This window comes from Trichosurus vulpecula, chromosome X (genome assembly GCF_011100635.1).
Source record: "Trichosurus vulpecula isolate mTriVul1 chromosome X, mTriVul1.pri, whole genome shotgun sequence".
Taxonomy (NCBI): domain Eukaryota; kingdom Metazoa; phylum Chordata; class Mammalia; order Diprotodontia; family Phalangeridae; genus Trichosurus; species Trichosurus vulpecula.
Window position 1 is genome coordinate 7,892,576 of NC_050582.1, and position 67,835 is coordinate 7,960,410.

A 67,835-nucleotide genomic window follows, 5' to 3' on the forward strand; every position below is an offset into this window, starting at 1 on the left:
GGGGAGACAGACGTGGAAAGGAAACAGACCCTGCCCTCAAGGGGATGACATTCTACTGTGCTTGTGCACAGCCAGGTCAATACAAAAATCTCTACGAGGCAATCTGCCCGGCAGAGGGAGAGCTTTAATAACAGGAGGAATCAGAAAAAGGCTCTAGTAGGTGAGATACAGCGCTTGAGCTGAGGCTTGAAAGGAACCAGGAATAAAAGGAGAACTCTAAATATGGGCACAGCCTGGGCAAAGGCATGGAGGCAGGAGATAATGGAATTCTAGGTACCAGGAATAGCAAGTAAGAGTTGAGCTGGGCAGGGGCGCAGTACGTGGAGGGAAGAGACAGTTCACATGAAATTAGTCAGGATAGGGTGGAGCTAGACTGAAGAGGTGGAAATGCCAAACAGGTGGTCATATTTTGTCCTGGAGGGAATAGAGAGCCACTGAAACATCCTGAGCAAAGAAGTGACACGGTCAGATGTGTCAGATACGTGCTTTAGAAATAGAAGTTTGGCAGCTGTGTGGAAGACAGACTAGAAAAAAAGAGAGGCTAGAGGCAGGGAGACCATTTGGAAGGCTGCTGCAACATCTGGCTGAGAGACAGCCAGGAAGCTAAGGAGCCAGAGCCTGGTGGAGCTCGACATGGAGAGAAGGGGATGGATACCAAAGGGAGAAGTGACCAGGCTTGGCCCCGATGGGCTCTGTTTCCCAAGGGTTAGGGGAGTTCCTGGAGTCCTTGGTGTCCAGAGTGGGGTAACATTAATCTCTGCAGGCTTCCTGGAGGAGGTAGTTTTTAACATAAGCCCTCCTCTCGCTTGGGAGCCTTTGGAAAGCCATCTCCTCCATCCATTGCCAGGGATGGACACAGGTAGGTACATGCCGAGAGGCTGGAGTCTGTTTCTCATGCAGCCTACCTCTGTGGAGGGAAAGGGGGAGGTAGCAGCTGACCAGAGTGCAAAGCGGACATTCTCTGGCTCCTTTCCCTAGCACTCACTGTTACTGTTGCTCTGATCTCATGACCACTTTGGGAAGTTCATGATGTTTTTCTTGCCTTTTTGTTGGGTGCAGAATGAACTTTCTGAGGGCTGGAGTTAGGGATCGGCTGGCATGGGCCCAGACATGCCATGTCCTTGAGACTGGCCTTAGAGCCAGAAGGACTTGGGAGATCACCTAATCTAAACCTCTCATTCTACAGAGGGAGAAATTAAGGCCCAATGGGGAGAAATCACTTACTTAAGCTTGCATGCTTTGGAACAAACCCCACACCCTCCAGTTTCAAGCTCAGTGTTCTGGTCCTGTTCCCGTGCATAGGCCAAAGCTGGAAGGCCCTGCAGCTCACACAGTCACCCCCAAAGGACACTGGGCCTGCTGAGCCGTGGCCCAGCCCTCTAGCCACCAACCAGACTCTACTGCTTGGGGAGGGAACCCTAGGGAGGCCTGTTTGGTTTCTGCTCCCAAAGAGCTTCCATTCTCTCCTGGTTAGGGGGGATGATGTAACCTGCTCTGTAGTGTAAAGAGCTCAGTTCAAATCCAGCCCTACCTCCCTGTGACATCCTGGGCAAGTATTGAATAAACCTGTGCTGAGTTGCCCTGGACAGTTTGGATGGGGTGGGGGGCAGAACAGAAAGGGAGAGGTTCTTTAAAGCCGTGTCCAGACACAAAGGATTCCCTGTTAGTCATTCATATTCTGGAAGCTTGTGAATAGTGCACAGATCAGCAAATAGGGCTGGGACTAGGCCTGCTTGGAAGAAGACAAGATGAATGCCAATGAAATTCCATACCCCAATTTACCAGGCACATTTTCCCATTTCACACCGTCTGTCCTGCCCTGCCTCCCTCTCCGTGTCTCTCTGGTCTCTAAAGGCCCAGTGGATGCCAGAGGATGGCTTCCTGTCTGCGCTCTGGATTCGGGGCCCAACAGGCCTACAGAAGGAGCCTCTCTCTTGGGCCCCGGGAGACAGCACAGTCAGAGACATACCAAGCAGATGGAACATGGCCACGTGAGCTGGCAGTGAGGGGCTCTCCCCAGCTCTGCCCCACCACCTGAGATCCCTTTGGCAAGGCTCTCCAGAGCCCAGCTGGGCTCCCCAGCACTCCCCAGGTATCCCTCCAGAGGGCAGTGCCAGCCTTCTCCGCAGCTGCCTGCTGCCTGGAGCAGTGGGTGCCTCTGGAACAATGGACACTTGTGTCAGAAGTGGTAAACAGTTTGCTTCATGCAATGCTGAGGCCAACTGATAGGATCTGGGCACCTAGAATGGCAGCTTGTGTTGGGGTGCATGACTCCCTTCCAATGAGCTCTCTTTCCACTGCTACCCCGTGGGCAGCCCCAGCCTCTACTCGGGGCTCTGTGTGCCCGATCTCCCAGTGAGGTCACAGGAGGTGGACTCTCCTGGCCCATCACGCATGTCCAAGTGGCCCAGGAGAGGCGCTCAACTATTGTAGAGGCTAACGGGGGATCATAGGCTCGAAGATCCAGACCTGGAAGGGACCCTAGAGACCAATCGTAACCCAAACCTCTTCATTTTACTGATAAGGAAACTGAGACCCATAAAGGTTTAGTGACTTGCCCAAAGTCACACAAATTGTAAGGAGCAGAGGCCAGATTAGAACCTGGCTCCTCAGGCTCTGGAGTCAGGAGGGAGGCCTAATCTCAGCTGAGAGGAAATTGAAATTCATCATCTACATAGGATTCTTTACTGTTGGGAAATATTCCTTGGATTGATAATCAGAGGAAGAGATGGGATACTTTCTATACTTGTTCTAAGCCTAGAGGCAGAGACTTGGTCATCTGGCAACATACTGTGTCTGAACATCATGTCTGGAGCTTCTCCACCCTATGCCTCCCCATATCAGTTGGCTGGGCCTGGTCCCAGGGCCAAGTCTGGCAGGTTGTGGAGGAGCGTGTGGGGTGTGGGGGAGGGAGTGGAGATGCCTGAGGCTGGAAATCTCTAGCTATGGCTCTGGCTTTAGGAGTGGGGTGGGAGGAGGAAAGGCAAGGGTTCAGGTGCTGGGCACGCAGCTGAAGATCGCCTGACAGCCCAAAGTCAGATGAGTCTTTTAGGAGAAGGGAAGTAGAAACCAACCAGAATAACCCAGCAAGCCTAGATCCCTCAAAGCCCCTGCAAGACTTGTGGAAATGCCGCCTCCATTCCCCTAGCCAGCAGCAGAGAATGGACACACAATACAGCGGGGATTTCAGAATCCCGAAGCCCAACAACAGCAGAGGCGACTGAAAGGATGGGTTGCCAGAGAGCCTGACCATTTGCCCACAGTCACGTGCCAAGGCAAAGACAGAACCGGTTCTCCCAAGGTCCATGACGTCTGCTCTTAGCCACCTCTGTGGTCTGCAGAGAGAAAGCTGGAGTCGGAGAATCCTGAACAACAGGTCACCCAGTCTTGTCTTAAAGGCCATCAGCTACCAATGAGTGTAAATAGCTACTGTTTTCTCTTCTGGACAGAAATTTGGGGGCCTTCCCTTTCCACACTGATATTTTTGTGTTGGTAATTTAGGCCGTCTTTTGTCTCAATTCTTACCTAGCCCTCGGTCATTGAATGGGTGTGGACTCAGATAAACTGAGGCCTGGGCAAGACCTTAATTAAAAAGGCCGAGGACATCCACTGCATCCCAGGCCATTGCCAGTCTTGACTTTTGGATTGCCACTGGACTTTGATGACTCTGCACGGCTCTGCTTCACTTAACCCCAATTTACAGGAAAGTAACAATATCAGCTCATGATGCCATTGGTCCTCTTCCAGAACGAAGGATAAACAACACTAGAAGCTACTTGGAGATGGCCCTGATGGGGATGAGGAAGGGCCTTTTCCTAGCATCACGCCTTAGGCCACAGGAGGTCTGAACTACATGGAGCCTCCGACCACAAACGTTCACTAACCCTCTACTATAAACACGGATCTGTGGTAGTGGGGGGTGAGCAGGGGCGCGCATGTGCCAAGAGGCCAAGACATTTGAGCAAGAGCCAAGGTTAAGGTTCACATCTGGGCTGGGGAACAACCAGTGTGGGGAGGCTCCCAGACAAGGCATCTCAGCTACCAGCAGACACTTATCGAAATGTGAACCAAATCCTGACCTCCTCTGAAATCCCAGGCTGTTCCCAGGCAGAGGAGGAGAGGTCCGGGAAATTCTCTACAAAGATAATAGAAAGAAAACTCTCTGATACTTGGGCAAGCCAGTTTCAAGTAAAGAATCCTTAAGGTTTCTGCTCTTTAAACTATGATTCATTGTGGTCAATTGGGAGTCAAGCTACAGGCGAAGTGAGGCAAAGTCCAAGGGTCTCAGCCTCCCTGCCTTCCTTCAGCCTTGACCTCTCAGCCCTGGGTCTGAGTAGCAACCTTATGTGGAGGAGAGGCCCCACCAGATACCAGTCCCACTCATGGGAATGGGAGAGAAAAGGAACAATTGGGTCTGGGTGGAGGCAGCGAGCCGCTTGACTGCTCATCCAGACCTCTCCCTTAGGTTTGACCTCTGCCCACCAAGGATGTCCATTCTGTGGGTAGAGATCCCTGCCAGTGCATACAGCCACCTGCCCTTGGCCCTCACTGAGCCAGCCTGCCAAGCACATCCTTCCGCTGTAGGAAGAGCCCTTAGAGGCTGGAGAGCCCCTGGCTCAGATTTGCCCCACCCCCCAGCCAAACTTCCTATCCAATGCTCTGGCAAGGTGGTCCTGGCCCTTTGGTTTCCTCACTGGGGCTGGGAAACCACAGAGATGGCCAAGACCCCCAAATCCCTCCTTCCCAAATGATATCCTCCTGAGGGGGGTACAATTTAATGTTTGGCATTCCCATTTCAGTGGGCTGCTGAGTGGGCATCAGGGAGCTTCATGTGGACCCCTCAGCCCACCCCAGGCCACCAGAAGGCCATGCACTGAGGCCTAACCTCAGTTGCAGCCAGGGGGCACAGTCCTAGGCTCTTGGTAGGGACAGGAGTATCTGGCCAATTTCTTGCTCTAAGAGGTTGTTCCTCCATCTCCACCTTGCCCCCAGTCCAGGACCCAAACCAGAGGAGGTTTTGCAGGCCCCTTGGGTTATCCATGAAAATCACTCAGTCCCTCTTAAGTGCTGTCATCATTTCTGTGGGCTGAAGTCAGCATCTGGGGGAGGACTTCAAAGGAAAGGGCGGCAGCAGGTGTCCTTTGTATGCCTGTTCCCCATACCCTCTTCTTACTCATATGGCATTGCTCCCTGTGCCACTCGTACTGCTGTTAAGCAGGCTAGCCTTCCTCCCACCCCATACACATTCAGGAAAGTGGCCTCTCATCTGCGAGGCTGCCATGTTCTCCCTGAGGCTAGAAAGAGCAAGGCCCTCGGGCTCAAGCCACTGTTCCCCTGGCTAACCTTAACCCTAACCCTAAATGTGCCTACCTGCCTTCCTGGAAGAGCTCAGGGCCCAAGCCACTGCTCCTCCAGCCACCTGCCTGCCTCACTGGAAGAATTCAGGGCCCAAGCCACTGCTCCCCCAGCTGCCTCCCTGCCTGCCTAGAAGAGTGCAGGGCCCAAGCCACTGCTCCCCAAGCTGCCTGATTCCATTCTGCCCACACAGCACAAGGACAGTTCCCTGAGAGCAGCTTGCCTGTTTGTATTGAGAACTGGAGAGCAAAGAATAGCCAGAAATCCCAGCAGGAAGGATTTAGGCTAGACTTTGGTGGAATCCCTGGCCTGCTGGGGTTGTGAAACCCTGGCGCACTTCACTAAGCATGAACAGAGATTTCAGAGTTGTCAGGGTCTTCAGATGACTTCCGGCTTGCCCAACTCCCTCATCTTATAGCCCAGAGAGGAGAGGGCCACCACCTAAGGTCACACAGCAGCTTGGAAGTGGCAAAGTTGAGGCAGGACTCAAATCTGGGGTCTCTGACTCTAGAACTAGCTCTGGGTCCACTATGTCTGAGATTTCCTTCACATTGCTTTGTGTCATGGATTCCGTGGACAAACAGTCTGGGGTGGTCCCTGGACCCTGTGGAGATCCCACAGACAGGCAGTCTGGGGTGGGGGGCCTGGACCCTGTGGAGATCCCACAGACAGGTGATGGGTGGGGCTGGACCTTGTGGGGATCCTTCAGGTAGTCTGGGAGGCTCCTGAACCCCAAGGAGGCCCTCTGGAAAGGTGGTCTGGGGGGGGGGTGGACCCTTTGGGGATCCCACAGACAGGTGATGTGGGGGCTGGACCCTCTGGGGATCCTGTAGACAGTCAGTCTGGGGGGACCCTGGGCCCTGCTCAGCATCATGCTTTTTAATAACTGACAAAAATAAGAAATTTCAATTAAAGTCTAGTAAAAAAAAATGTGGTCATTTTCCTGTCTAGGTCCATCCCCTCCCGCCCCCCACCCCAATCTAGCCACGAGTCCTCAGGAGCTCTCCAGACCAAGGGTCTAAACTCGGGCGTCATCCTCTCCACTCCACTCCCTCTCATCCTCTGGAGCTGGTCTTGCCAAGCAGCACCCATTCTATTCCAATGACACGGCTTTTGACAATTTCCTCTACGTTCACACTGTCCTGCCCTAATTCAGGCCTTCATTATCTCTCCCCTGGATTATTGCAATGGCCTCCTAACTAGGCTACCTGACCCAAGTGGCCCTTCTCTCCAACCCAGCTTCCACACATCTACCCAAATGCTTTTCCTATAGGACAGACCTGATTGTGTCACTCTCTCCGCACAGTGTTTAGTGGCTCCCTAGTGCTTCGAGGATCAAGTAGGAGCTCTCCAGGCAAGAACTGAAGGCCTTCCCCAGTCTGACTCCCTCAGTCTTATTTTTCATACATCAATTTCCCTTCACATCAATAAATGTTTGTTGGACTGAATCCACACATTTCCCCATTCTAATTTGACTGACAGGTTACCCGTTCCCTGTAAATGACATTCTATGTCCCACCTCCATGACTTACACAAGTAGCCTTCCGTACACTCCCTCTTCACCTCCCCTTCTTAGGCCTTCAAGGCTATGGCTCAGAAGCCACTCCCTGTGCAGTTATTGGTGATCTCTGCCCAAAGTCCTCAGCCTCACTTTCTCTTCCAGTCATCAAAGTCCAGTGGCAAGACAAAGGTCAGGAGGACTGGCCATGGCCCAGGATGCAGTGGGTGATCTCAGCATCTTCAGGGTCTGACCAAGCTCTAAACGCTTCACAGTTCCTGCTTCACGAACCTTTGTGGCCATTGGAATCTTCACTTCCACCTGGTTTAACCTGTCTGCTCAGACCGTTCTACTGGGATGTGGCCACTGCACATGGTACAGCTTCTTAGAGCGCCAGGTGAGAGACTCCAAAGGTGGATAAGCAGCCCTGAAGGAGGTGCTAGCCCTCCCTGAACCCCCTTGAGGGGAGGGATTTCTTTGGTTTTGTCTTGGTCCCTCGGCCTTCACTGGGCATCCACTGCTCCAATCCTACTGTGTTGGGGGGGGGCTGCCCCAAGTCCCTAAGCAGGGGCCCTTAGCCAGGTGGGCAAGAGGGGAGATCGGCCAGCTCCCGTTACTTCCAGAAGAGCTGAGTCTCCCCTCCTGTTTGATGCCCCAATTACACAGGTCTTACAGATCATCTGGGATGCCCTGGCTTTCTCGGTCACCACTACCACCATCCACATGTGAGTATTTTGCCCTATGCAGCAGGAATCAGGCCCTGACAGTGTGTCATGTATGAAAGTATGTCCTGGGCTCTCCTTGACATCCCTCTTCTGGCCACCTTCTTTCCACTCCCTTTCACACACCCCTTAATGTCCCTGAGGGCAGGGATTGTCTTGCTTGCTTTTATATGCATCCTCAGTGCCCCACACAGTACCTGGTACCCTGTAAGCACTTTAATAATCATAATAATAAATAATGATAATACTAAAGCACTTAAGAGCATGTAACCAACCTCCTGCAAGGCCCTCTGGGAGGCTGCCCTACTTGGAGTCAAAGGATCCTGGTTCGAAGCTGGTTCTGCTGCTGGAGCCCATAACCTCCCAGCTGGAAGGGCACTCAGGGCACATCCAGGTGCCCTGCCACCCACGGTGTTCCCAGCCAGGGCTCTTCCAGCCTTTGCATGAAGGTGTCCAGTGACAGGAGACCTACTGAGGCTCCAGGCAGCCCATTCCACTTGGGGGTAGCTCAAGAGGCTCCCCTCCAGGGGAGCAGGGAGCAGAGTCCCAGGTGTAACCCTTGTGGATAAATCCTCCCACCTAAATCTAGAGCTCTGGCCCGTACGGGTGGTAAGTGTCCTCTGTAGCACATGGTGTGGCGGGAAGAGCACTGGCTCTGGAGTCAGAGATGCCTTCATGCCAAGAAAGGCTTCTGGTCCCTTGTCTGTAAAATGAGGTAGTTAGTCCAGAGGGCCCCTGGCTCCTTTCAGCTCTAGGCCTAGCATCCTAGGAACCTCAGGAGCATCTCTTGGGCCACAGACAGCATCAAAGAAGGTTTGTGCCCAGTGTTCTCAGGACACAGAGGCTCATTCCTGGGGTGTCTCGATGTCACAGCAATAAGTTTGCTTTAAAGGAGGAAAACTAAACCTTAGCCCCAAGCAGCACAGTGGCACCCCACAGCCATGCCCCCCAGGAACTTACGTTTTCTGAGGGAAGGGCTCCCTGAGCAGTGTCTGTGGGCCAAGAGTCTTGGCCGAGGACAGGCCTCCTTGCTGCTGGAGGAGGGACAGGTGGCCCTTCTCCTTCTCTCCAGCTTTTGGCTGTTCCTCATGGTTGGGTACAGGTTAGTCTGAGCCTTAGATGTGGTCACTGGAGGTCTAGTCAGGCCTCCACTCCCGATACTCTTTCAGAGGCTAAAATACCTCCCTGCTCTTTTACTGCTCTCCTGGCCAAGGTCCCTCTACTTCTCTCCTCCCCCTTGTTCCTTTTCTCCCCTCCTTACCAGCCCCACCTCAGGTGAGGGTGGAAGGGGTGGGTGGAGAAAAATGTTCATGCCTTCCCTCAGGGCACACTGCTCCTGGAGGGTGGGACAGAGAGCCAGGTTGTGAGAAGTCTGCTGGGGGACAAGGTGGCATGAGTCTCTTTCCCTGGTTTGGTGTCAGAGTCTTAAAGCATGGACATACGGGCCAAGAACTACTGAAGAGTCATCGCTGGGGACCTCAGGGATCCCACAGGACTCAGCATCCAGGATCAGTGGCTGTAAGATGGTGGGAGGAGGGGGACCCTCTCTTCCTGTCCCCAAGTGGGATCGTCTTCCTAGAAGCCAGCCTAGATTCTAACAGTGCCCCTACCAGAGGGTCTCTCCAAAGACAGGCAGCCCGTAGGGTCAAGGTTGGTCAAGATCACTGTCTCAAACACGTCCCTGGAGCTAAGGAGAGGTGATTCAGAGGCAGGCCAGGAGCTTAGATAAGCTGTGTGACTTTGGGCTTTGGACTTTGGACTTTGAGCCTCGTCTGCTGAACATAAAAGGTAACACAGTCTTGGGCTCCATTGAGAGCCATGACTTCCAGGAAGAAGGTAAGAGTCCTGCTGTTGTCCTGGTCAGATAACACTTGGAGTGTGTGTGCTTCTGGGTGGCAGTCTGAGAAGGGCATCCAGCACTTGGACCATCTAGAAGACAGCAGCCAAGAGGATTAAGGGCCCTGCCACCACATCATGTGAGAACAGGCTCAAAGGACCATGGAAGAGAAGGCTCAGGGCAGACAAAAATAGCAGCCTTCCAGGATTTGAAGGGCTGGCATGTGAAAGGATTAACATTGCTCTGCCTGGCCCCAGATGGCACATGCAGGAGCAATGATGGGGGGAAGAAGGTGCAAAGAGGCAACTTTAAACTTGGTACCAGGAAAAACTTCCCAATGAGCTCTACCCCAAAGTGGGGCAGGCTTCTTTGAGAGAGGGCTGGCTCTCCCTCCCTGGAGGCTCTCTAAGCAGAGGCTGCGGCCCAGGCTGGGGGATAGTATCGTGAGGACCTTTGTTCAGGTCTGGGTACCACTGAGGCCCCTCCTAACTCTAAAATTCAGTGATTCAGTGACCCTGACTCAGGGAGAGGAGGCCATGGGCCAAACACACATCTGGCCAGGACCCACAGTGTGAGCTGGATGACTGTCCTCTGCAGAGAGCAGGGAAGATGGGGGGCCAGAGGGACCCCCCCAAGATAGCCACATGTTTCCTGTCACCAGCTGCTCTGGGCTTCTGTGATCTACTCCGACACATCCCTGGCAGTTGGGAGCAGGCCTATTCTAAATCCAAACTGCCACCCTGGGGGCCTGGACAGTACTCCCAGCCCCTTGGCCAGAGGGACACTCCGAGGACCTTCCACTGGATTTACCTAATGTGACCAGATGACAGTGCTAGTGACTTTGTTCATATTCCAGTGAAGGGAGACAAGGACAGTGGGAGACTACAGCAGGGGATGGGGTAAGTGCCTCCCTCCCATCACCTCCAAGGAGACTCCCAGAGCTCCAGAGCTTTATACCAGCTGTTCCTCTACCCCTCCCACTCCCAAAGAGGATTCATTATCTACAAACAGGTCCTCTCTACCATACAACAACTTCCTAAATGCTAGTGGTGGCTGGCCTTCATTTCTCAGGCAGCCTGGTCCAAGGGCCAAAGTTTGAGTCTCACTCTTCCTAACCCAGAAAGAGTTATGAGAGCACAGAATGGGGAGCACAGAGTCCCAGAGTCCCAGGGACCAAATGAGGGGGAGTCCAGTCCACCCTGAAGAAGTGAGTACTTGATCCATGGACTGTATGACTGTTCTGGGAAGTGATCCAGAAAACTGAAGTCACAAACACCCACCTCTCTCCAGAGCAGTCAGAACAAATGATTCTTTCGTCCTGGCCATCTCTACCACCTTCCTCAATCCCCCACACGGCCCTCTCCCCCTGCAAAAAAAAGGAAGAAGAGAACAAAAAAATTACACCTATTTTTAGTCCTGAGCTTCCTGAAAGCCAGCCCCATTCTCTCAAGCTGGTTTTTTCTTCCTGTGTTTTCATTGATTTGAAACCCTGTCATTCCTGGATCCCTCGGATCACTAAGTTATCTGACACAGCTTCCTTTCTGTGGTCAAGCTGGGCTCCCTATGGAAGAGACCACGAGTGACATTTGGTGAGTGCGAGCTCAGTGGAAATCAGTCTGTCAGTATGCCATGGATATGACAGTCAAGGAAGGACTGGGGAAAAGATACTGTCCCCACCACTGTCCTGTGCCTTGGATAGGCCACAGCTGGAGCACTGTGTGTAGATTTGTGGAGAGGATCCAGAGGAGAGCAACCAGGATGGGGAAGGGCCTGGAGAGTCAATGCCATGTGAGAGTCAGCTGAAGCAACTGGACACACTTAGCCTAGAGGAAGTGTGTGTGTGTGTGTGTGTGTGTGTGTGTGTGTGTGTGTGTGTGTGTGGCTGCTGCTGCTGGTGGTGATAAAAGCTATCTTCAAGTATCTGAAGGACCTCCACATGGAAGTGGCATCAGCTTTGTATTGCTGGGCCCCAGAGGGCAATACTAGGAGTGAGAGGCTTTGGAGAGGTGACCTGCTCTTCCCCAAAGTCTTAAGCAAAGGCTGATGGCCATTTGTTGGGTGTAATAATGACTGGCATTCCTATGTGCCATTAGGGATACAAAGCACTTTCATGTACATGATCCCGTTTGACAGATCAGGTCACCAAGGTTCAGTGTGACTTAGAGCATGACAGAACTCAGAATTTCTGACTTGCTATGGGCAAGTCCACACTTACACCAATGTCAGCCTTGCTACCATAGGAGTGGTGAAAGGGCAGTAGTAACACAGTGGAGAAGGGGACTCTTGAAGCTTGGACCATGCCTGTGGATCATCTCCATTAGAGTCACCGGCAGTGGCACTCCCTATGTGGCCTGTATTCCTGAGTAAAAAACCTACACTCTTTAAATCTTTATGTATCAAGAGTACATTTGGGGGAGGACGTGCATAGGCAACAATATATGGCCTACCCTTGTGGGAGAAGATGGGGAGCTAGAATATGGCTGTGGAGAGAGGAACCAAGCAGATATAAGAAGCCCCAGTGTATGGGGGGAGGGGAAGTACAGCACCACATCATCCCCTGGTAAGGCCCTTTTCCTGGGATTGTGGTAGATTCTTCCATGTTACTGGCAATGGTTCCTTAACAAGATAGGAACCTCCAAAAAAGGTACTTGCTTGTTGCCTCATTGACCCTCAGGCCTCCATCCCAGCCCACTGAAGTTGATTGATAAGTTCCCATCCCTAAGCCAAACCCTCAACTCTGGGCCTTTGGAAGAAGGCTAGAGCAAGGCCTGTGGGACTCACATAGACTTAGCTCCCTAAAGGGAAGTCTGATCAGGCATGTGGTCCCTCCAGGGAACCCTGTGCATTCAGGTACCATGTAGCCCCAGAGATGGGGGGCAACTGAGACTATGACAAATGGGCAAGTACATCCTGGAACAAGCTGACAACAGTGGGTGGTGTGTGGCAGAGGCACCAAGGTGGTCCTGGACAAAGGCGGGTTGAGCAGCAGTGAGAGACATTGCTGAAATGGTAACAAGAAGCCAATCAGACACTTGGCCTTTCACTGGTACTGTGAGGTGGGCTGTGCAGCTATGTGGGGGTGGGGGGTGGGGAAAGGGCAGAGATTTGACACTATAGGGTCTTTCTCTGTGTGAGCAGTAAGGAGGCAAAATCAGAAGGACTAGGCAGGTCCCTGGAAAGTGGAGCTCACCAGAGGGTTGAGTTGCTTGTCTCTGGCATCAACTCTAGACTGTTGAGGGAGGGAGAGGGACAGCTACATGTTCCATCCAGGAAGTCCCATAAGACTGGAGGTTCTACAGGTCTCTGGGAGATGGGGTCTGCCAAAGAACAAAGGGCAGTTGTCTCCACTATTTTTGGTCTCAGGTGTGAGCCTATTGTATTTGTCAGGTTCAAGAAAGCCTGTCCTACATCCGATGTCTTGTCAGCTTGACTGCTCTCATGGGCGTTGAAAGACGAATAGCTTTTGTTGTGGAGACCTAGGTCTAAGTTAAATTCTGATGTTCCCAAAGTAAAAACCCTAGGAGTCAAAACAAGCCAGATCCTGATGTTCTCAGGCAAAAACCCAGGTAAAATATGTGGTGGCCCAAGGCCTTCACACATCAGGGAGGCAACAGTGCCTGGGCCGGCACAGCCACGCCATCAAACAGAGGCCGCTCCTCCTGGGCTCCAGCCCAGAGACCCGGCTGCCCCTTCCTCTCACACACTTGACTCAAAACCAAAGTTTAATCATCAACCAGGTGGCAAGATGGCGCAGGATGAGCTCCCTGGTTCTTGGGGCACCTGTTCCCCTTGGGACCTCTCCTCAGAGTGCTCAGTTTCCAGATGTGGTCCTTGCTGGGTAGCCCACATCCCTTGGCCTTTCTCAGCATTGTCCTCTGTTTCATGAGCGTTGGCCTCATCTCCCTCCCAAGCAAGAACACAAGGCAGCCCCCCACCCCCACCCCCCAAGGAGACTTCCTGGTGTTTGCTTGTAGTGTCAGTGTTTGTACTACTCAGATCCGTGAAGAACAGGATTCAAATCCCCCCACTAGGACCAAGAGTAAGTCACTGCTAGTCTCTGAGCCTCAGCCTCCTTCTTTGTATGATGGAGATAATAGTACCTGTAATATCTGTTTCCCCAGGCTACTGGAAAAGCCATGTGACATATAACATATGGGAGATTCCTGGGGAGCCTTAAAGTGCTGTGGAAATGTCAGCTCTTACTCATTGTCTTCCTGCTTCTCCAGACACTCAGGTAGTGATTTCTTGGCCTTTAGTCCAAGGCCATGGATCCTCCATTGCTCCCCTACCTCTTTTAATAATGGGCTGCTTGCCCAGCAGCACCCAGTTAGCCTGCATAAGGTACAAAGAGGCTTTACTCCCAAAAGAAGATTTCTCAGGTTATTCCCAGAAGCCAATAGAACTCAGTTTAGTGCAGTGATCAAGTGTTCGTAGTCTGTCCCTCTGCTTTGAGCCCAGGCTGCTGGCACCCTTCTATCTCTGTCTCTCTCTGTCTCTCTCTGTGTCTCTGTCTCTGTCTCTCTCTCTGTATTTCTCTTGATCTCTCTCTATATCTGTCTCTCTCTGTCTCTCTACTGCACCTGCCCTATATTCTTTCCATTGCTTCCTTTCTCTCCTCATCTCTCCCTCCCTCCCCTTCCCCAGCCCACAAATGAGAGTAGGAATCAACCCAGCAAATAGAAGTTGGTCCCGGACTTAACAAGCCTCCTCATCACACCAGACACCACAGGGCACCCTCTCTGGAGGTAGGCATTCTCTCATTGGGCACAGACAGGACAAGAATGGCTTCCTTCATTTAATGGATAAGGAAATTGGGGGTCAAAGGGGTCAAAGGCTTGTCCAAAGTCATACAATTGGCCCAAGTACCCAGGGCTGTGACATCTGCCATAGGACACAGCCAAAGCCAGATTCAAATTGGACAAGCTCAGGTTCAGTCTCCAAATGCTAGAAAAGCAGACAAAGGGCAGGCAAGTGGTACCCTGGTTGGGCCTGTGGGGCATATGAGTCTAAACCCTGAGGTGAGATGTGAACCCAGGCAGAAGCCGGACCCTGGTCCCAGAACATGTCCATGAGCAGGCAGCAGCCTGAGCTGACCCTTCCAACAGAAATGTTCAAGGGGCCCTGAATGTTGGAAGGGAAAAGAAATGGCTTTGGTGGCACATCCGTTATTCAGAGATCCACCCCTAGATGGGTGGGACACAGTATCCCACAGTCAAATACTAATATCCTGAGGGTAGAGACAGACTCGGAGGGGCGGGTGGCAGGCTGGGAGATAGACAGTGAAGCTGGGCCATTATATGCCCTGAAACCTTGCCTGCACTGGCCCAGACTCGTGGGCGATCGCCTCTCCCCCATTCTGGAAGCTCCATGTGCCCAACGACACTATGACCTCCCCACTGGACAAGCCTCTGGTCTGGCTGCCTCATGGATGTGCAGAGGCTGAAGGGAGGGAGAACCACCCAATGGGCAGGGAGGGGGATGCTGGAAGCTCTGGAGAGAGGCCAGTTGGGGGGGGGGTCTGTTCCCATTCATTCCTCCAAACCATCTCTCAGGGGCTGCTAAGCTATGCCACTGAGATATCACATCTTGCTTCCCACCCTCATCCCTCCAAGGAATCTTCTCCAAAGAAGATGGACCAAGTACTCCCAAAGAGAAGGCCTGAGCCTCCTGTAGGCAGAGATGGGAGCAGCTTTGACTCCCGGTAATCTCTAACTGTTTTGGTGATCAGAGACTATAGAGGGCTAAGTGGGGGGAGGAGAGAAAAGCCAACAGAACTCACCCAAACCAACAAACAAAAAGGCTGCGAGGAGCAGCTCCCTAATCCTCCCTGGGCACCCTCCCCATGCTCACCATGGTAACCAGCAAGCCTTCCAGCTGCCTCGGCTGCCATGCGCTTGTTATCTGAGCATTACTGAGGCCAGCTGCTATGGCTAGGATGCTTTCAATACTGGGCAAATTAAACTGGCCCTGGGGAAATGAGAAGTCTCAAGGAGCAGGGAGGGGGCCCAGCAAGGACAGAAAGGGGGGGGGGGGTGATGGTAGGATGGTTCTGGAGCTGTCTTGGGACAAAGGATAGGGAAGGCCTTCCATGCCAGCTGTTAGTAACCTTCTTATTCCCCTCCCCATTCACTGTTCCCCATTCCCCTCAGGCAAGATTTTACAGAAATTCTTCTGGCTGTGTGGGCATAACAGGCAGCTCATAGCTGCCCAAAGTGGTTTTCTCCTTGTTTATTCATCAAGCAGGAAGATACATAAAAAACAACCTTCAGTACATACTGTGACCAGGGACCCCCTCGCCACTGCTCCTGGGAGCAAAGCCCTTAGTTGGGGTGCAGAGATGTGTTCGCCAAGAAAGGCTCCCCCAGTCCTTTCCTATTCCCTTTGCCCAAAGCCACTGCCACAATCCCTCATGGAGTCGTGTCTGCCTATGCACGAAAGGACGGTGCCCTCCCTGGGCATGCGGCCATCTGCCAAGCTGGGCACCCCTCCAGATTAAATCAGAGGAGGAGGAGGGACCCATCTGGCTCTTCTTGGTCCAGCAGATCATGAGCTGGCACTGGGAAAAGACAGAGTGGGCTGGGGGCTGTGGAGGTGCCCAGGACACCAGCACACTGACTACCCAGGCCCTTTGTTGCCTCAGATAGAGGATAAATCCTGGGGAACAAATGGATAAAGGTACTTTCTGAGCTGGCATCAAGACTGACCTTATGGGTAGGTAGAGTAGGCAGTGTGCCTGGGAAGGCTTCCTATTCTCCTAGCCTCCATTCTCAGTGCTCTGATGCCTGAAATCCCCCCATTAAAACCTTCATTGCTTTGGTCCCTGAGGAAAGGACTGGAATCAGTTCAAGTCCCACATCTGACACATACTAGCTGTGACCCCGTGAGCAAGTTCTTTAACCTCTCTGACTCAGTTTCCAAACTGTAAGATAATAATACTTGTAGAGCCTTTTACAGGGAAGTTGAGGCACAAATGAGATTACACAGAAGGTGCTTTGCAAACTTTTGCATGGCTCTAAAGAGTTATATATATATATATATATATTAATTGTTATTATTTGATTAGGATGAAAATGAAAAGACTGTTGGGAGTCGTCATACAACAAGATTTATCAGTCCTTTACACCTTGGCATGAATTAGTTTATTGCAACCTTTTCCAAGAGCCAGAAAGGAGTGGGGAAAGAATACTAGCGTGCTGGGTACCTATGTTAAGAGAAGGCACAAAACGAGGGGCCAGGGCCACAAAGACAAACCCATTTGTCTTCCCTGAAGGGCTGTGGCTATCTGGTGCAAGGTGCATCTGCCCAACTTGCATTCACTTAATCTTCAAGGACCCCTCGAGGAAGACAGCTGTAATGAAAATAGTCTTGGAAAGGACAACATGTATCAGCATGGACGAAAGCGAAGGAAAGATAAGAAGAAAGACTGAGAAGCCTCCAGTTAGATATTCCAGGTCCAACCAGGTCACCGCCTTGCTCAAGAAGCATCTGTGACTCCCCATTGTCTCTTGGATAAAATACAAACTACTTCATTTTTCATGGAAGCCCTTTATAATATGGTGTTCATATATATATGTATGTATGTATATATGTGTGTATGTGTATAATATATATATATATGTAATCCACACACACACACACACACACACACACACACACACACACATACACACGTTTCCCGTCCCTGCCCACAACCCCAGTGGAACATAAGCTCCTTGAGGAAAGTGACCAACACTTGACCTATAGTAATGCTTAATAAATGCTTCTCTTCTCTCCTCATCCCTCCCTCTCCTTCCTTGAAACTCAAATGGAGCGGGGGAAATGCAGAGACAGAGCCAAAGCACAAACCCAAACCAAGCCAGTAGCCAGTGAGGCCACTGAAAGCCCACACCTTAAATCTGAGCCTACAAATCTCCAGAAGAGCCCACCCTCGCAGAGCAAATTCTGTACTGTAGCATTAAGGAGGCCTGGAGCTTCATCATTATGCTGTAGCTTGACCTCAGAACAAGCCCATTTCTTGGGAACAGGTTTGGGAGAGTGCCCCAGGGAAAGCCAATCAAGTTCCCAGGATGGTGAGAAACTCAGAAAATTGATAGGCTCACTTATGGGGAAAGTAACAGAATCCCTTTCTCCTTCAACCCCAAAGAGCTCATTCCCCCATGGCTGTGGGAACAAGATGGCTAGACTTTCCAGAACCATCTCCGGACCAAATTGACTCAATGAGCTACAAGATGAATTGGTTGGGCTTAGTGACCTGATAGCCCTTCCAGCTGTAAATCTAGAATTCTAGGAGCTCCTGACTTCACACTTCTTCTGGGCCACCTAGACTGTACCCAAAGCTGCTGGTAAATGGGCTGTGCTCCTGAGGCCATTTCTAGGGGCAGCCCATCTGATTCCTGCCTGCTTTCTAGGCATCACCTCCATTTCGCCTTCACTCACTTTCTTTTTCCTTGCTCCAATTTGCCCTATCTTCCAGCAATTCTGCGTAACGGTGTGGCAGGAACTCCTATTTATAAGCCCTCACCTCATTCAGGATTACGTCCCTATTTCCCCCAAGTTTGGCCCCATCTGTAGGCTCCAGCCTGACCCCAGGCACTTGGGACAGAATCAAGAATATTCTAGAACTTCAGAGCGTGGGAGTGGTAAAGGAGCTCAGAGGCTGCCTAGGCTACCTCATGGCTGCCCCAGAATCCCTGCCACAACTCCCCCTGAGGGCTCCTCTGGTCTTGACATGAAGCCCTCTGCTGAAGGGGGCCCTACTCTCTCCTCAGGCAGCCCCTTCCACTTCCACAGAAAGCCTTCTAATGGTAAAGAAGTTGAAAGCTGCTTCTCTGCTGGACACTGGCCAGCTTCTCAAATGTCCTTAAACTATAGCAGCCAGAACTGAATCCAGTGTTCTAGGTGTGATCAAACCAGGGCAGAAGCCAGAGGGACTTTCCCCTCCCCAAGTCTGGGAAGTCTGTCCCCCTAAAGGTGTGCCTTATCATGCTCTGGACCACAGGTATCACAAAAATATGGAACATAATCAAACTACAATAGGACATAGATAATATTAGGATGTGGAAGGCCTTGAATGCCAGGCTAAGAAGTTTGTATTTGCTCCTCAAGATAATAGGGAGCCACTAACAGTTTTTAGGCCAGGGAAGTGACAGGGTCAGTGAACGAGAAGGTTAGCTTTACACCTGCCTATAGAATGGGTTCGACACAGACGGAGACTACACACAGGGAGGCCAATGAAAAGATCACTATAAGTTCAGGGGACAGCCTATAGCCACATGAGTGGAGAGATGCAGCAAGGCCGACATTGTGACTAGAGAAGGAAGAGCTGAGGATGATTCTGAGATTGTGAACCTGGGTGACTGGGAAGATCGGGTGTGGCGCGGAGTACAAGCTTGAAGGAGATGGGTGTCTTTGGGTAGGGTTTGGAAACCAGCTGTAGCAGGGCTCTGCACAAACATGTGCTAAATAGTGAGGAGCGGATAAGAGTGGGAATGGCTCAAGTTCATCCCCATTATCCAGTCCCAACTCAGGCCCCTCTCTACTGCTGGCAGGCTGCTTGCATCATTTTTGCATGGTTATCCCAGTCTGTTCTGTTTTATGTGGAGACCTCACTTTCCATGATGTCCTCAACTGACCAGTTTCCCCATCTGCAAAATGGGAAGAATAAGCCTGGACATACTCGGCAGTCAGCGCTGGAAGCAGGACTCGAGCCACCCAAGGAAGGCTTTTGCCTGTCCCGTGGCCTCCCATGAAAGGCACCATGTAAGAATGAGCCTCCTCTCCACGGCCGGGGAGTGCATTCGGCTCAGATGCTGCACAAGCGAGAAAGTTGCTTCTGTGAGTTGCTTTTCCCCTGTGGCGCCTGAATGAGGCCCAACAACACATGTTGCCTCCGCCTCCCTCCATCTGTCCTCTTTCCCCTTTGAGCTCTCTTCGTCTTGTGAAAGGCCAGAGGATACAGGGAGCAGCCAGCTGATGATGCCAAAAGGCTGCCAACGTGGAGAGAAAGCGATCACTCCTCCATGAAGCAAAAGCCTTGAGATCACTGGGCACCAAGTGCTCACCAGCCTAAGGAGGTGGCAAGAGGGTCTTCATTCCTGCTTGGTGGACAGCCCTTCTTTGGGCACCGTTAGGAACCACTCTGCATTCATTCTTCCCCCTCCACTCAAAAGATGCAGCCGTTCTTGGCTTATTCTCAGTGTCAAGGGACTCTTCACAGAAAGAACATTTCCTGGGTTTCCATCCTTGAATTATTCATCTTTGCTGCCTGGAGTCCCTGGGTGGGACTAGGCTGCCCTTCCAAGGCAGAGACAGCGGAATGACAAAAGCGGGTCAATTCAATTCTGCAAAACATTCCGGAAGCATCTACCCTGGCAAAGGCCCCGCACTCACTGCTAGACGGAGGTACATGTGAAGTCAGCTTTCTAAGTCAGGCACGTACTCAGTGAAATGACCTTGAACAAGTCCTTGCATGCTCAGAGCCTCAGTTTCCCTCCTGTGTAAAAAGGAAAACATGGTATCACAGACTTCACATGATTGATGTGAGGACTAAATGAGTCATAGGATGCCAACCTTAAAGGACCCCATCCTCCTGGCTCCTCTTAAATCAAGTTTCAACTTGTTCTGAACTCCCTCCACTCCACACCCTACACCCCACTGAGCCTACTCCCTTGAGAAGTCAAAATCTCCCAGAGATGTTGTGGAAAGGGCTTCTGACATGGCTAGGGGTCCCTTCGTTGGGAACCTTGGAGGGACTTTCCCAATAAAGAACCAACCTCACCTTAAGATCATGGGATCCTAAATAGGGTTAGAGCTGGAAGAGACCTTCAAGCTCAGTTAATCAATCCTATTTTACAGAGTGGGAAACTGAAGCCCAGACGAGGGAATGGATTTGCTCAAGGTCACGAAGTTCTTTTGCACAGAAGAAGAGGGGTGGTGTTGCTTGGGGTCTAGGGGATGATCCCAGCCTAAGGTGAAATGGCCTTTGTTGGGCTTTGTCGGGAACTGCCCAGGATCCATTCACCCTCCTCTCTAGAATGGACACAGGAAGCACCAGAGTCATTTGGTATTGCTTGTGGCTGCCTGGGCGTAACAAACCAATGTACACCAAAACCCTAAAAGCATGCCCTGGGCTCCACTTCTGCAAACTCCAATCAGGAGCTAGGTTCTGGCCAAAGACTACTGTAGCAAAACCCAGATAATTTGAGGGTAACAGTTAAAAAATAAATAATTAATTGATTAAAAAGAGCTTATGGCATTGTCATGGCAACCAGCCTCCCAGGGCCCCTAGCACCTGCTCCATTCTACAAAGATTTCCCCAAACAGGGAGATTTCCTACTTCCTTGCTTTTAGTTTCGATAAAGATGTTAATTTTATTTCCCTTCATTTGTTTTTAATGTGGTAGCAGCAATTTCGCCTCCCCTTTCCTCCTCTTTTCTTTTCTCTCTTCTTCCTTTCCTTTCTCCTCTCTCCCCCTCCCCTGCTCCTCTTTCTCCTTCCTCCACCCACCTCTCCTCTGATCCCCTTTGGAGGTAGCACCAGGCTCTCAGACAGCATCTCTGGATGCTCTCTCAGCACCGACTTTGAAGAACAAGCAAACCTTGAGACTCTGTTCTGTGTGGGCTTTTCTGGCTCTCTGCAGCTGGGAGAGAAATGGCGCAATATAACTACCTGAATTCCTGTTATCTGAGAAAGCTCAGGTTATTAAACACATGGGTTCACCCAATTTTCCTCCCCTTTCTTTCTCATTTTTATCACCACTGTGAGGAAAACGTGTGCTTAGGGCACAAGGGAGATCCTAGGAATGCACAGCTTCACAAGTTTACAGCTGGGAGGAGTTTTGTGCTCATTTAATTGGCCTCTCTGACTTTCCAGAGGAGGGCACTGAGGTCAAGAGCAATGAAGTCACTTGTCCAAGGTCACCTACACAATAATTATCAGAAAGGGATTCCAACCCAAGTTACTGACTCCAAATCTCTCCACTGCTCCCACCATGTCCTTCCCTTCTATTAATCCCAAAGCAGAAAGTGACTTCACTGGTACAGCATTAGGCAATATGTAATTCTTTTTCAAGGAATATAGTCTAGCAAAGTCTGGGTTTTTGCTGGGAATTGTCTTACATCCAAATAGAATATATTAATGCATTTTTACAAATGTGAACTCAACTGGGGAAAAGGTATTGATCATAAAAAACTTCAGGTGAATGTCCGATATGCAGAATCTCTAAGGAACTGATGCATCTCTAACAAGACTAATACATGCTGTCCCAAAAGAGCCATGGTCCCACTCAGGAAAGAGAGGCGTCTTTGGCCACAACTGAGCTGAGCGGCCTAGCGGACCATGAAGGCCAGAAATACTGCCCAGATCCAATCACCCTGGATCCCTTATCTGCTCTGGTCTCTTGCTTTCTCTTTTGAGTTGGGTTGTCCCTAGGTTTGGCTCTTTTTCTGTCTACCTGTCTCTTCTGAGGTGAAGGATAAGGGGAAGAGATTCATGAGTAAACAGTGGAGGAAGCACCTTTTGCTGTGTAGACTGTAGCAGCTGGGTTAGTCCAGTTGGGTCTGACTCTCTGTGACCCCATTGGGAGTTTTTTTGGCAGAGATACTAGAGTGGTTTGCCATTCCCTTTTCCAGCTCATTTTACAGATGAGGAAACTGACACAAACAGAGTTAATTAAGTGACTTGCCCAGGATCGCAGAGCTAATAAGAGTCTGAGGCCAAATTTGAACTCAGGTCCTCCTGACTCCAGGGCCAGCACTCTATCTACTGTGCTATCTGGCTTCCCTAGACTGTAGTTGACTTGTAGCTAAATATAAACAGACTCCTCAATTCCCCCTGCTGAGCCTTTACCTATGCCAGGAACTATCGGCTCTCTACTCCACTGAGAAAGACCAACTTCATGGAGGGGAAGAGAGGTGCCATGAAAGAGGCATCGGTTTTGTCCCATGGTTGGAAGTGGATTCTGAGGTGATCTGGAAGAATGAAGCATCCCCATGTGGTGTTCCAGTCAAACTCCCTCATTTAATGCATTGGGGAAACGTGGCTCAGGGATATTTACAGAGACTTTGCCCAAAGTTTCCCACACGGGAAGTAGTAGAGATGGGATTTGAACTTCTGGCTCCAAATACAGACTTGTCTACTAAGCTCTTCATCCTGTATCAAAAGATTAGGTTTCAGGCAATAAATGGAGGATGAAAGAGAATTCAAGACTAATGCCCTTCTCACTCCCATGAAAAGGATGAATCGACACTGATGAAAACAAGCACTCCAATAGTTTATTGTTGTTGTTGTCTCTCTTTTATGAACATTGATACTTTAACTGAAACTACCTTAGTGCCACAACATTGCAAATGTAGCTATTAGTCACCTCCATGGATGTTTGGGTGGCACAGGAATTTCATAGAATGCTATTGGACTGGAAGAAACGATAAGTGAGGAAGAGTTCAAGAAACCTCGTAGATTTGTATGAACTGATGCACAGTTAAGGAAATAGGGCCAGGAAAACAATACACACAATGGCCTCAAGGATGGGAATGAAAACCACATTAAAAGGTACTGAACTCTCTAGACTACATAAGATGTTGCACTTGAAGTATTGGTTAGTTTTGCCAAACTATGTTTTCCTCTTATTAAAAAAAATATTATTGGAAGAGAAGTACCAGAGATATGGGAGGGATATGTCTGGAATGTAGTGTTAAATCAATAAAAAATCAATAAAAGAGTTAAACAAAGGGAAAGACAGTAGATTTTAAAGGGGAGAGCAAAGCAGGGAACTCTCGTGATTTGAAAGGACCAATATCCATATTGATGAACATCTCTCAATAGAAAGATGGGGATGGGGGAAAGCAGGAGGTATATGGAATGAGGAATGATGTTTTTGTTAAATGTCTTTTTCTTTGTTATGATGAAGGGTTCAATGGGAATAACTGTGCTATAAAACCAAAAGAGAACAATTGAATTAAAACTAAACCTTGTAAATCCTCAAGCCAGGGGAGGCCAAACTTGGGAGGGGGGAATCATGGGGCCTTAAAGGCTCTCCAGTTTCACAAAAGCAGCCAGCTAAGGGATGGGCCTGCTGAGTTATTTTAGCCTTGACTCTGCTCCTTTCTCCCTGTACAGCCTCTAGGGAAAAGAGCCATCCTGTGACCTGGTCTTGTGAGTAGCTAAGAACTGTTGGAGAGTTCACCAAATCATATTTGTAAATATATAAAATAAAATACAAAAGATCACACAAAAATCAATTCTATTCAAATACAGTATCAACATTGTTTTTTTCTATTCGAATTCTTTTTTCAATTTTTTTATCTTTAGTTCCAAAATCTCTCCCCCTCTCCACTTCCCTCTCCATCCACTGACATAACAAGAAATATGATACACAGCTGATCATGTAGCAGGGCATTAAAAACTCACAACCAAATGCAGAAAAGCAGAAATATTAAATGCATTCTTTTCAGATCATAATGTAACAAAAATTACATTCAATAAAGGGCCATGGAAACATAGATTAAAAATTAATTGGCAATTAAATAATCTAATCCTAAAGAATGAGTGGGTCAAAGAACAAATCATAGAAACAATCAATAATTTCATTAAAGAGAATGACAACAATGAGACAATATACCAAAATTTATGGGATGCAGCCAAGCAATACTTAGGGGAAAACATATCCTAAATGATTACATCAATAAAATAGAGAATGAGTAAGTGAATTAGGCATGCAACTAAAAACTAGAAAAAGAACAAATTAAAAATCCCCAACTAAACACCAAACTGGAAATCCTGATAATCAAAGGAGAGATTAATAAAGTTGAAAGTAAGAAAACCATTGAACTAATAAAACTGGGAGCTGGCTTTGTGGAAAAAAATAAAATAGATAAACCATTGATTGATTTGATTTTAAACTATATTTTATTTTTTTTTGGCAGGGCAATTGGGGTTAAAGTGACTTGCCCAAGGTCACACAGCTAGTACATGTGTCAAGTGTCTGAGGCCAGATTTGAACTCAGGTCCTCCTGACTCCAGGGCCAGTGCTCTACTCACTGCACCACCTAGCTGCCCTTGCTGATTTGATTTTAAAAGAAGGAAGAAGATCAAATTACAATTACCGAAAATGAAAAGGTCGAATTCATCACCAATGAAGATGAAATTAAAGCAATTATTAGGAGCTAATTTGCCCAATTATATAACAATAAATCTAACAACCTAAGTGAAATGGATGAATATTTACAAAAATATAAATGGCCCAGATTAACAGAAGAGGAAATAAAATACTTAAATAACCCCATCTTAGAAAAAGAAATTGAACAAGCCATCAATGAACTCCCTAAGAAAAATCTCCAGGGTCTGATGGGTTCACAAGTGAACTCTGCCAAACATTTAAAGAACAACTAATTCCAATACTATATAAACTGCTTCGGAAAATAGGCAAAGAAGGACTCCTACCAAATTCCTTTTACAACACAAATACGGTGCTGATACCTAAACCAGGAAGAGCAAAAACAGAGAAAGAAAACTATAGACCAATTTCCCTAATGAATACTCATGAGAAAATTTTAAACGAAATATCATCAAGGAGATTATGGCGACATATCACAAAGATCATATACTATGACCAGATGGGATTTATACCAGGAATTCAGGGCTGGTTCAATATTAGGAAAACTATTGACCATATCAATAACAAACCCAACAGAAATCATATGATTATCTCAATAGATGCAGAAAAAGCTTCTGTCAAAATACAACACTTGCTCCTATTAAAAACACTAGAAAGCATAGGAATAAATGGAGCTTTCCTTAAAATAAATAGTATCTATCTAAAACCATTAGCAAGCATTATCTGTCACAGGGATAAGCAATGATGCCCATTATCACCACTCTTGTTCAATATTGTACTAGAAGTGATAGCTTACAGAAATAAAAGAAAAAAGAAATTGAAGGAATTAGAATAGGCAATGAAGAAACAAAACTCACTCTTTTCAGATGATATGATGGTATACTTAGAGAATCACAGAGAATCAATGAAAAAACTAGCTGAAATAATTAACAGCTTTAGCAAAGTTGTAGGATATGAAATACGTCCACATAAATAATTGGCATTTCTATATATACAAAGCCTAGCAGCAAGAGATAGAAAGAGAAATTCCATTTAAAAAAATTGTAGACAATATAAAATACTTGGGAGTATACATGCCAAGACAGACTCAGGAACTATATGGCCACATTTATAAAACACTTTTCACACGAATAAAGTCAGATCTGAACAATTGGAAAAATATTAATTGCTCAATGTTAGGCCAAGCCAATATAATAAAAATGCCAATTCTACCTAAATTAATCTACTTATTCAGTGCCACACCAAACTACCAAAAATTATTTTATAGAGCTAGAAAAAATAATAACAAAATTCATCTGGAAGAACAAAAGGTCGAGAATATCAGGAGAATCAAAGAAAAAATGTGAAGGAGGGTGGCCTGGCTGTACCAGCTCTCAAACTATATTACAAAGCAGTAATCATCAAAACAATCTGGTATTGGCTTAGAAATAGAGTGGTGGATCAGTGGGGAAGATTATGTCCACAATACCATAATAATCTAGTGCTTGATAAAGGCAAAGATGCAAGCATTTGGGACAAGAACTCACAATTTGACAAAAACTGCTGGGCAAACTGGAAAGTAGTTTGGCAGAAACTAAGTATAGACCAATGTTTCACACCATATACCAAGATAAGGTCAAAATGGATACATGATTTAGACAAAAAGGGTGATACCCTAGACAAACTAGGGAAGCATGGGAAAATGTATCCGTCAGATCTATGAATAAGGGAAGAGTTTATGAACAAACAAGAGATAAAGTATATTACAGGATGTAAAATGGATAATTTTGATTACACTAAATTAAACTGGATTCGCACAAACAAAACCAATGCAGCCAAGATTAGAAGGAAAGCAGAAAACTGCAGGGAGGGGGAATTTGCTGCAAGTTTCTCTGATAAACATCTTATTTCTCAAATATATAGAGAACTGAGTCAAATTCATAAGAATACAAGTAATTCCCTAGTTGATAAATGGTCAAAGGATAGGAACAAGCAGTTTTCAGATAAAGAAATCAAAGCTATAGTCACATGAAAAAATGCTCTAAATCACTATTGATTAGAGAAATGCAAATTAAAACAAATCTGAGGCATGATCTTACACCTAGCAGATTGGCTAATATGACAGAAAAGGAAAATTATAAATGTTGGAGGGGAAGTGGGAAAATTGGGACACTAATGCACTGTTGGTGGAGTTGTGAACTGATCCAATCAATCTGGAGAGTAATTTGGAACTATGCCCAAAGGAGTACAAAACTGTGTATACCCTTTGACCCAGCAATACCACTACTAGGTCTGTGTCTCAAAGAGACTTTTTTTTAAAAAAAGGAAAAGGACCTATATGTACAAAAATATTTATAGCAGTTCTTTCAGTAGTGGCAAAGAATTGGAAATCGAGGGGATGTCCATCAACTGGGGAATGGCTGGACAAGTTGTGGTATATGATTGTGATGGAATACTATTGTGCTGTAAGAAATGATGAGCAGTATAGTTTCAGAAAAGCCTGGAAAGACTTACATGAACTGATTCAAAGTAAAATGAGTGGAACCAGGAGAACATTGTATACAGTAACAGCAATGTTGTATAACGATCTACTATGAATAACTTAGTTATTCTCAGCAAGACAACGATCTAAGTAAGACAATTCCAAAAGACTTATGATGAAAAATACTATCCACCTCCAGAGAAAGAACTAGTGGAGTCTGAATATAGATTGAAGCATACTTTTTTACTTTATTTTTCTTGGGGTTTTTTCTTTGGTCTGTGTTTTCTTAGACACTATAACTAATATGAAAATGTGTTTTATGTGACTGTACACATATAACCTATATCAAATTGCCTGCCTTCTCAGTGAAGGGGGAGGAGAAGGAGGGAAGGAGAGAATTTGGAACTCAAAATTTAAAAAAATGAGTATTAAAAATGTTTACATGTAATTAGAAAAAATAAAAAATTTAAAACTAGGGAAGAGAATAAAATTCACATTATAGACATGAAGTCATGCCAAACATATTTCCACATTAACCGTCAACATATTTTTTTAAAAAAACAAGTACATGGACCTGAATCTGAGAACCTTTGCACAAGAGTCACCATGTAATCTTGAGATCAAGGAAGGGGGCTTCCTTTTCCAAAGGCATAGTTGAGAGGTGTCCTGAGTATTTGATCCAAGTGAATCATTTGACAAAATAATCTAGGCTGCTGTCTCTGGTGAAAGGGTGCCAAGTTTAACAACATCAAACCAGCAGAATAAAGGCATGGGACCAGATGCTCACCAGACTTCATCTCCTGGTATTTAACTACTAGGAGAAGGTGAGCAGCCTAGCAGAGAGTTGAGAGCCCTGTATCTTCTTTATCTCATTCTCTCCCATTGGCTGGGCCAATGGGCCCTAAAGCATCCCCCAAACCAATCCCAAGGAGCTACCCCAAAGATGTAAGGGTATAGCTTCAGCAGAGATGACACAGATGTCTCCTTTTCTTGTGCTTGTATTTCCTCACCCCTCTCATTCAAGCCCTCCTCTGGAGTGGGGGGGAGAACCCTGGGGTCTTGAAGGGTCTCCCAATGCAACTCTAACATTGGCAGGATCTACTGAGCTGTTAAGGTCTTAAGGGCAAGTCTGATAATGGACCGCAAGTCTGTGATCCACAGACCAGTCTAGCTAAGTGTGGAGAAGCACAACAGCAGAAGGTCATCTGCCAAGGGATAAGCTTTTTTCAGCCATAGCAACTCATGCAAACTGTCTGCTACTTAGGTGTGCAAGTTTGGGAACCTAACTCAAGTCCCCACCAATGAAAACAGGAATTTTTGGATGAATTACAGTATAAATTAGACCTCGTAAGTGTTGGTCATCCTGGATTACAGATGGGAGGAAAGTCATTTCGAGCACTGCAGAAATCCTTCAGACCTCCAAAGTCTGCTCAGGTGCCACCATCATTTCCCCTCAGAAGTGAGCTGACATGGCTGCCCTCCAAATATGATGACAAGCTTTTCACCACAGTGATGAGGGCCTCCTGCCAGTCTCCATGGGGACAAGGAAATGCTCTGAGAGGGGAACACTCATTTAGTTGACTAAGAGAAGAGTATTGTGAAAATCAGGCTAGAAAAGGTTCTTTTGGGTCAATACAAAGCCAGTGGCAAGATTCAGTTTCATACTGTGATCCAGTTGATTTAATTAACCTAAGCTGCTTCTCTCCTGGAACACCTTAGTTGTGATTAACACCCTCTCAGGGATATCATCATGGTTGGAGACTTGTCTGTTTTCAGTCTCTTTGGGCCTCTTCAGGTTTCTGCCCATTGCTGTTTGGTATTAAATGAAGCCTCAGAAAACTCTTTGCCAAAATCTCAGCCACTGTGAGTTTTGCATTCTATTCTCTTAGGACAATCAAGCTGCCATTTTGAATTCTCCCTAGAGTGCTCTTCAGAAATACAGGTTACCTTTGCTCCAAGAAGAAGTCTTCTTTCAACAACAGCACAGGCAAGAGAGAGTCCCTTTGAACTCTGCCTGCTCATCCCACATCTGGAGTCCTATATTCAGGTCTGGGAACATCTTAGGGCACACTGACAGACCATGGTGAGTCCAGAAGAGGGCAACCAGGAGGGGGGAGGACTGGAGACCATGCTAAAGGACAATCAGTCTGGAGAAGAGAAGATTGGGATCAGGGTGAAGCTAGGAAAATGATCTTTGAGTATCTGAAGAAATGTGGAAAAGTAATTAATTGGGTTCCGGCTGGCACCAGAGGGTACTGGATGGTGGCCTCTGTCATCCCTCTGAGGAGGATTCTGTTGAAGCTGGGCGCCAAACGAAGGAGAGTAGAAGTGAGATGCCATGGAACTCCAGGTTTCATGAAGGGGCTAGAAATGTAGCAGGAAGGCTTCCAGGGAATTCCAGACTATAATTAGGGCAGCCCCAAAATGAAACAGGCTGCTCTAGGAGCTACTTGGTGCCCCTGCACTAGGAGTCTTCCACAGAGGCCCCCCAACCACTTGGCAGTGGGGAGAGGGAGGGAGATTCCTTCGAAGGTTTATTATTACAATGTTTCACAGTGGGCTGGGACCTCAGTAACCAACTAGTCTTCTTCCTTCTTTCCCACTCATATTCTCAGAAGTGAACTTACCACTCTCGTGCCCATTAATTTGGCAAAGATAACTTCCTTTTTCCCAAGAGATACGATAAAATTCAGTGCCGGTGGGGCTGGGAGATAGGGGCACACTGTTACATTGCTAATAGAACTGTGAATGGCTGAGGTTATTTTGGAAATAATTCAGTAATACAGTTCATAAAAAGAGTTAACCCAGTGGTTATGCACTCTAAGGATGTTATTGAAAGAGGGGAAAGACCTATCTGGCCAAAAATATTTATAGCAACTTCATTTACAAAAGTAAAAAAAACCCAATGTGTCCAACGATTGTGGACTGGCTGGGTTGTGGTACATGAACCTAATGGAATGTTATTGCACCTTAAGTATTGGCAAATATGAAGAACACAAAGAAATGTGGGAAGACATATCAACTGATACAGAGTGAAGAAAGGCAAAATCAGCAAAACACACACTGTGAATACATGCCAGGTTTGATTATTTGGGGAAGGGGAGTGCAGACTTGTGGATCTTACCAGGTGGCAACTCATTCCTACAGGCAAAAGTCAACAACTCCCCCATAATCTATAGATTCAAAGATGTGCCTGGGACATTTAGATTACATCATCCTGGTCACACAGCTGGCATATGTTGTTGTGAGGACAACATGAACCCAGGAGATCTTTCTAACTCTGAGGCTGACCCTCTGCCCACCATATCAGGCTGCCTTTCCTTATGACAATACTGACCTATGAAAGAATAAGATGAAAAAAGGACATTAAAGGAAATAAGAGGTTCTTGCTATCTCTTCGTGAAAGTACATATGTGCATTTTTCAAATTATAAGAAATATGGAATTTATAGATTTATGAATGTCTGAATATTTATTTTTGTTGCTAGAATTGTCACTGTTCTCTTTCTCCCCATATTACCTGGTATTTACTTAGCTTTGCACATAGTGTATCCCCACATTAGGATGCAAACTCTTAAGAGGCAGAGACTGTTTCATTTTTGCTCTTCTATCCCCACCACCTACATAGTGCCTTACATAGTAGGTAGGTACAGAGGTGTTTGATGAATTGAATAGATTACTATTTAGAAAAACACACACACAAGTTTTAAATGAAAAAGACCTTAGGAGTCTGGCTTCTTCTGCTTAAAGTTATGCAACCCAGATCTCTAGGCTTCAGAGGTCTAGTCCAATCCCTTAATTTCACAGTTGAGGAAACTGAGGCTCAGCGAGATTAGAAGACGTACCCAAGGTCACACAGGTAATATGTAACAGTCAGGACTTTCCCCCATCATCTCGTACTCCACTGCTCCTCCACCAGATTCGATTTAACCTTGATTCTTTACTAGAAGCCATCCAGCTCAAGTGGAAAGATGAAGACCACTGGCGGTTTTAATTCAGTATGCTATTTGCTTCATTTTAAACCCTCCCTGGATTGCAGCTGATTCTACTGGGCTTGCAGGTGTTAAACACCACCTGCCTTTGACTCAGCAGTGGACGTGCTCCTGTGGTAGGTGGGGGTAGAAAGCACAGCAGGAAGGAAATGTGAAGGTTACAAAAAGAAACTGATGGCTAGGTAAGAAAAAGTCGAAGTTCTCCAAGGCACACTATTTTAGTCTCTGTAGATGACATTGCTGACAGTGCACGAGTCTATGACAGAAGAGGCTGGTGTGTGACCTGCCCAGAATGGAGGTAGTCTGTTATCAGACAAACACTTCTGGTGATTTGGGCTTTTTCTGCAGGGCCTGACACTGAGGATGAATCATTCTCTCTGGGTCATGGCCAGTATGATTTTTCAAAAGCAGCCCACCCAGAGTCAGAGAAGTGGTTACATTTGGCATCTTCCCTAAAAATTAATTTGCTGGAAGGGCAATGTGGGTGACTGAGTGTGGCCAAATACAGCGAGTCGAGGCAATGACTGCAAATCAAATAACAATTTCCATGGGCACTAAGTGTGGAAAAGACTGCTCATCCTGTATCAGTCTCCTCAGCCCCATCCACACACCCAGCTAGAAAATGATCACTGGCAGCCACGTCTTCAAATGCAAAGGGAAGCTTTGGTGCATGTGTGGGGTGTGTGTGTGTGTGTGTGTGTGTGTGTGTGTGTGTGTGTGTGCATGCCCCGGTGTGCAGACTCAAACAGTAAACGCTGTAACTATGCAAGATGAAGTCAAAAAATCTTCTATCATTTTATGCAATATACCTGCATACGTAAGAAACATCAGAGGCAGTGTGCACGGTGGATGGCTGCATGGCCAGTCTTGGAGTCAAGATGAGCTGGATTCAAGTCCTGCCTCTAACAATCTTAGGCTATGTGTCCTTGAGGAAGTTACTTAACCTCTCAGTGCCCCAGGCAATTCTCTAAAAGAGAAGGAAACAAACATTAAGCACCTACTCTGTGCCAGGCACTGTGCTAAGTGCTCTCCAAATATTATCTCATACGATCACCACAACAATCCTGTGAGGCAGGTACCATTATTATTCTCATGTTACAAGGTAGACAGAGGTTAAGTGACCTGCCTGAAGTCAAACAACTAGGAAGCATCTGAGGCTGGATTTGAACTCAGGTCTTCCTAACTCAGAGTCTAGTACTCCAATTACTGTGCCACCCAGCTGCTTCTGAGTTACAAAAGAGCTGTTTGTCTGTATTAGTAGAAGGAGTTTACATACTGGAAGTTTCCTACACTGATGAAGTCACAATTCTCGATATCCTCCCCCCAAATTGTATATAACCTTGGTCTCATTGTCTAATCACAGGATAGAATTGACTCTGGGCTCTCCCAAGTTACACCAGTCTAGCCAGGTAATTAGCAGTTCACCAGAGAGCTGCCCAGCAGATGGTGAATTTTTCAGCTATAGCAATTCATGGAATATGGAAGGGCCGCAATCTGTGCATGGAAGGAGTGCCCACAGCAATAAAATCATAGCTCTTTCGAGGTGTCTCAATGAATTCTGCACAATTTGCTAACTGCGCCTTGCACTACATACATAATGCAAGACAAACTATCTCCAGTATGTTTGTAGTTCGCTAAACTTCACACATGCAGCATTGTGGTACCAAGGTACCCGGAATCACAGAATCTCCAAGTTGGAGACTTCAGAGATAATCTAGCCCAATCTGTACCTGAACAAGATTGTCTGCTACCACATACCTAACAAGTGGCCATCCAGCTTCTCTGGAAAAACTCCAGGGAAGGGGAACCTGCCACCTCTCCAAGCAATCTAGTCCACTCTTGGACTGCTGTAATTGTGGGGAACTTTTTTCCTTACATTGATCTGAAATCTGACTCTAGCTTCCACCCAGTGTTCCCTCTAATAGCTGTAGCCCTCCAAGGTTTCCAAAGCATTTTACAGAAATTATCCCATTTGAGCTTCACATGAGGCTAAGTTATTTGCCCTGGTCCACACAGCTAGTTAGTCTTGGAGAAAGTCCCCAAGTCCTACACTGCTGCACACAAAAGGCTTCGCTCCTGCTGCTGGCAGGGTGTGGAGTGTTGGGGGGGTGGGGGGGAGGCAAGGGGAGGAAAAGAAATGTGACCAACATGAGACTTGATTATTTTACACCTTCGTTTCACCACCCCCCCCCACCGCTGTCCAGTGCTGAACCAGAGGCAGAGCCTCCAGTCCTTCTCAAACCCTGGTACTGTCCAAGTGCTGAATGCTGCTCTGCTAGAGAACTTCCTCAAAATAACCTTTCCTAATGGGTTTTCCTGAGAGACAGTCCCCGTGAATTTTGGACACACACACACACACACCATAGTGTCTACACAAAGGGGAGTCTACACTTTGAAAAGCCTAAGTGAAACCAATCTGTCCCCATGAGCTGAGCAGGCTCATCTCACTGTAAATTCTTCCTCTTAACTCCTCCCAGCTCCAATTGCAGCTGCGACTGGGGCTGTGAAGCTGGGCACCCTATATTTCAGCACTCCTTTAAATACAGCTTTGTTTATGAACTTAAGCATTTCCCGCCCCCACCAGAGAGACTCCCCTGGCCAGCCACAGAAGAGCCCTATCTTAGAGAGAAGTCAATGTCTTTTAAGGTTTCAAATGACCCCAAAAAGGAAAACCCATGCACAGCAAAAAGCAGCAGGCTTGCCCCTTAGAGATGGGCCTTCAACAGCCTGCTCCTAGTCAGCAGATTCAAGAGAAAGCATTTACCTCTCCATTCTACCTCCAGGCTTCTGAAGAAGTAGCTAATCACCTCATGGTTTCCCCAGGTTGGGGAAACAGGCAGCAGAGATGGGCCACTTGGACTCCTCAAGATTCCCCTTAACCTATAGTTGCATTTCAGAAATCCATCAGTGTATCTCTGGCACTCCACTAACTGATGGCCTTTTGGAGGTGTTTTTCCACCCTACAGGAAGACAGAAGGGCAGGAGAAATCAGTGTCCAGCTCAGCTGAAAACAACAGGCAATCCAATCCAATAGCTGCTGAGTTACCTGTGCAATCCAACATTAATTTGATGCTGGTGGACTGAGACTCCTGAAGTCACTTTTACAGGGGTGTGAACTTCAGCCCGCTTCAACATGAGAGATCCTAATGAAATCTGGGAACTATCAAAGGGTGAGTAATCTTTATTTATTGACTCAGTGGTACTTCCATGTGAAAATAATCATTTTCATCCTAAAAATACTTATTAAATTGTAACACAAATATGAACAGCCTCCTCACTGAGATTCAGCCAGCTCTGGGGTAAGTAGAACAGCCACAGTATGACAGAAAAGACTTGAAGATAAACTTCTGCTTTAACAGTAACACTGGATTATTAAAGATCGTCAGAGAATTGTCAGAATTTTGACATGGACCAAGAGCTTTTTAATTAAGCTCTGAGAGTTTGTCTTATGGTATTATGGAGGTGGACTATTCAAACTATCTTTTTAACCTCTTGTTGGCTAATGATGATGATTTCTGCAGTGTTCTCCTTCTCTTCTCCCCCTAAGTTACATGTTGATTCACCCTCAGGAAAACTTTAATAATCAATCTCATATCTAAATACTTTTCATACATTAACTCATTAGAGCCTGACAACAACTGTATGTTAACCCATTTTATAGATGAGGAACCTGAGGTTCAGAGAAGTGAGTTATTTGTCCAAGGGTCATACAGTCAGTAAATGTTAGAGTCAAGACTCAAACCCAGGTCTTCCAACTCCAAGTCCAGGGATCTTCCCATTACACCATACTATACTGTCCTTCCAACCAGACATGTGTCCACCACTGTAGCCTCAAGGCGGCCTCCTAAGGAACTGATGGGAAAGTTTCTGTCCTCCCAAAGGACTGACTCTCATATGTTTAGGGACTTTGGGATCCCAGGGTAGCAAAGAGGAAAGGGTTATGTATGGTTGTGTGCTGATGCTCTGAAGGCCTGGGACCTGGCAATGGCTTGCTGTCTCTGCTTATTGGGCAAGTCCCTGAACCTTCTGGGCCTCAGTTTCTGCCTTTGCAAAGTGAGGGAGTTGGACTAGGTGACCTCCAAATTCCTTTCTGAGATCTCATGCACTGGGCTCCCTATGGCATCAGCAGCAGAGTCAGAAGCATGAATCAGCTTGGTTTATTCACTCTCCTCTGGCCTAGTGCTCAGTACTGCAGGCTTCCATAGCAATTCTCAAGTCTCTTCTTTCTCTAAGTTGTTTCAGGCTAATAATGGATTGATTAGTCTTGCTGGAGGTTGTTGGGGCCTTCTAATGCTACCTCTCACATGTACTGGCTTTGTGACTCTTGGCAAATCACTTAACCTCTCAGTGCTCTGGGCAACTATCCAAGACTATAAGTCACTGAGAAGGTGGGACTTGTATTGGTGAAGGGGATTTCCTCACCTGAATATTCTCTATACCCCTGAAATCATGGGTCCAGTTCAGATCCTATCCATTTCTCATTGTCCTAATTTAAGGGAGGAAGGAAGAGGTACAAGTGAGAATTTTAGAATTGTAGTATGTTTGACTTGAACACATCCTTAGAGATCTAAGCCAATCCCCCCACCCACCCACTTTCCATATTTAAAAAGCGAGATGCAAAGGACTTGTCTAAGGCCATGCTAGTTAATAGTGAATATTAGGTAGCCTAAATTTGGGAGTAAAGAAGTTGCTAAGCCACCAGGAAGGAAGTTCAAGGCAAATGGGCCTGAGAAGAAAAAAATGGAAAGGAGGAACCAGGACCTCATGGATCTCTTTCAAGCAGAAAAGATAAAGTCAAACCTCAGATTCCTGTAGAAGGTCATATCATTGCTGTTTGGTAGTTACCCTTGGGTAGGCATAGTGCAGTAGCCTGACCATGCTGGGCAATTTTGTCTTGGGCGCAGAGATCAACAGAGAAGGAGAGGTGATGGCAGTGGGGAGGCTTTAGTAAGAACTAAAAAGCGAGATTTCAGATCATTCAAGATGCCAGGAGGAATTGGAGAGTCCATATAAGCTTAGGAGAAAGAGAGACAGAGGGAGACAGAGAGAGACAGAGACAGAGAGAGATGGAGATGGAGATGGAGACAGAGATGGAGACGGAGAAGGAGACAGAGACAGAGAGATGTAATAAGAAAGGGCAAGATTCTGAGCTCCAGAGTCCTTGTAAAATCAGCTCCTTCTCCAAGGGGCTGATTAACTCTGGCCCTGGCCTGCCACCTCCTCTCAGCCATGAAGCTGTCAAGAGGAAAATGCCCAGTGATTCGGCTCCTTCACACTCTTCTGTCGCCTTTCCCTCCCCCCACCTTCCTTCACTTTTAAATCATTAGGACTTGACTCTTCTGCCTCAGCTTGGCTCCAGGCTAAATGAAAGCTGTTGAGAAAAGGGGAGGATAAATAGCTTGTTTGGATCTCTCAGGGCTGGAGACTTAGAGACTGCATTGAAACACCTAGCACACCTCCCCGAGCTAAGCCTTAGCAGTCCAAGCTCCTCCCCAACACAATGACATGCTCTGAACCCCACTCCAGCTGCTGGCTACTGTGCCTTTAAATTGCTGCTTTCAGAGGGTGTATATGGGGGGAGGTAGGAGGGAGGGAAAAATCTTCCTTCCAATCTCCCTCCTCCCTCCCCTCCAAGATTCTCCAGGGTTCGGAGAGTGATCGCTGCCCAAAGAGGATCCCTCCCAGCTTCCCAGGCAGCCAGGGCCCTCCCTCCACAGCCTGAGAGTCCAAGGCATCGAAGCAGAGTCATCTATGACATGATTATCTAAATGAGGACAATTGTAGCCCCCAACCAGTGAGGACAGGGAAGGAGAGAAGAAAAACGAGGAGAAGGAAAGAAGAGAGAAGAGGAGAAGAGGACGGACCAAGTCTCTGGGCTGGGCAAACAGGCTATGTCTAGGCAGCCCAAGTTGGAGGAGGGCTTTTGACTTTTGACATTCCCAGTGGGGTTTTCCTCTCTTGCCTCCGAAGCAAGGGAAGAAGGTAAGGGCATCAGTTGCTCTAAGGAATGAAAACTCTTACTCCTGGAACCCTCTACTTCCTCTTCTTCTGGACCCTACAAGAGCAGGTCCTACTCAGGTGAGCAGAGCACGGGTTAGAGCATGTGGCTGCATGAATAACAAAACCCCAAACCCGATCGCACTGGAGGTTGCATTTCCTAGGGATGTGGACCGGGGTCTCCTGGGGATTCTGGCCCCAGTGCTTTCATCTAAGTTTATGGGAAGCTGAGAGCCTAGTGGCTCCCTGAGGAATTTGAGCCCAAGAGACCCCAACAAGGATGAATGAGCTCCCGAGTGGGATAGCACTGTCTAGGAAGCCACTGCATTTGGCTGGGAAACTTGGCTGTAACATTGGCTAGTCATGGCACTGAGTATGCTCCTGGATATCTCCCCTCAGCCTCTCCTCTCACACCCAGACAGCCAGCAACACTCACTAAAGACAAAAGGGAAAGCACAGATATTAGATGGGCAAAGGGTTCCTTCCTTTCACCAAGGAAAAGAGGTTTGCCCAAAGCCCACATCTGGAGGAGTCTGAAATGAACAAACTATGCATAGGACACCCCTCTCCTTGGCTTGGGGACTGCCTGTACATGACTGAGTACTGTCCCTGGGGTTGGAATAAATAGGACTCTCTACCTGGGAGGGGACAAAATACTTCCCAGTGTCTCCCAGTGAGAATCCATGCTTGTTTGCAGAATGGGTGCTGGGTTAGAACTGGAAGAAACTCTGTGTTGTTAGGAGATGAGTGACAAAAAGGGGCTGTGACTGGGGCCAGAGTAGACTGGGAAGGGTACTTCAGAAGCCACACAGGGGCAGAACCAGGGTCCTCCCTCAGCCCCTCTCCGTGCTGTTCAGCGCTATGACTGAGGGCCCATTTGGAGATCCTTCCCTCCCTAAACACATCTGCTGGCCCCTCAGGCAGCCAGGGAGCACTGAAGAGCCAACTTCCCCAGTGTGTGGATGAGGAGTGATGCTTCAGTGGGCATCCCTGCTCCTAGCCTTGCCCCCTCCAGTGAGGGGCTGGCAGCTTCCAAAACTGAGAATCCGGCTTCCTCTTGGAGGAATTATTTTTAGAAATATAGAAAGTCAAATTTGGCACCAGGGCCCTTAGAAGTCATTTGGTATGGCCCCCTTCTATTTATGCAAGGAGGGAAACTGAAACCCAGAGTGGGCAAGGGACTTGCCCAAGGTCACACAGCCAGCTAGCAAAAAGTCAAGCGCTGCCCCGGGGCCTCATAAAAGCATGGGCTTCAGCTCTGCTACTCCCTAACTCCTCTAAGCAACAGGGACTTTCTAGGAATAAAAGTGACTAAAATGCCTTAGGGACACTGAGTGCCTACCTCTGGTGAACTCTGGGCCTCCCTGCCCTATTCCAAGACTTCTGCAGCAAGAAACCTGTGAGGAGGAAACCAAGGTAGTCCTGCTAACAGGGTCAGGGAGAGCTCAGCCTGAAGCTGATGTGGAAGCTGGCCCATATGGGGGCCACTGTGGAACTCTGGTGCCCAGGAAGGCTCTGACTCAGTGTCCATGTGGTGGGCAGGCAGCCATCAGTTGGCAATAGCACCTGAGAAGTAAGTGGACACCTACTTCTGCTTGGTTCTCACCTCTACCTTCTTCCCTCGGTTTTCAGAATGCATCTCTGGCTACCTGCTCCAGCAATCCTGACCCTCACTCCATCAGTGGTGTGTGGAGGGGTGGGGTGGGGCCTAGGCTGTTCTTGCCTGAAGTAGGGGGGTGGAGAGAGAAGAAGGTGTGATCTTCAGAGAAGGGCTCCCCCCTCACACATCTTGCTGTCCTCTAAGCTGATGACTGGACTTGGTCACTGTCTGGTGCTGTTCAGTGCTGTTAGGTGCTGGATGGCTGAGGGTGAGGAGATGTTGGCTTTGAGAAACTGGGGCCCAGAAGAATGGCAATCCCCAGGACTCCCAGGACCCATCATGGTTGCTACTGTGATGATGGCAAGAAGCGCCCATTGTGGCTAGTTGGCTGGCAGCCCTTTCTGCTGCCCAACACCTTGGTGCCTGAAGGTTTTGCTGAGCCCATGGATACTACTGGAAGGCAATGTGGTGTAGTGGGTAAAGCACTGGATTTGGAGCCAAGAAGACCTGGATTCAAATCCCACCTCAGATGCTTATTAGCTAAGTGGTCCTGGCCAAGTCTCTTAAGGCTCTGGGATTCATTGCTCCCTCCTTCTGCCTCTCCCCCCCACACCCATAAAATGAGGATGTGGATTGGCTGACCACTAAATCTATGACACTATTCCATCTTCATTGGCAGGAATACGGGTGGATTGAGGGGATTGCAATGCTCAGAGAATGGCCTTGTCAGGAAAGGTGGGCTCCCAGAACAGGTGTTGGATGGAGGAAACCCTTGTCCCCAGAGCAGCTGCTAGCACTGTATCGTCAGTCCCAGGCTGGGATACAAGGAGCATAAAGCAAGGCAGAAAGCCACTGAAGGGCTGCCAAACAGCCTGGGGGCTGGGGTGGGCAATTTCTAGACTGGCCTTTGCACTGCATAAGCTAGAGCTAACAAAGCAAAGCTAGTCTTTGTCTCACCATCCCCAAGACTCTTCTGCCACATTTGGCCTAGGTACAGCCAATCAATTCAGTGGCTTGCCCAGATGCTTCAGACTCTGGCTCTCAGGCCCCATCTGACTCTGCCATCGGCAAATGGCAACATCCTAGGTAGGACCCTAGGCCAGAGGTTCCTGTTCAAGCCCAAACTGCTGAGGCTTTAAAAAACTACCCAACAGGGCACCCTGTGGGGCCTAGCACCCCCAGCAATTCTGCCTTTTCTCTAACTGATCCTGACCCCTCAGCCTCTAGAAGGAAACTGTCCATGGTTCTTTGGGAAGCCCCTGCCCTGAGGCTTGAAGAAGGAGAGTCGGAAGGGATGTGAGAGGTCACCCGGTTTCCTTATACCAGTCAGCATGGAACTTCTGCCTGACTTCCAAGGCTGAGAAGAACAAGCTGCTTCTATGAGGAGGAGCCCAGTCCACTAATTGTTGGGAAGTGTTTCCAGCCACGCAGTCTAACCTTGCTTCTGTGCAGTCAGCTTCCTCCCATTACTGCTCCTGATTCTGCCCTCTGGGACCACAGGCTGGCCCTTCAGATATTTACAGCTGGTCATCATGCCCCTTCCAAAGCTTCTCTTCTCCAAGATAAACATCCCCATGGTCTTTAACAAATCCTAATGTGACAGGGTCTCCAAGATCTTTTGTATACTGGCCAACCTTTTCTGGACACACTCCAGCTCACCAATGTCTTTCCTTAAATAACAAAATTGGGAGGAGGGGATGGTTTAAGGGGAAACATGAGCTCAGTCTGGGCCATGTCCCATTGACATCTCAAACTCAACATCAGGCATTTGGAGTCTTGAGGTTGGAGCTCAGAAGAGATTAGGGCTGGAGAGATGATAACATACCCATGGGAGCATATGAGCTCACTAAGGGAAACAACATAGAGAGAAGAGAAGAGGGCCTAGGACAGAGCCTTAGGGAATACCCACATGTGGGGGAAAGGGAAAGATGATAAGCCAAGGAGAGAGAACAAGAAGGCACTGTTAGAGGCAGAAGACTCCAAAGAGGTCCCTGCTCAGGAATCCAAAGGAACCCACATATCCAGGAGGCAGGGGTAGTCAACAGTGTCCAAACTTGAAGAAAGGTCAGAGGAGGAATTATGGTGTTGCATAATTAGAGCTTGGGGGTCACCTTTGAGAGAGCAGTTGCAGTAGAGGGGCAGAGTCAGAAGCTAAATCCTGAAAGACAGAGCTAATGGGTGGAGAGGATAGAGAGGCGTGTTGTTATGAGTGAAAGATGCCTTTTCTTTGCATGATCCCAAAGCATTCTCAGGGAGGTTTTGCTCTCTCCAGGTTGCAAGTTGGTGTACATCAGCTATTTATGGCTCACAACCTCAGGAGGAAGGCTGAGTAGAAGCAAGGGGGAAAATGGGTAGAAATGTTTAGCCCACCAATTTTCAACCTCCCTTCACTAGGTTGGCTTCAGGGAAAGAGGAAGTCAAATCTGCCTCCAAGAGCATTCCTCAGCCTATGTCACCCTCTGATTTCCTGGACAAGCTCATGGGACGAACTTCTGGGTATGATGCTAGGATTCGGCCCAATTTTAAAGGTAAATTGCCTTTGGTTTTTACAGGAGGCCTGGGGACACACTAGTGGCCAGCCAGGACCCCTGATTTCCAGCAACATCAAAGGGAATGATGGTAAAGGTAGTAAAAGGCGGGCTCCTCTGTCTATCCTTGCTCTTAGAAGCTCAATGCTGCCCTCAGTCCCCTATGGAACCCACACAATCATTGCCATCTCCACCAATCCTTTCCAATTCCCATCACTGCCCCTAAACTTAGCTTCCCTTGCTCAGCTATCTAAACACCTTTGGGAGAAGACCCAAGGGGCAAAGGAGAAGAGGAAGAAAAGAGGGGAAAGGGAGCTCATTGGCTGATTCCATTGTCCCTTAAATGATCCAGTAATGACACTGTGGTTTGGTGTCCTCAGGGCCCCCCGTGAATGTGACTTGCAACATCTTCATCAACAGCTTCAGCTCTGTCACAGAAACCACAATGGTAAGTGCCCTCCCAACTGCCAGGACTCCCCATCCCCCCTTACTGCCAGGGCTCTTCCCTCAGCTCCTAATCCCCCTACACTGCAAGGGATCCCCCCACACCCTCATTGGGTTTCTCCCTCCTACTGTAATACCAAGGCAAGAAAGTACTTTCTACTATCATAGACTCTCAACAGAAAGAGACCAGAAGAATTATCTAAAATCCTTGCTGAGGACATGGATCCCCCTCAGCTGCCAAGCCTTTCTTCCTGTCTTTTTTCTCTTTCTGACTTCATGGACAGGAGCACAAGCTCTTTGAGAAGACTGGCCTATGGATTCGCCAAATTGAAAATTTGCTATTCAAACCCTCAGAGACCTCAGGTCCTATGGCGAGAGGCAGATCCCACAGAGCCCTGCATGTCTAAGCATCAAGGGGCCGCAGATCCAGGGGGGCAGCTCAGCTCAGCCCATTCCAGCCCCTTCTCTGATGCTCTAAGCACACTTCCATGTAGAGACTCCACTGCCCTGTAGAGGTCTGAGGGCACCTCAAGCCAACCCTTCCAGGCCATGTCAGGGTGTCCCAGTTGCATCTGATGTGGCTGTTTCTTCCCCTTCTCCTTCCCCTCTAAGGATTACAGGGTGAATGTCTTCCTTCGGCAGCAGTGGAATGACCCACGCCTAGCATATCTGGAATACCCAGATGACTCCCTGGACCTAGACCCTTCCATGCTGGACTCCATTTGGAAGCCGGACCTATTTTTTGCCAATGAGAAGGGTGCCAACTTTCATGAGGTGACCACTGACAACAAGCTGCTTCGGATCTTCAAGAATGGGAGTGTACTCTACAGTATCAGGTGTGGGCCAGAGTGGGAGAGAGAACCCTTGGGGAGAGAAAAATGGGGAGAAGAGGGAAGGACAGACCATGAGGAACATTTTGGCTTAGTTGGAGTAGCTTAGTTGAGGCTGTTGGCGTAAGGATGGTTGTACCAACGTCACTGTTACTCCTCCTCACTTGTCAGGGCAACATACACAAGCCAATGGCAAGAAGGCACACCAGGGAGGGGGAGGCTGAAATGATAAAGTGGGTAAAGTGCTAGACCTGGAGGCAGGAGAATCTGGGTTGAGTCTAGCCTCTGACATTTCCTAGTTGTGTGACCCTGGACGAGATAATTCTACCAGCCAGCCTCAATTGTGTCATCTGTAAAATGAGAGTAATACCTGTAGCATCTACTTCACAAGGTCACCATTGGCCTCAAATGACATAATGTATTATAGAGTCCTTTACAAACTTGAAATTGCTACATCAGTATTCATGATCATTATTATGATGTCTGGTCCTGTCAGGTTAACTCTTGTCTTGTCCTGCCCAATGGACCTCAAGAACTTCCCCATGGACATCCAGACCTGCACAATGCAGTTAGAAAGCTGTGAGTACTTGTGGACCAATGAGGTACAATTGGAGGGGGGCCCCTAAGTATCTCCCCATCTGCCTGCTATGGGGCTTAAAATCCCACCTTGGAAGGCACAAGATTCCCTTTCACATGCAAATGTGGTCTTCTGAGAAAAAGACTTGGGAAGACCTTAACAAATATTCCCCCAGGTGAGCTGTGATCTGAAGAGGAAGGGAGGGCAATGTTTAGCGCCTAGGACCCTGGCCATTCATGGTGGGGCACGATAGTAGAGGAGCTCACTAAAGGGTGAGGGGGGAGGGTTAAATCCCAACTGCACTTGCTTACAACTGTACCTCTAATACAGACATCACATAGCTACGAGGTATGACCTCAAAGTAGAATCTAAGCAGGGTTGAGACACATGGATCATGAGATCTCTTCTGTTCCATTTCTATTGGATGTCTACGATCCAAAGCACTGCCAAACATGTGAGGTGTTTGCTGCCTGTCTGTGTTCATTGTATCCATGTATGATGGAGCACCGAGGTCTTGTACCTACGCACAACGAATTCTGTGAGGCTCTCCATGTGGTGTGATCAGGCGTCAGCTATTCTATGTCCCAATGTGCCAGGCTCCATATACATGCCTTGTCCTGTGTAAATTGGATCCCTAAGAGGGGTGGGCTTTAGGAAATCCTAGCTCTGAAGCTGATCCTATGGAGTTTGCGTGCAGTACTCACCACACATGCTCACTTGGTCAGGTCCAGATATCTAGGAGGCTCCTTTCAAAAGGATATCTGCTATCTGGCCATCTCTCCAGAATGGAGAGGGCAAGCTGAATGACTGGATGTTGTAGCTTTCCCCTCCAGAGTCCTAGACATCAGATGGGGGAGCTTCTCTTTGTTCAAGTGAGCAAGAAAAGGCTAACCCTTCCACTTTGTGCAGCATCAGCCAGGGCAGCCTCTTCCATGGCTACCTCCACTGTGTGCATGCGTGAGGGACACACCCACGCACACGCACACATGCGCACATACACACGCACACATGCACACACATACATGCACGCGCACACACGCACACACATACATGCATGCACACACATGCACGTGTGCATGTGCGCAGCACGCACACTGAGGCCCCTGACCCTCTGTCTCTCCTCTTTCAGTTGGTTATACTATGAATGACCTTGTGTTTGAGTGGCTGGAAGATGCCCCGGCTGTGCAAGTGGCTGAGGGGCTGACTCTGCCCCAGTTTATCCTGAGGGATGAAAAGGATCTCGGCTACTGCACCAAATATTATAACACAGGTAAAGCCCGGAACCCCTCACTAGCTCTGGACCAAGGGGCCTGGGCTTGACCACTGGAGCCTGTGATGACCTCTCTGGCTTCAGGATGAACCAACTTTTAGAGTTAAGCAGCAGAGAATAGTCCACTATGTTCTGGGGATCAACAGAATAGGAGGGGTCGAGGTGATGTGGCCAAAGCCCCAGCCGTGCCCAGCTAGGATGCAGGGAAGCCCCTTAGAGTCAGTGTCTTTGTGCTATACTGAAGACAAGGGGCAGGCTCTACTCAGCAGAAATGAAGGTTAGGATTGTGGCCTTCCCATCACTGCCAATCATCTCTCCCCGATGGTTTCTTGACTGAGCCCTAAGGTAGAATCCCCAGAGCTGGGATATAAGAAGCACCCCCGACTAGGCAGGTAAGAGATTCTAGAGGGAAAATGCAAAAGAGAGAGGGCCCAAGGTCAATAATTCATCATCGAAGGCTTTCCCTTCCATCAGCCCAGCATGAGACATAGCCAGGAGAATCTGGTAGAGTCTGGAGGAATCTGTGATCAAAAGCATCAAGAGCTGAAGGGAGGGGTGGGCAGAGCCAAGGAGAGAGGTCTCCATGCCACAGAATAGATGGCATTGGCAGGAGTGTCTGGCACTTCCCACGGACAAGGGAGTCCCAGCAGTATCTCCGCCAGAGCTAAAGAACAAATGTGATCTCCCTCATCCTCTTCCATCTAGCCAACCACACCTTCCCACTAGGAGCTGCTCTTCAAACTGCCATGGAGTCAAATTAAATCAATTTTCAAAACAAACAAAAACTAACAACCAGGGAAATAGATAAGGTTCCTGTACAAAAGGTCTGCATCCCAGTGGGCCAGCTGCTGTTGGCAAATTAGACTGGGAAAGTGGAAGCCTCTGCAGAGATGCCCCTGGGATTGGAGCTGCATCGTCTTAATGACCTGGGCTCCTTAGTGCCCCCTAGTAGAATTAACATTGCTTGTGGGGAGCGGGTAGTCAACAAGGCATTTATTAAGAAGTTATTATGTGCCAGGCAGGCACTGTGCTTAGCTCTGGGCATAAAAGAAAGGCAAAATAAGGTCCCTGTCCTCAAAGAGCTGCCAGGCTAATGGGGGAGACGGTATGCAAACAGCTACCTACAAACGAGATATATCTAATATAAATGGGAGGTCATCCGAGAAGGGAAGGCACTAGAGAGAGGACAGGAAGCCACGAGGCAAAGGTGAGGAGGAGGAGGGACAATGTTCCAGGCATAGGGGACAGCCTGCAAAGAGGCACGGAGTCTGGACATGCAGTGATGTGAGTAAAGAGAAGCAAGGAGGCCATGGTTATGGGATCATAGTCTAAGGAAGAGAGTAAAGTGTCAGAAGACTGGAAAGGTAGGAAGAGGTTGGTTTGAAGCCAAACAGAGGATTTTCCATTTGATCCTGGAGGTCAGAGGGAACCACTTGAGTTTGTTAAGTGGAACAAGGATGAGGGGGGAGAGATGATGGGATCTGTGCTTTTTCCCCCCTCTGGCAGCTGAGTGGAGGATAGATTTGAGTGGGGAGAGATTTGAGGTAGGGAAACCACTTAGGAGATTATTGCATTACTCCAGGCATGAGATGATAAAGGCCTGTGCCTGGATGGCAGATGTGACAAGGTTTGGCAACAGCTTGGATATGTGGTGTAAGTGAGGGCAAAATGTTGGGGTAACACAGAGGTTAAAAGCCTGCGTGACTGGGAGAATGGGTTAATAGACTGGTGGAGAGCCCTAAGGAGGAATCGGGAAGTGGAGGAGAGGGAAGGGGCGGGAGAGAAAGATGATGAGAACTGTCTTGGACAAATGAAATTTGAGATGTCCAAGAAGCAGCTGGTGACATGGGATGGGAGTTCGGGAGAGAGATTAGAGTTGGGTTGTGAGATCTGGGAGTTGTCTGCATGGGGATGATAATGGAATCTACATGAGCCAATGAGACCGCTGAGTGAAATAGTATAGAGGGCAAAGAGGCTGCACGACAGAGCCTCGAAGGATACCCACAGTTAGTGGGCATGACTAGGATGAATAGTTAGCAAAGAGACCATGGAGTGGTCGGACTGGTAGGAGAAGCAATAGGTTGCAGGGTCCCAAAAACCTAGGCAGGAAAGCAGAGAGCATCCAGGAGAAAAGACTGATTGTCAAAAGCTGAAGAGAGGCCAAGAAGGACGAAGGCAATTAAGGAATCATTGGTAACTGGAGAGAACAGTACCAGCTGAATAATGAGGACAAAAAGCATATTGTAGAAGGTTTAGAAGACAGGGAGAGGAAAGAAGGTGGATGTACCAATTATAGATGGCTTTGTTTTTACAAGAGTTAAGCTGAAAAGGGGAGGAGAAACACAAGATAGTAGCTCATGAGGATGGTCAGCTCAAGTGATGGTTTTTTAAAAATGGAAGAGAAATGGACAAGTTTATAGGCATCAAAGAATGAGTCAATAGATAGGGAGAAATTCAAAGTTCAAAACGGGGGGAGAGAGAGAGAGTGGGGGGGAAGGATCTGCTAGAGGAGAGGACTGGATCAAGGGAACATGTAGAACCATTTGCAAGGAGAAGGGCCACCTCTTCCCAAGAGACAAGGATAGTGAAGAAAATAGTGAGGGAAGATGTCTGGGTGATATGGGATGAGGAGGAAAGGAAAAGAAGGAGCTCTCAAAAGATGGCCTTAGTGAAGTATGAAGTAAGGTCCTTGGCTGAGACGATGGGGGTAGAGGGAAGAGTGACAGGAGGTGTTTGAGAAGGAATAAGCAGATTTGGAAAAACTACCATGGTCAGTAGGGTAGCAATCTAATTATAGAGGAATTGCCTTTCAGCAATGAGGGCCCAATTGAGATTATGTAACATAAATTTGTAGTGGACTCAGTCAGCATGGCTTATAATTGTCTCCACCTCCCTTCCAAAGCAACTCTCTGAGAGGTGGCAAAAAGGCCTCCAGTAGTCCTGAGATAGCAAGTTGCAGAGGGCTGAGGGCCTGGATCACTGTTGACATGGCTCATTAGAGTCAAGGCAACAAGTCAACAAGCATTTATTAAGTGCTAACTATGTGCCAGGCACTGAGCTTCTCAGAGGACTTCCGGTCACCCCATGAGGGTGTGTATGTTGGGTATGTAGTGTATGTAGTGTTTGTGTAGTGAGATTTGGGCAGAAGACACAGAATTGTGAAGGTCTCAGCCATACATGGCATTTATCCACTAATATTCCAATGTCAGCCATGGAAGTAAGCACTGACCTATAGGCCTATGACCTAAATTAGCTCAGTGTGGCTGCTTTTCTTTCATCTGTTTGTAAGCCATGGAAGGGAGACAGAAATATTATGGGAGTCACCATGTTGAGTCTGGCCCAAAGAGAGACAAAGCTACTGCCAACCAGCTATAGGCCAGAAGGGGCATCTGGGGCTAATCATCTCTTTTCTGGCAGGGAAGTTTACTTGCATAGAGGTGAAGTTCCACTTGGAGCGCCAGATGGGCTACTACCTGATCCAAATGTACATCCCTAGCCTTCTCATCGTCATCCTGTCCTGGGTCTCCTTCTGGATCAACATGGATGCTGCCCCTGCCCGGGTGGGCTTGGGTATCACGACGGTATTGACGATGACGACCCAGAGCTCAGGCTCCCGAGCTTCTTTACCTAAGGTGAAGGGATGCATTTGAACATAGCTTTGCACAGGCTATTTCTCAGCTAGCTTGTACTTTCATGTTGGCCCGCTTTTGAATTCAACTCAATCCAGTTCCAATGAACGTTTACCAAGGATTTATCACATACATGCATGAAGTAACTTGATATAGTAGGTAGAGGGCCAGCCTTAGAGTCAGGAAGACTGGATTGAAGTCCTATCTCTGAGATATACTGGCTGTGTGACCCTAGACAAATCATTTTGCCTCTCAGTACTCTAAGCCAAGAGTGTCAAATTCAAATGGAAATAGATTCCTGTTGGTTGCATAGTGACTTAGAAAACCACAAAATAACATTATCTATGTTGAATTATATTTTTATTTACTTCATTAAACATTTCCTAATTACATTTGAATCTGGTTCAGGCTGTACTTGGGATTTTGTTAGAGGTTTATGCCTTTGCCCCAAGGCTCTGAGTGGCAGAGAAGGGGTTGATCTACATTGTTGGAAGGAGCTTTCCTATACCAATGAGATCGTAGGTCCAAGACAAAGATAAATAGGTATGTGCATGGTCCCATTCTTGGTGCTAGAGAGTTGGGTAGCAGAAAAGCTCAATGCTTGGGATCTTCTTGGTCCAGTGGAAGGGGGAAATTACAGACATTATAGAATCCTAGACTTTTTGAAGTAGAAGGGACCTTAGAGTTCATTGAATCCAAGCCACTCATACCTTACTGATGAAGAAGCTAAGACCTAGAGAAAGGCAGCCACGCCTTCAAACAAAAGCTTTAGACCTAAAAGCTTCCAGTTACTGCAACGGGCCAGGGAGTCACTTCTCACTAATCTCTCTGATCCATTTCTCAAACCAAATTCCAAAGAGATTGTCCAAAGCCTGATGTTCCGCTGGAATTTGTTGTCATAAGTATTGTTTGAAGCAAGTGGGTCCCTGGCTAGGGCTTGGAACAGTTTTTTATCACCCAAACATTTATTGTTGTGGGACCTGTTGCAATGAGATTTGCCTGATATCTCAGCCCTTAAGAAGGGAATTCAAGGACCCCCTCCCTAGGCCACCCCCTGAAAAAACCTTATGGTCAGAAAGACCAAGAGTAAATCTGGTGACTTGATCAGGTAGCTTGTTCTTGCCCCTGTCACAGGCCCTGGGCCCCTCCCAGTCCCCAGCTTTCCAATGTCCAGAGAGGTATTATCAGGGAGGTATAAATGGGAGGCAGGGAGAAGTGAGGGAGTCTCTCAGGACCTCAGGTCAGTGATGTCCTTTGATGAGCATAGAAACTCACTCTGTGGAAATGATCCCTTGGTTAATATGGAGAGAGGGGGCTCATATTTTAAAAAGAAAGTTATAGCCCTACTGTACAGGCCTAACAGAGCCAAGTAAATGCCATGGTGATTTTACAAAATAAATAAACGTCCTAGATGGAGGGATTAGAGGGACAGAGGCAGTTATATGTCAAGGCCAAAGTGCAATGGCCGAGTATAGAAAGGAGACTTCGGAATTCTGAGATGAACTGGCCAGGATTGTGCATAGCCCTCTTAATGAAACATCTGCAGGCCTTCCTGAACAGCTTCAGATTGAGTTATACTGAGCTCAAGGTTAAAATAATGGGAAAGGGGGTACAGAGCAGCCAGACTTCAGCTGGACCCAATCAGCCAAGCTGGAGGTGATGAAAGTGGCATGGTTGTTGGTACTGCTGAGGCAAGCAAGTCAACACCTGGACATCCATAGATGGCCCACCTATCCAGTGAGTTTCCTAGATGGAAAAGCATAGTAATAATGATGCAGTGTAATCAAAGGGGAAATTGTGGACAGAGATTCTGGACAGGGGAAAAGAGGCTGTGCTAAGAAGAAAACAGACATGGAGAACACAACATTCCCTTCTCTGTTTCTTGGGTTGTTTCACTGTTGAGATCAAGAGAGTGAGCTAAGGGAAAGTGCTGCAGTCTCTACCTCAGGCTTGCCAAAAGAGCTCCCTTTTCCGGTCCCCTCCTGTGAACATACGCAATCCATCTGCTCCCAGAAACCACTTACTTTGTTTTCTCATTTGGAAGGAAATGGCTTTTTCTTCTTCTTCTCCTTTTTTGTAGCATTTGGCACCTCCTAATCAGATTCTAATGGCTTTCCTATGGCTCTGTTGGCCAGAAAGCAAGCCACAAATGTGCTCCCCAACCCAAAAGTGTGAGGAGCCCCTGAGAGCCTTTTCTTCAGGTCATTCCTTATGAGTAGCTATTTCTACCACTCGAGGACCAAAGAAAGCATCATGCCCTCCATCCCCAGGTACTGATGTGGACCACGGTATCTCCCTAGAGGGTTCCAGGGACTTTTGCTTTGAATGAAAGGACCTTGAGAGGATCATAGAGAAAAATGTGAATGGTACCCCAAGGTTGGGGTAGGCTGGGGTTAGGAGAGAAAAAGGAGAGGGAATTTGATCCCAGGCTTCTTCCAATCCACCAAACATAGTCACTGGCTTTGGTCCTTCTGAGCCCTTAGCCCCTGTTAACTTTCATAGTCACTGATCACAATAGCCCATGTAAGAGCACCAGAAGCCTGGGATGTACCTCCTCCCCTCTCCCCTGGAGTCACAGAGCTGAAACAAAGGACTGGGTCAGTGAAGGAGAAGGGCAGGTAGCCTAGGATCTAGGTGATGAAGACACCTCCATCATCAGTCTGGCTCTGAGAATCAGGAAGGTTTGTCTGTAAATATATAGAAATGTAAATGTAAATAGATAGAGGTGCTCCCATGGCACCGAGCAAGACTTGCAGATGTTCTGGATTGTGCAATAAAAGAAACAAAAGGAACCAAGACTGGGAGAAGACAAGCTACAAAAGGAGTACAGCAGAAGGGCCAGGGCATTGGTAACCCCAGATCTGGGCTCCTTCCAAGATTTCCCAGCACTTCCTAGATCTTGCCCAACACTGGCTCATTATTTAATCTCCATCATCATTGACTGAGGCCCAGAGCAGTGCATGGCACTAGGATTAACTGCTAGTGACCTCAGACAACATTGCTACCTTTTAATAGATGGAAGAGCAGAGATAAAGGGAGGTGCAGTACTATCATGCAGCAAATGGGTGTCAAGGCTAAGACTCAAAGCAAGAGCTAATTTCTTCATTTTAGAGATTATATAATCCAATTGCCTCCTCCTACAAATGAAGAAGCTGAGGCTCAGAAAGGTTAAGCAACTTGCCCAAAGTCACACAGTAAGTAGTTACTAACCTTATTACCTATCAGAGCCTGGCTTCAAGCCTGTTAAGCTAAACTCCCAAATGGGATCTTGAGTTTTGCGCTTTAGCTTCATTGACTGGAGTGTATAGTAAGTGAGGGGGAGTGATACGAAATAAGTCCAGAAAGGCAGGATAAAGCCAGACTAGAAGAGGGTTTAGGTGCCAAACTGAAAAGCCTATATTTTATCCCAGCGGCCATAGGGAACCATTGATAATTTTGGAACAACAGAGTGACACGGTCAGACCTGTGCTTTAGGAAGATTCTTTTTGTGGCCCAGAATAATTGTAAGATTCTGCCTAAGGGGAAATTCAGGCCAGTAAAAGCTTGGGAAACGATGTAATAGGACCCAGGTTAGCAAGAGGCAGTAGGGTGCAATGGAAAGAAGACTGGCTCTGGAGTCAGAGGTTGTTGTTCAGTTGTTTCAGTTGTGTCTGACTCTTTGTGACCCCATTTCTTGGCAGAGATGGAATGTTTGGCCATTTCCTTCTCCAACTTATTTTTCAGATGAGGAAACAGAGGCAAACAGGGTGAAACGACTTGCCCAGGGTCACACAGCTAGTAAGGGTCTGAGGCCGGATTTGAACCCGGGAAGATGAGACTTCCTGCTCTCAGGCCTAGCACTCTATCCATTACACCACCCATCTACCCCAGACCAGGATACCTTTTCCTCTTAGAGAACTTCTAATGGTAGAGATGAAGTGTCAGATGCTAGGAATACTGGCAGGAGTGGGAAAGGGTTACTTCCTCCTTTGTTTAAATTAATAGAAATCAGTATTTCCCACCTCTACCCCAAGCTCTACCTCTTCCCCAGGGAGAGTGAATGAGCCCCAGCTAACTAGCCAGTTTAATTCGACAAGGCAATGCATTTCTGATGCACCCACTATGTGCTAGGCTCTGGGAATACAAAAACAAATTGAAAAACAATCCCTGTCTTCAAAGAACTTGCATTCTGGGGGGTGGGGATGCAATATGTAAATAGATAAATAAATAAAAATTTATGCAAATAGCAAGCAGTGGAGAAGAGAGGGACTAACATTTGGGAGAAGTGATCAAAGAAGACCTCATGTAGGAATTAGCTTGAGCTGAGTCTTGAAGGGAGTTAGGGATTCCAAGGAGTGAAGGTAAGGAGGGAGTACATTCCAGGCATGGGCACAGCCTGTGCAAAGATACACATGTATTCTCGGTGGCACAGGGTGGGGGTAAAATGTCATATATGGGTAATATTAAATGAGCAGGTTTGGCTGGAATATCGAATTTGTCAGGGGAAGTAATGTGTAATCAGTCTGGAAACATAGGTCTTTTAAAATGCTAAATGGAGCATTGCATCCTAGAGGCAATAGGGAGCCACCGAAACTTCTGGAGGGAGAGAGAGAGATGCAATCAACTGAAGTTTCTTATGGAGGAAAAAATATGGGGGAATTGGACTTGACTATGAAAAAGCCTAGCATGGTGCCTTCCACATAGCAAGTGCCTAATAATTATTGAAGGAGGAAGGGAAGAGAAGGGAAGGGAAGGGAAGGGAAGGGAAGGGAAGGGAAGGGAAGGGAAGGGAAGGGAAGGGAAGGGAAGGGAAGGGAAGGGAAGGGAAGGGAAGGGAAGGGAAGGGAAGGGAAGGGAAGGGAAGGGAAGGGAAAAGAAGGGACGGAAGGGAAGGGAAGGGAAGGGAAGGGAAGGGAAGGGAAGGGAAGGGAAGGGAAGGGAAGGGAAGGGAAGGGAAGGGAACGCAAGGGAACGCAAGGGAAGGGAAGGGAAGGGACGGGAACGCAAGGGAAGGGAAGGGAAGGGAAGGGAAGGGAAGGGAAGGGAAGGGAAGGGAAGGGAAGGGAAGGGAAGGGAAGGGAAGGGAAGGGAAGGGAAGGGAAGGAGGAAGAAGTAAAAGTGAGGAAATTAGAGAAAAATAAATGATAAAATGAAGTGATCCATTAAAAGAACAGATTGAACTAAATGATCTCTGAGGTGCTTTCCAAACTCAATGTTCTAGGAATCTGACAGCTTTGTGGTGGGGCAGAAACATGAGACTGGGAGCCAGGATTCTTGTCCTGGTTGTAACTAAGCAGCTGTGTGACCTGGAGTGAGCCATTTCACTTTGCTGCATCTTGATACAAGACAGAAGAACTCCATGAGTAGCTAGCTCTCCATTTCCTCCTGTAGAAGATGAGGGTCCGTATGTACCCCAGAGGGCTGTTGTGGGAACCAGGCGAAAGCATGGATATCCAGTAATGCTTCCATGATGGCAATACTCCTAGTTAAGAAAAGGGCCGTAGGAACAAAAGGAAAAATGATGAGGAGAGATGTATGGACACCTGGGCAGTGATATATGTCTTTGAAAACATCTTTTTTTTTTTTTTTAAAATGAAACCAATCGAGAATGAAGCTAGGGTGGGGGGCAGGTGCCAGGGAATCCCGATGGACACCTCAGTCGGTGTTGCAGGTGTCCTATGTGAAGGCGATTGATATCTGGATGGCAGTCTGTCTGCTCTTTGTATTTGCGGCCCTGCTGGAGTATGCTGCTGTGAACTTTGTCTCCCGCCAACATAAGGAGTTCATGCGTCTTCGAAGGAGGCAGAGGCGCCAGCGCATGGTGAGTGTTTCCATTTACAACTCAGCATGCCATACCCCACTATCTCTGTCCTCTTCTCCTGACCTTCTTCCAGTTTCTGATACTTTCTTATCCACACCAAGAACTAGGAGATTAGCTTTTCCCACCAGAAGGACCCAGGCCATGTTAGCATCAGCTATCTCTGGTTGTTGGTCAAAGGGGACAACTTCTTCCCTTCTTTGATGGTTAGCAGATTCAGAAGTCATACAGGATGTTCCTGCGTGGCTACATTGGTGACAGCCTCGCATTGAAATGTCGTACTAACCTGGGGCTATAAGCAATTGTGTTCAGTGGAAAGAACACTAGAGTCAAAATCGTGAGATCTATGATCTAGGCCCAACTGCAACACTGGATAGCTATGTGACCCTGGGCAAGCCGCAGTCTTTCAGACTGGTTTCTTTTATCACTACAATGCTTTCCAAGGCTGCTGGGAGGATGAAACTATAAAATGCTACACAAAACTAAGGTTTTCTTGCTAGTATGTCATGCTGCCCCCAAGTGATTGTGCAGCTTATGGTTGTTCACTCCCCCCCACCCGCCCCAGTCCCCTGGGGTGCCCCTGTTTGCTGCAGGCTATAGCCACTAGATGGGAATTCAAGGACCAAAAAGAATTTTTCGAGGTGAAATGCTACTGAAGGGACTCTATAACCCCCTTGGGTCTAAACTCTGCCAACTCACCCTGTTCTGGATGAAAGCTTTCATTGTGGCCCCTGGAGGAGAAACAGGAGCAGTTAGACTAGGAATATTCTCTAGCATTTCTGTTCTTTGTTCCCTTTTCTCCCAAGGAAGAAAAAAAGTAAGTTTCCACCTGGGAGAACCATTAGATGGACTGTGTTGTCATGACAACGGAGATGGCCTTTCTCCATTCCTCTCTGGAAAGAGGCACTTGTGATCACCTGACAATCTGGTCCCCTTTCCCCCTCCCTGCCCCAGAGCCAGGGTGTTGGGGGGGGGGGGGATTGTGTTGTCATGACAACAGAGATGGTCTCCCTCCTCTGCTTTTAGAGAGCAGAATGTCGGTCATGTTGTTATGACAACAGATGCATTCCTGAGACACTCTTCTGGGAAGGAAATACAAAATGATGAACAAAGGAAAGAACCCTGGCTGTTCTGTGCTATGGGCTGATTGCCTGGTGCACAGGGGCAAAAAGATTTGGTTTGTTCAGGACCACTAGCCTGCTAAGAACCACTTAGGTCTGCTAAGAGCTCACAGCTTGTCACTCTGCCTGATCTAGAGGCCTTGGAGCCTGAGGTAGCAAACCCAGAGGTGGCCCCTGAGGATCAAATGGCAAGTTAAGGATCCCAGGCCCTGGATCCAACGTCTGCTTGGGGAAGGAGGCTCAGCCCACAGTCTGATCATGTCTGCACCCAATTCCTTCCCCTCTGGCCACGTGGGCTTTTCCCCTTCCTCCCTCCAGCTCATTGGGTCTGATCTGTCCTCTGCTAGAGCCGAGGAGCTCACAAACTCATTCGAAAGCTCTGAATTACTGGCCTTCATTTGGGATTCACTGTAGATAGCCCTCTCTCTCTTAGCCTTTCTCTTCTACTGTTTCTGGGTTCTTACCACCCATTGTCTCTTTCCTCCATTATCAGAGCCCTGGGTGGGGCGCCCTCTAGTGGTCAAATTTATTCTGGCACTTCCCATAATTCATTGTATGTGGGAATTAAAGCTGGCTCATAGGACCCTAGCTCTACAACTGGGAGGGACATCAGAGTCCACCTCCTCATTTTCCAGAGAAGGAAACTGAGGTCCAGGGAGGGAAAGGGACTTGCTCAAGGCCACACAAGTAGTAAGTCACACGACTGTGAATTGAAACCGGGTCCTGACTCCAGGTAAATCAAGCAATAAATATTACTTACTCACTAGGTCAAGTAGCAGACACTGTGCCACTCTGGGGATACACAAACAAAAAAATTAAACAGTCCCTGCCTTCTCAAGCATTTATTAAGCACCAGCTATGTGCCAGGCACTGTGGTAAGCACTTTACAAATATTATCTCATTTCATCCTCACAAGCCGGGGATGGGGTGGGTGCTGTTATCACCCCCATTTCGCAGTTGAGGAAACTGAGGCAAACAGGGTTAAGTGACTTGCCCAGGGTCACACAGCTAGTTAGCATCTAAGGACAGTTTTGAATTCAGTTCTACCTGACTCAAGGCCCAGCGCTCTAACCACGGTGCCACCTGGCTACCTCTGCCTTCTAAGTCCCATGCTCTTTCTTGCATGTCACATTTCCTTTCCTAAATTTCAATGCCAGGCTAAGGCACACCCACCACCACCATGCTTTAGACCTTCTCACGCCAACCCCTGCTCCTCTAAGATGATCTAGACTGAGCTAGTAAAAGGATAGGAAAGGGAGATGGTGATAGGAGCCCGAGGCCTCCATCTCTTTCATGCCAAGCCATTTCTTCCATAAAACTGAAGCATCTGGCAGAGGCCTGCATCACTCCCCTGTCCTGTTTTTGTTTGCTCCCCAATTGTTGGGGTGAAAGGGGGATGAGCATCGAGCGAGCAAGCTAGCCTGCAGTCCCTCCGGTGGCAGACTAGCCTGCCACACCATGCCATGGCCTGCTGGAGCTTGTCTCAGCTCCAAAGCAGCAGGCAAGGTGGTATTAACTCATCTCTGCCCTCCCCTGCCCCCACTGCCAGGCACCCCAGGGTCACCCTGCCCAGCAAATGCTCCCAATGAAATCATGGTACTCAATCTGTCCCACTGAGCAAATGAGCTAGCAGCCATGAAAATGTCATGAACCATGGGCCTGGAAGTGTCTGGGCTATAGGTAAAGATTGTAGTAACTGACGAGGGCCAGCTGAGGTCTGGGCCTCTTCCCCTGGGCACCTCAAAGCAGGCAGGAGTTTCCAGTGGTTGTCCTCTTCAGTCACAGCTTAGCTTCATCAGGCCACTAGAATGGAAGCTCCTTGAGACAGGGACTTGTCTGTCCCTGGCACAGTGCACACAGTGTGGTTGCTGAATGGAAGTGGTTGGAATTCTGCTTAGAAAGTGCTCTGTTCCCAAAGCCAGGTGTGTGCTGTGCATGGCGCCATGCCATCCTTGCCACATCCGTGCCCCTGTGACATCCACCAATGTCCTTCACTTCCTTCAAAAATCAGGCCGATTCACCTCTGTCAGGAAACCTGTCAGGATTAATTCTAAATTCCCAGAATCCTCGCTTTCTCTGCAGTCTCTTGCTTACTTTTAGGCTGCTTTCTGGCTTGTCTCTTTTAAAAGACAGTGAGTTCCTTGAGGACATCGATAATGTCCATATTTTGTGACCTCTCCCCTCCCCCAAAGCCTAATGACAACGGCGGACATTTATATAGTGCCTTACGGTCAACAAAATATTTTACATACGTTATCTCATTTTACTCTCTCAACAATTCTATAAGGTAAGAACTAGTTACGATTCCCATTTTACAGATGGGGAAAATGAAGTTCAGGGAAGTTACTTGGCTTGCCTAAGGCCACACAGCTAGAAAGCCCCCCGTGTTCTCTTTCTGCTTGCCTTAGACAAACAGATTGATTAGTTCATCAGAGAATGAGTCTTGGCATGCAGAGAAATCTAGCTGGGAGCCGTGAGGGAGGGACTTCCATCATGCTTCCAACCTCCCCCAGAGGTTCCCCTTCCCCCCACTCCCAGTAGCAGCAGCTCACAGGGTACACTGGACTCTGTCTTCTCCCCCTCTTCCCACCCATCCCTCCCACCCCAACACACACACACACACACACACACACACACACGAGGGCAAAGAAAGAGAGGATAATGGGTAGGCAGGCCAAAGCTCTCTAGGATTCACTTTCTCTCCCTTCCTCCTCCCTCCTAACTTAGAGCCACCAGATCTCTGACTTTGGCTCAGCTTTTTAGCCCTTTGCCACTCTCCCACCTCTGAGGGTACGAGGGCAAGGGGGATCAGTCTCCCTTAGGCACCTTCACTCTCCATTGTGGGAACTGGGCCCACTGCTCAGGGTTCTCTGCTTCACCTGTGAGACGGCAAAAGGAAATAATCGACTTTAAAAAAAGAGCTCAAGCCCAGACCAGGAACATTGAGCTGAGTTTTTCTCCTCCAAAGCACTTTGCCGACAGATGCATTCTGGGTCTGTCGCAGCAACTTTCACTATTGTAGTGGGTGAATCAGGGGAGTCTAGAGGACCCAGAATCAGGAATCATTTCTCTTACTTCTTTCTCAACCTACCAATGACTTTGGAGGGATCCAAGGTTTCTGAGCCTCAGTTTCCATATCTCTAAAATGGGAATCAATATTAACTTCATCATAGGAATAATGTAAGGCTTTATTAGAGCAAGCTTTAAAGAGCTGGGAGGCCTTTGGAAGTGAGTGTTATAGAAATTCAGGAAGTAGTCTGGTATTCCTCTGGGGATTACTGTAGGAAACAAAAATATCTCCCTACCTTCCCCCTGGAGAGCAGAGTCTGGATACCATACAACAGCTCAGTAATCCTGCAGATATTTTCTAGCTTCTCTCTAAGTAGGCTGTGGTCTGATCATGTCATACTCCCTTCCCCAAGCACTTTCAATGGCTCCCAATTGCCCCTGGAATGAAATACAGACTTCTTGGCCTGGCATTTCAAACCCTTCACCATATGGTTCCATTCTCCCTTTCCACCCTGATTCCATATGATTTTCCTTATTATACTCTACATTCCAGGCAAACTGACCCATGCACTGTTCACTGAACTCAGCACATAATCAGCACGTTTTTGCATGGGTACATGTGTCCTTAATTTTTAAACAGAGAATACTGAATGTCACATAACCTTTTCAGCATCACCCAGGGGCATAGGATGGCAGATTTCTGGCTGGAAGGGCCTTTAGGACCCATCTAGTCCAAACCCCTCAATTGATATATGAGGAGACTCAGGCCCAAGGTCATACATGTAGCAAATGACAGAAGCAAGATTTGAACCCAGGTCCTCAGATGCCAAAGCCAGTAAGTGATCTTTTCACTCCTCCATAATGAACATAGACTATTGCACTGGGCTTTGTGTAATATATATTACCGAGGCATGTAGAACTGTCCTCCTACCCTTCCCCTCCTAGACAACTGGGCTTTATGAGTGCTTGTGTCTGCTTTTTGTAGTTTTTCTGTCTCAATCAATCAATATGTACTAAGCACCTACTATGTGCACCAGGCACTCTGCTAAGCTCTCCTCCCTCCATATCAAACTGGCAGCTGTCATTTCTTACCCCTTTCATCTACTCATACATTTTGAGCTGAAAGAAGACCATCTGGTTTACACACACACACACACACACACACACACACACACACACACACTCACGCGCACACACATCTTTTTTATCATTAGGAAACTGAGGCCCAGAGAAGTTAGGTAATTTGCCCAGTTCATACTGGTTGTACATACAATCAGGATTTGAATTCAGACCCTCTGACTCCAAATTCATTGCCACTACACCATTCTTGCCTCTATCAAGCAGATGGAGTACCTCACTCTATTGTGCCCCTCTCCCACCCACTCAATTTGCTACTTCTATTTGGCTCAGTCTACCAAACTTGTTACAAGTAGCATGGTGTTGCAATGAGAGTCACTGGGACCTGAGCAAGGAACTGAGCATTTCTTCTTTGAGTAGAATGAATGAGCTTCAGTGTGTGGACCCTGGGAACCTTCTTTTAGCTGCTGCCATGGATCAGTTCATCACTTCCAGAGGGTTAAGGTTGCATGAGAATTGTATTGTGCAGATTTTATGGATACCATAGTGATGTGTCCATAATGACACGGACAACATGATAGAAGTCCAGTCATGTGCGTAGGCTGTGGCCCCCCTGTGGGAATTAGCTGACATCCATCTGGAGCTACCCAATTGGCCCCACTAAGCTCATTGGGTGACCATTTGGGGGTGTTCAAATCCCTCAGGTATAGGAGGCTCATGGGATCATGGAGCACAGAGGTGCAAGGGAGGGAACCTGACAGTCCAACCTCACCTTATTCCCCAGATGAAGAAACTGAATCCCAGAATCACCAGTCAGGAAGTGTCCGATGTGGGATTTGAACCCAGGCATCCCTGACCCCAAGTCCAGACTCCATTGGGGTCGGCACCAACCCCTTACACCCATCCATGCTGCTTTTCCTGGGAGCTTTGGTTTTTAGATAGAAAGAACAAACAAGCCCCTGCCCAGGTAGAATTCTACTTCCTTTCTTGGTCTATAAGCCATCAAAACCACATTCTCAAAAGCCTAAATGTTTGGGGATTTACATTACTTTCGGACATCCTTCAAAGTGGCTCAACACTTCCATTAGTTTTGAATGTCCCTAAGTATCTCTTGGTAATTATCGTGATTATCATTATTAATTTTGTAAGGGGTGGGGACCTGCAAACAGGAGCGTAGCATTTAATGATGGATAAATGCATAGACTATTCAAGTGCTTGGACGTACATTACTAAGTCTGCTGCAGACACAGAGATCTATATCTTGACATGCTATGCATATGGCTTCACATGAGGAACAGATGCGCACAGTCTCGTCTCTGGCCCTATTGTGATCTCAAACTCTGCCTGCCTTTTCTCACTTGCTCCCGCAGGAAGAAGAGGTCATCCGAGAGAGCCGATTCTATTTCCGGGGCTATGGCCTGGGCCACTGCCTGCAGGTCAGGGATGGAGGTCCCATGGAAGGCCCAGGTATTTATAGCACCCCACCCCCAGTCCCTCTCCTGAGGGAGGGGGAGACTGTGCGGAAGCACTATGTGGACAGGGCCAAACGAATCGATACCATCTCCCGCGCAATCTTCCCTTTCACATTCCTCATCTTCAACATCTTTTACTGGGTTGTCTACAAAGTTCTCCGATCAGAGGACATCCACCAAGCACCATGATGAGGGCAGGGCACTCATGGGTAAGCCTCCAGGAGTGGGGTGGGGCTGACACCTTCCTTCAGCCTGCATCAGAACTTGGACAGTTCCGTGACCTCCCATCCAGAGGACCCAACTACCAGCCTACCAGCTACATGGGTATATGCTGCTGTTGCTGCTGCATGGTGACAAAAGTGGCTTATCTCTTCAAATCCAACCAGGCTCCAAACTCATTCATCCTATCCTCGTTAGGGTCTGCCATTTTCCTGGGGCTAGCTAATAAGGTCTTCTTTCTCTTCCAAAGGCTCATCTTCCAACACTCCATTAAGGGGGTACCCAGGTCCCTAATGATAAAAACCATAGGCTCTGTCATCTCATCCCCGTCCACCTTCACCCCAGCATGGCCTTACAGGGATGCTGTGCCCTCTTCCCTTATCACCTGAACATGGTGCATCCTACCCATTCTAAAGCATGGAAACTAACAGTGTGCCCATCCATACTTGCTGCCTTTCATGGCCAGCCTTGTATATATATTCAAAGGACCAGAGAGCCTCCATTTGGGGCTAGAGAAGGAAGGGAAGCTGACAGCCTTTCTACCACCCACTTGCCACAGAGCATGACTAGAAAGCCTTGCATTGAACTAGGGGAATCAGCTGAGAGATTTTCACAAGCATTAGAGAACCCAACATTGGACATAGATGGGGGTGGTGCTCTAGACTTCTGGAAAAATCTGATACTGACAACCCAGATAGGCCTCATCATTTACCATTCCTGGAGTCTCCTAGCCCTGGGAACATTTACTCTGCTGTTCCTTGAGAACTAGCATGGCTACAGTTGTTTTGGGTTGCCCAAAAAGAAGCAATATTTTTTAAAGGAACTGCTTGATCTTACCCAATGGCACTTGCATAAGAAACCAGGCCTGAGCCAACGTGTGCCTGAAACCCTAGGAGTTGTGGGAAACAGAGACTGTCCTGGGATAGTTTTGTGCTTGCTTTTTTTATTCCAAACCTCCAACTCTTTGATATCCCAAACTCTCCTCCCTTGTGCCTACATCACCAAAAGATACACCTGGCGTCTTGGCTGCTGACTTCATCTCCTGCTCTTGGTTATGAGTTACAACCTTGAGATCATTTACTCTTTTTGGCAAATAGTTCCCAGCAACACTCCAACCCTGTCCTGGACAGAGTCTGAGCAGGAATGACATGTAGTGGTTACTATACTGTGCCAACCTGCAGGGGGTGTGTCATTGGTAGGAGCATTTGGGGTCCCCTAACCTAGTGGCCATGTTTCCTATTCTCTGCCTCCTAACACACACACACTTACACACACTCACACAAATGGAGATCTAGGAGGGTGAGGTATACAGTACACACTTCAGGGTTATATTTCTGCTGCCCCTCTATCAGCCCATATGGCAGCATGGGTCCAGCACCTCGGGTTCTGTAGCATGTGTGAAACTGTGAGCAAGAAAGACTGAATATGATGGAAAGTGCTGAGACACTGGCTGGAAGAGGTGAACTCAATAAATCTTCCTTGGCATTTTTTGGGCATAATCAATTGGGTTTTTTGGAATGACACATATACTCCCTCTTTTACTACCATGTTCAAATCCCAAAGTCAATAAACCCCAAAGGCAAATCCAGTGCTGGGCTCCCATTGTCCCCTGGGCAAATGAGGTTGTCTGTTTCTTCTCCTGTGGTGCTAGAGGGGCCACTCTTCCAGCATGGCAGCAAGCCATGGGGGATAGAGTTCTGGACTTGTTAGGAGTCTGGAAGACCTGACTTTGAATCCTACTACACTAGCTATGTGACTATGGGCAAGTCACTTAGCTCCTCTTAACCTCAGTTTCCCCATCTGTAAAGTGAAGATAATAATAAACCCTACCTTCCAAACTGTTGTGAAGAACAACTGAGGTCATTTATATAAGGCACTTAGAAAACAGTAAAGTGAGCTATTATTATCCCTTTTCTCAGTTCTGTGCCATCAAGGGTGGCTGACTCAGAACTCACTGGTCAGTTGGAGAAGTAAAGAGGAATGGACAGGATTTCTACTTTGGCACACAGGGGACGATGTAGGAAGGGGTTGAATTAGGAGGGAAAGAAGCAGCTCACCCGTCTCAGCCCAGGTAGTGGAAATCAAGAAGTCCACACAAGGAAAATTTCTCTTTTGAAAAGAATCAGAGACCACCCCTTTGATAACCTTCCCGATGGGTCGGACGGGGTGTCAGGCTGCCACAGCCCGAGGGCATGGGGAGGGGAGAGGCACTATGGAGATGAGCTGATTCAACAGAGCATTACTTGTTCGAGATTTGCTCCAGATGGGCCAACTGCACAAATCTGCCCTGTTGGAAGTCTTGGAGAACAATGCTCTGGAGACAGCGATAGCCCTGAGCCATGGCGCCTGCCCAACTGGGACCCAGCTTGAGCAATCAGCTGGTACTAGAAGGCCAGAGAAGTCAAAGTACGAGGCCACCAGAATGACCCAAGAGAGTTAACAAAGTGACACAGAGGCTAGCCTCCCTCAGAGGGCAGTTGGGGGTGGGTGAGCAGAGAACAAATGGTCTTAATTGTTTCACTCACGCTAGATCAGTACCACCCCCCCACCCCCACCCCTTCACCCAGAAGCACTCTAGAGGAGACACATGGTGGAAGAATCTAGGCCATATGGCTTTCACTCCCTTCCCCCACCCCACACCCCTCCACACCCATAGTGAAGTTTTCCGTGGTTCCTTGGGGCTTTTCCTTCCCTTTGGCAAAGCTGGCACCTGGTAATAAGGTCCGGTACGCTGTCCTTGGACTCCCTTACCTTCCCAGTGACTGCTTACACGATGAGGTGGCAAAAGTGATAGAAGAGCCCTCCATGACGCCATTGCTACCCATCTCCTTACATTACTGACTCCTCTGAAGGGAGTACACATGGAGAGACTTTGAGTTTTTAAAGAACATATTTTTAAAGAGAGAAAAAAACTCCCTACACCAATAAAGTGTTTCTGGTGTTTTCATTAATTCAATGTTAATGTTTAATGCCAGTTTAATATTTAATATTTTTTTTCCTTCCCCAAGAGAGGGTTTGAGTCTTCCAGCTGTTAGGGCTAGGAGCATCTCCATCTCCCCTCCCCACCCCCCCACCCCTCCAGATTCACTCAGCTCCTTGGAAAAGAGATGCACTTCTTTTTCCCTCATTCTCCTTGCTCCGCTCCAAGCCGATAATCCTCATGCAGAGGCTCAGTGCAATCAAGGGAACATTTTAAGTGGAAGACAGAACTAGAGAATGGGAAGCTACTGCCTCTCACCCACCTCCACCCCCACCCCCACCCCCACCCCCACCCCTCAAGGCCTTATTTTCACTAGTGACTAAAGCATTGAGACTCTTTAAGGTGAGAAGCCAAAGCTAAGTCCCTTTCAGGCTGAAATCTTGCCCAGAAATGGCTATTCGAACTTCCCAAAGACCCTGGCCCTCCAATGCCCTAGCTTGCCTGCCCCCACGATCATTCCAAGGACACCGAAGGTCATTAATTTCTGTTTCAGTCTAAGCCCCCAAATGAGAGGCCTACTCAAGCTGATGACAGATAGAGAAGTCAGCCTCGGCATCCTCCAAAGGGTTCATAAAGCAAGCATTTGGAGCCCTGCCTTCATGTGTCAGATCTCTCCTGTGAGCTCCCTGATGGCAGCAATCGTCTTGTACATTTTATACCCCCTCCTTCCCACAATTCCAATGACAGGGTTTGAGGTATAATGAGCATTCGATTATTTTAATTGAAGGAACATTGGATGTGTTCCAACTAAGTTTGCTATAGAGCAAATTTCTATTAAGTGAAAGAATCCTTCTCTTCCCTCCCTTCCCTACTTACTCAGTCAGCTGTTTTTCCAGGGGGAAATATATGTATATAAAAAGGCTGAGAATCAAATACTTCAAAGAAAAGGATAACTTTTTCCTCAAATATCAATGGCTGTATCCCAAGTCAATCAAAAACATTATAATTCTGGCAATGACAACTTAGCTCAGTTCAACCGGCTGTGTCCCCCCACCCTACTCCACCTTCCAGACTGTTCACGCTGTAGACAGGAATCAATACGTAAAGCATTAGCAATTTGGCTGATTTTCACCTGCCTTAAACCAACTTCGGCACCAATGTACTTGTGCCTTTAAGGCACAAACTTACCGCAGCCATCTTGGTACATTTCATGGGAACGTGTTAGGACAGAAGTATGGACTGCACCATGAAGGATCACTTTCCATACGGGAACAATGCATTCCTGGAGCCACAGAGGACACTCACAGATGTCACATCAGAACCCTGTTGGTGGCTTTTGTGTGGGCCCCTCATGGCCACTGCTTTCATCAGGCAACATTCTCCAAACAGCCTGGCTATCTTGTAGAAGATTCCCCTACCACCAATTCTCAGTATGTAGTGTAGTTCTCACAAGTCTTGGGGTCTCATTTAACAAGATGGCCCCAGCATACTTTCTGCTGAAGAGCCTACTAAGAATTGCTCTTTGGGGGATTAGAACAGCCTCTATCCACATGTGGCACATGGATTTCTCTCTGAAGCATTAGCATTACATGGAATCTCAGTTTGCTATTTCTGATAAATGCAGTCACTTGACTGGCCTAAGGTTGAAGCTGCTTCTCTAAGGTGACCCGGGGGACCCTTAATTTATCCATCGTCACCCTTCTCAGAACAGAACTGCCTTGGCCATCCTCTCTCTTTACAGAACCCATAATGAGTTGAATGGGCCCTGTCCACCTGAGACTTGCTAAAAGAGAAAAGGCACGATGAATCAACAAAGGTACGATGAACAAGGGGGATGCTCCCCCATCTGGCTACTATAGCTTTCTCTGCCAGTCTCCAAAGGCCTGGCAGTGGAAACATGAGACAAGGTACAGAGGATTTTAAATGTTGGCATCATAGACAATGGATGTGCTTTTAAAATATTACTGATAATTGGGTCTGTCCTCCTCCAACCAAGCAAATAAAGCCTCTCACATAGGTAGCCCAGCTTGGGAATGGTAACAATAATTCCTTCCTTCCCCTTTCCTCCTCTTCCCCCATTCAATAAACTCCAGTAACTCCTTATCACCTCCAGTATCAAATAGAAAATTCTCAGTTTGGCATTCAAAGCCCTTCCCAACTTGGCCTGCTCCCAGTCTCCTTACACCCTCTATCCTTCCACATACTCTGCCAGCCAGGGCCAGGGCCTCATTGATGCTCCTTATACAAGACACTCCACCTCTCAGCCCTATGCCTTTCCACAGGCAGTCTCCCAGGCTTGGAACTTTCTCCTTCTTCATGTCCATTTCCCGGCTTCCTTCAAGTCCCAGCTCAAATCCCATTCTCTACAGGAAGTTCTTGTGGATCTCCCTTAATGCTAATGCCATCCTTTTGTTGATTCCTTCTTTCCAATTTATCCTGTTCATGCGTAGTTGTTTGTATGGTGTCTCCCCCATTAGATTGCAAGTTCTTCAATGGTAGGCACCATCCTTTGCCTTGCTTTGTATCCCTAGCACTTAGCACAATGCGTGGCTCATAGCAGTCACTTAAGAAATGGTTACTGACTAACTGATTTTTGAGGGGGAGGGTTACCCCCTCTGTGATCTCCCCATGCATTGCCTTCCCAACAACCCAGAGAATCAATGCCAGACCCAAGTCTTCAGTTAACTAACACTGGTCTACATGGGTCTGCTTGGAGAAGAATGGCTGTCTCCTCCAGGAGACCAGTTGCTTCCAGGATCTGCTTTGGGACTTTGAGTCTTCTTGGGGGTCACATGCTTTGCTTCAGCTCTGTTGAGGAAGGGCAGGGAAGCCCCTCTTTTATTCATTAAGAAATCATGTTAACATTCCTCCTCATTCTTTAGAGAAGTCTCTTTTGCTTCTCCCCGTAGCCACCTAACAGGCATACTCCATGGTCCACTTTGTAACTTTCAGGAACCCTTTCCCAAGCACCAACATGGATAATGCTTTTTCTTTTGCACTATTGTCACTTTCCAGTAACTCCTCAATACCTTCTTTTCCACCATGACAAAGAAACACAGTTAAATGTGGGGGGGCGGGGTGGAGAACCACACTGGCCATGTCTGATAATACATGCTTTATTCCATACCTATAATCCTGACTTCTTTGTTAAGAGGAGAAAGGGTTGTATCAGCATCTATCCTCTGGAATCAAGGTTGGCCATTGCATTAATCCAAGTTCTTATGGTTCACTTTACATTAGCATAATCACTGTATATATTGTTGTGTTTACCTTGCTCTGCAACAATTCAAACATGTTTTCACAAGTTCTTTAAATCTGTCATGTGAAGAATGAGCCATTCCTCAACTGCTGGGCACCCACTGCTCCCCCTTTTTTAGCTACTGTAAAAAGTGCTACTATAAATATCTGTATATACATAAGTCCTTTCTTTCTGTTCTTGACCTCCGTGGGATATATGGTCATTAGTGATATTTCTGGGTCAAAAGGTATGTACACTTTTGTGACTTTTCTAGTATAATTCTAAATTGCTTTCCAGAATGGCTGACCAATTGCCAGTATCACCAACAATGCATTAGTTTCCCTGCTCTCCCACAGCCCCTCTAACATCTTGAGGGCAGAGGGTTACCCCCTTTGTGATTTCCCCATGTGCTGCCTTCCCAGAAACTCAGAGAACAAATGTAAGACCCAAGATTTCAATGAATAATAATCGCTAAAATACAAAAATAAATTGAGTGTTACTGTGTACCAGGCCCTAAGCCAAGCATTTTACAGCTATGAACTCATTTCATGGTCTGAATGGGTCTGCTTGAAATACTCACATGCCCCACCAACCAGTGACCCCACAATTAGAGGGCATGATGGTAGGGTATCGATAAAGAAGGAGAGATACTTTCATTCAAAACCTGTCTAGCTTAGTCCAGGGTGGCATGAGTTTCAGTTCGATAGATGAGCTGTCCCAAGGCTAAGATCCTCTGCAGGCTCCCCACAATGTCCAACCTGGGACTTAGACAAAGTCAACCCAACAGAACTGGTGAGAGGTATAAGGGTAGGAATTTGGCACAGGTAGAGGTAAGGAAGGAAATCATCCCAGGCCTGCACAGAGTTCCCAAATAGAATGCCAAACCTTAACCCTAACCCTAATTCCATAGCATTCATATATCAAAATTTGTTCTGATGGGCAGCCACAGGAATCTGAATGATGTGGGATGCAGATGAGAGAGAAAATGAAGTTGGGAGGCAGGGAAGGATTTGGTCAGGTATTCTTGGTCAGGTACAGATTGGACAAGATGGCCTCTGACATCCCTATTAACTTGGATGCTATGACTTGGCCTGAGATCTTTGGTTCTAGAGGCTGGATCTAGATGGATAG

The 67,835-nt window shown here is 47.5% G+C and overlaps 1 protein-coding gene across 1 annotated transcript; it reads left to right on the plus strand.

Annotated features, from left to right (window-relative positions):
• Positions 1 to 36,983: 36,983 nt before the first annotated feature.
• LOC118832814 (glycine receptor subunit alpha-4) lies at positions 36,984 to 60,516 on the plus strand. The gene is made up of 9 exons (XM_036740172.1): positions 36,984 to 37,054; positions 40,968 to 41,101; positions 41,482 to 41,549; positions 42,158 to 42,381; positions 42,872 to 42,954; positions 44,082 to 44,222; positions 47,640 to 47,854; positions 53,502 to 53,651; positions 60,226 to 60,516. Exons 1-9 carry the CDS (start codon positions 36,984 to 36,986, stop codon positions 60,514 to 60,516), a joined length of 1,377 nt encoding a protein of 458 aa, XP_036596067.1.
• Positions 60,517 to 67,835: the final 7,319 nt, after the last annotated feature.

What these genes read in the sequence shown, in the direction of transcription:
- LOC118832814 (XM_036740172.1), top strand. Translation starts at nt 36,984, where the DNA reads ATGAAAACTCTTACTCCTGGAACCCTCTACTTCCTCTTCTTCTGGACC. An exon ending in AGTGTACTCTACAGTATCAG is followed by an intron (nt 42,382 to 42,871) that starts GTGTGGGCCAGA and finishes TGGTCCTGTCAG; the next exon opens with GTTAACTCTTGTCTTGTCCT. An exon ending in GGCAGAGGCGCCAGCGCATG is followed by an intron (nt 53,652 to 60,225) that starts GTGAGTGTTTCC and finishes TTGCTCCCGCAG; the next exon opens with GAAGAAGAGGTCATCCGAGA.